Raw genomic sequence first — 72,089 nt, 5'->3', positions numbered from 1 at the left:
TTTCCTAATTCTAGGTCAGCAACATACCATAAACCTAATAAGAGTAATTAGATAGGCAACCTAACGCATCATAAGGCATCTTATAGTTATAACATGCACTAGTCATTTAGCGCATAAAGCAAATTAGGCATCTTATCCAAAATTAAGTTAGTTCTTGTGTCAATTCAGGTGTACTACCTAAAATATAATAGACACACTCCTCACAATCATCTCTTAGCATTCTTAAGTTTAAGTCTACAAATCCTAAAAATTTCTAGTTCGCTTAAAATAATGCTTGATACGAACTATGACATCCCCAATTTCATGGCCAAAAAAGACCAATTTATTTATGCATATATTATTTCAGAATATCATTTTTAAAGAATTATATTGCAGAATTTGTTTCCAATAATGTGACAACATTATTTGTTGGGTTTTTATCCAAAAATTAGTTTCAAAAACATAAGATTTAGCAATGGAAGACGTATAATATTTTGAATAACATAAAACAAGTTTGTAACCCACCAAGGATCTTCTTGCAAAGTTTGGAAAGAAAACAAGCACAAAAGAAGAAGATGAAATTACAAACTTTATAATTATTTGGATCCTCTTGGTAGGCTTAGATGTTGATGAAGAATGATGAACTTTAAAGACACCAACACGTTGTCAACTTGATTTAAAATGCTAGTCTTGTAAGAAAAATCTTAATCTATTAAGCTTGAAGTTCATAATCAATATGAACTTCAAGAGTGCAAAAGCAAGAGAGTTAATCTTCCAAAGATGAACAAAATTGAGAGAGAACCATGCATGTCACATTTTTTCTAGCTAGAGAACAAAAAGGGATGAAAGCCTTTCTTATAGGCACATCGATTACACACAAGTCCTTAACCAGTTAACCACTTATGTCTCTATAGCTAGTTTGTCTCCCATACCTTTAAGACAAGCTATGCTTTTGATAAAACTAATCAAAAGCCCATGCCTTCCTTTTTTTTTTTCATAATTTCAAAAATAAAATGAAAAAGAAGATAAAGCTTTTATATTTTACAAACCAAGTTTACAAAATATAAACTTTAACTTTTTGGTAAAAGACAAAAGAGTCTTTCTAGTCCAAAAAAGTTGTACATGACTTAATAATGCATACCATATAAATTATGTAATGTTACTTACTAACGAAAATTACTATTTCCATGAAATAAATAATTTCCAATTAATTATAAGAGTTTATTGAATATTTATTAAAATCAATTTCTAATAAGTAGTCAATTATATCAAGTTGTTCTGGTGTGACCCATTAGTATCATATGTTAATTAGAAATAAACTTTAACATGATTGTTAAGCATATAAGATCCTTCAATCTCCCACTTGGGCAAGATTCATATTACACTGACATAGACAGTGATGAACGTGTAGCAACATTTTGCTACATTAACGTACGATTTTGTGTCATTACTGTTGGATTAATGTCTAAGTCCATAACTATATTTGGTATGTACTTGACCCGACCCGGCATGGTCCATTTGGGTTGCACTTCACCGACACAATTTATATGGATAGTCTTTTGAGAATAGTATATTTTTGATTTATATTAATATATTATAAGTTCTAATATATTAATATGGAATCATATTATTTAATTAGTATTGATCAAGAATTAATTTAGAATTAATTAAGTGATCAAAAAGAACTAATTAAATATGGACTCTTATATATATGGAATGGGTCAAGTTCATTTAGGTTGGGCTAAGTTTTCATGGATGGTCCATGGAGCTTTTAACCCATGGATCCTATGTAAATGAAAGGTCATGGGTATTAGGGTTTACATGGATGTAACCCTAATCCTCCATAATATATAAAGGGGTCCTTGGCTCACAAAATTCGGACAAGTGTGTGAAAATAAGAGTGGGCCGATTTTAGTGTGCATACATATTCTCTCAAGTTCTTCCAAGGTGTTTTGGTGATTTGTGATTCCATTTGAGGCTTCCACACTATTGGGGCTAAGCTCTTAAAGGTTGAAGACATCAAGCTACATCAAAAGGTATGTCATCTAACTAGAACTTTGTATTATAGGTTCTTCATAATATGCTAGTTAGGATGAAATCTTGGAATAGTTAATATTTGCATGTATAATAGAGAAAACATAGATCCAAGGTTTATAGGGTTGCATGTACACCATAGGAGTGTTAGAATGCTTAAAACCCAACAGTGGTATCAGAGCCATGGGTTGTTTTCTGTTATATTGATGCAAATGTTTTATTTTCAAGTTGAAAAAAAAGGAAAAAAAACATGACGTTTGTCGAATTTTAAGATAATTACTTGTTTTGTGAAAAACGAATTATTTGTAAAATTTGAATCATTTGTTATATGAGTTGAATTAGGTCAAATTTAGTAAAAGATAAAATGATATGATTATTTTATTAGTTTTAAAAGTTTAATCTAAATGTTTTAAGGAGTTACATATTTTGTCATAAAATTTTGGAGCTCAAAAGTTTTTTTAAAAGTTGTGATCTTAAGGGTTTTTGAAACTTCCATAAGTTATGGATATGAAAGTTTTTTTTTAAAAAAAAAAATTTGATTCAAAGTTTTTATGGAGTTACAAAATTTGGTGTTAATGTTTTAAAGAATTCCATAACTTGTTCTTAAGTTATGGAACATGGAAAGTTTCATCATAAAACACCATTAATTCCATAAGTTATGGAATCCAAAGGTTTTCAAGAATTACAAAACTTGCCCTCAAGTTTTGGAATTTGAGAAAAGTTTTTTATGGAAAAAAGAATTGAATTCTAAAACTCTTGGGTTCATAACTTAAACAATTAATTAAATGGTTTTAATTTTGAGTTTAATAATTGGAATTATGATGTTTTGTTGAATAGTTCAAATTAACTTTTATGGACTTTATTAATAGTTAATTAAAACGTTTAATTAAAAGAGTATTATTAATCCATAAATATATGGTTTGAGTTTAATTAAATTAAAAGTCTAGTTTAATTAATAGATTAAACCACCAAGTATTTTAAATGTCTAAAATACACCCTTATACTATTATAATATTAAAAGTTTAATATATTTTATGTATAAGAGCAAGTCGTCTTACCATTAGTAGGCCTCATTCACGAAGCCGACCTATAAGGGGGGTATAAGGTTACTGCCTATAAAATGGCAGTTTAATGGGTGTCCACTCTCACTCACCGCTTCCTTGACCGGTGGAGGGTCGTTAGCCGAACAGGTAGGACAAGGACTATAATTCTCCCTTCATTATAAGTATAATGATAAATACTAAGTAACTAAACACTTATAAATTCCCAATCTTAGTTACTTAGGAAAATGTGAATAAGGTGCTAATCCATGAAATTACACTTTGCACTTTGTTTAAGCTGTTAGTGGAGCGTGTGTGGTTAACCGACACACTAACCTCGACTTAACAAGGTAGTGAAAGGGTAACTTAATGTTTATCATAGTATCGTTGGAGCGTGTGTGGTTAACCGGCACATCGATTGAGGGGTAAATATTAAGGGTACCACGTATATTTGCATGGTTACTTCACACCTTGTTTTGTGATCCTCGGCATCCCAGTCACAAAACCTGAAGGGCACACTCGAGATTGAAACATGCCATTGAAAAGTTCAATGAATCTCAAAAGATCTAGGAGTTTCAAATCCAATTAAAACTTAATTATATTTCGTTTTTTCATGGTGGAAATTGGTAAATCGTCATTTACCTACCTTCAACTATTTTATAACTTGGATTACGACATCCCTCTTCCAGTTATAAATAGGTTGTTGGATCCTAGCCTTAATATTTCATGTTGGGTGTTATATTAAGGACTTTAAATCAACTATCTTGAATATCTCCCAAAAGATGTCTAGCTCAGACATATATGATCTTCCCAAATCTCTTGGAACTTTACTTCCTCCACCTCCTCCAATTATTCTCCCTAACCCACAAGTTCAAAGGTCACTCAATCCCTATTGGCAAGCAAGGTCTATGTGTGATCGCATCTTGGAGATGAAGTCACATATTGACAAGTCGGGAGAGTCGGGTGTCAAAGTCTTGAGAAAGTTGGATGTTCAATCACTTTCTAAGTCACATAGTGAGTTCCTTTGGGACTACTATGAAACAGACTATGACATGAACCTTAATGATCATATCTATTTGCTTGGTGCTGCTGAATCATCAATGATTTGGAACGATAGTAAAGCAAATTTGATTAGAAGATCAAATTCCCGAAAACTTTATGGACAGTGACAATGGTGACACTGGAAATCCGGAAAAAGCATTCTCTTCCCAACGGAAAGGGATTGGCCATAGTCAACCCGGTTGACCAAATGGTAAAGAGAAAGGCTAAGTCTGAGATAGTCCCATTACCAAAGAGTCCATATGTTTACCTTACCAAAGGAAGGGGCATTGATTGTGAAGCTGCCTATTTACCTGAAAGATCAAAAGGTTGATCAAGTCAAGAAGTTTGACTCTTCTTCAGGTAAAAGTCCACTATCTAACTGTGTTAAGTTTCTGTTATGAGATTCTCATTACATGATGTGACTGGGTCACATGTTGATGCTTTAAGAATCAAAGAAAATTGAAGAAACTTAAAGGAAGTACATGCTGATTCTGATCACGAAGATGGATTTCGATCGCATCAGAATTTTTGAGCTGTTACTTAGGAGTTATGATATATTGCTTAGGAATAGATAACAACAAGTTTTTCATATGCATTTGCACTGTAAGGATAAGTTTATTCCGCAAAGTTTTGAAATAAAATAAAAGGTTTTAATTTTATATTTATTTTAAATATCCTTACAGTGGCATTTGTGAAAAATGGTTGTTTATATGATTTCATTGATAGCAATATTGGAAAAATGGACTTAATTCTTCCGTTTGTGGTAGTGTCATAATTTACCAAATAAGGAAAGATTCTCATTCCCAAGGCTTCAGTTGGATAGAAACTTGGAATCATGCAAGTTGAATAGTATGATGAATGAGAACTTTCAACCATTGGAAAATTAAGACTTGTTCACATGGATGTGTGAATCAAGTGAAGGACTAAAGGGATCGAGTACACATTCTTGTGCACTGGTCATGTCCACCACAAAGCTCGTTAAGACTATTCGTCATGATTTACTAAAGTTTAGTAAATATGGTTATACTTATAAGTTTAAGTATAATTCTGAAGCATTGGAAAAGTCTCGATGTATGGCAGAACGAATGAGAAGAATCAAATTAGGCAGAAAGATTAAAGTTTCTCAAATCTGAAAAGATGGGAGAGTACTTTAGTATAATGTTTTGTGATCATCTTAATGATTAAAGAATGTGACAGTCGTCAAAATTCGAGTCGGTTTTAGATTTGACTAAACTTAGTTGCACATATAGGCACTACACATACTAGACTTAGTAACTAGAAGCTAAGTTATAACCTACTAGAAACTTGGAAACAATTAGAATCAATGGATAGTGTGCATAGATTTCACATTGATATGTGAATTCTATAACTACTTAACTGTAGAGACTATCCATATTCGGGTCATTCTTTGACTCGAACACCATTTCATGAATCATATTCACACATCATGCACTTGACCTAGAAGTAGAAATTAGGTCAAAGTCTCATAGAAACTTAAGTCAAAGTTGAAGAGTAGGACTAGTATACTTGATTCCTCAATTTCGTTTGAATCTCGGAATCACTACATAGAATGCCAATTAACCGCTAAAAATAAATTACAAACAATATTTCTAATTTGAATAAGAGTTATGAAACTCTAAAATAGTTTGAATTCTCAAAATTCAAGTAATTTTGATATCCAAAGATTTACAAACTCTAAAAAACCCTAAATGCCCTAAAAACTCACATTTATAAACTTTGACCTTAAAAATTCTATAAAAATAATCATGAACCTTATAATATGATCTTATAACAATTAAAATTATGAAAATGCATTCAAGGAAAATGAAATTTAACTCATTAACATTTACCCTTAATTTATAAACCAAAAATCAAGAGTTTTATGCATAAAAACTAGGTTAAGGTGCACATTTTATAAAAAGTTGGATATTTTTATAAAAGATTTGAATTTTTATAAAAGAAACAAGAGAGAGGGAGCCTCTCCTCCCCTAAAATCGGATCCCTCTCTCCCCATATCTCTCTCTCACACTCTCATTCTCCAACACACACATCTCTCTTCTTTCTCTCTCTAGAAAACTCTCTCTACCTTCTCTCTACTTTTTCTCTCCAAACACCACTCCATTCTCTCTTCCTCCCTCTAAAGAACCAAGAAATATTCCAGAAAACAAACCCAAGAACACTCCTCAAACTCGAAATCTTCATCATCTTGTGGTATTCTTGAAGGTAAAATCGATTTCTACTTCACTTTTCCTTCAAGTTTTGCTCTTTTCTTACACTTTCTCCTTCTTCATCTTCTTCAAACTTGTTTTCTTTTTGTTAAAATGGTTTTTAGAACATGATGGATGTGTTTTAACACCATGCATGTATGATAAACAAGGTTGCATGTTCATGATCTTAGTGCAAAAATCGATTTTAAGGATTAAAACATCAAACTCAAGTTAAGAGTTTTTGAGAAACAAAATTTTATTCATAAATGCATGTATACATTTTGATAAGTTTTAATATTTTGATCTCTGGAAACATGACCAAAATATGAGGTTATCATGATATATTTAAAATACTTCAAAAGGTTTACTCAAGGAAATGATGAAAACCCACTTTTCTAACCAATCATCATGCATGCAATCTGCCAGATTTCTTTACCTGACTTTAAACTGTCATATCTCACTCATTCTTAGCCAAAATTCGTGATTCTTTTTCTGAAATATAATATTTTGAGTTAGCTTTCAAACCCATCTGACCTCACTGAAAAATACCAAAATATCGATTTTTACCAATTTTTACAAAACTGTTGCTCAAACAGCACTTTCCTTATGAACATTTGTTTTGTGTTGCATGTTCAAAGGACTTATTCATCACTAAAAATCATTCAAAAATTATTTTGAACTCTTAATATCATGTATTAATAGGTACAAAAAGATCTTGATTCAAAAGTCTTTGTAACATGTTGCAAAAATTGTCAAAGTAACATCACTAATCTTTACATAAATCACAAGAACCAAGTTTTCTCTATAATTTATTGAGCCTTTAGGCATGGTGTTCAACATCAAAAATAAGAACACAAATTGTCATTGTTATCAAACTGTATGAAGATGCATTCTGGAAATTTTCAGCTCAATATATATTTTCTTTATTTTTATATGAAAATAATAAGAAAATAAAGTGTTAAATCATATAAAATACTTAAGCTAGTAAATAAATTATGGAAAAATTCTTGGATGATCCTTTAAGTTAATAAACATCTCCCATTAGGTTTCATCCATTTTTGTTACTGTTTAATATGGTTTTGAATTTTCTTTTTGTTTATCTCTAATAAATCATAAAACCACATTAGGGAATATAAAAATGGTATCTAATAATTTTCGCAGCTTATACTCTCTGTGGAACACTTAGAAAAATATTTTCAGAATTTTTCATAGTGTATTCCTATTTGTCTCCGATTTTTGTATTTATAATGGACTAAAAACAGGAAAAATAGTTTTACTCATCCAAACATTATGAAAATTTACCAGAACACCTTTTAGTACATTAGGATGCTACATAAAAATTTTGATGATTTTTCTCTTCTGTAAACTATTTTTCTTCTATTTTTCCAAGATTAAATACACTTAAACCCAATTTTTATTAGAATACATACACAAAAATCATAAAATTGGGATAAACAGTTTAGAAATTCATTTTTATATTTTTCCTAGCTTAATAATGACTAATAACAGCGTTACAAAAATTTTGGACAATTTTGGAAACTATTTTCTATTTATTTCAATTTTTATTAGAATAAATGCTCAAAAATCATAAAATTGGGTTAAATTGTCTGGAAATCTATTTTTATATTTTTCTCAGGTTAAGTACGTGTAATGACATTACTATAAAAAGTTTGGGGCATTTTCTTAACCGATTTCTATTTTTCATGAATTTTTATATATTTAGAGAATTAAATATATGAAAAATGGTTATGCATATCCATAATCCATGAAAAATTATCTAGAAGTCTTTTAACATATTTAGAACCAAAATCTGAAGTTTGGTAATTTTTATTAATTGTTTAGTATTTTTCATGATTTTATGGTTATTCAAGAAACTAAAATGGTGAAAAATAGTTAGACAAATCAAAAATTCAAGAAAATTTATCTTGAGGTCTTTGACTTCAATTAAAACTGAAATGCAAAGTTTGGGAACTTTTAGAACTAAATTGATTTAGTTTTGAATATTTAATCATTGGAACACCTCTAAAATGCTAAATATTAACATTTCAATAATGGAAATTTTCCACTTAAATTGTTATATAACAATTGATTCTTTGAAACTTAATTTCCACAGAAAAATGTTTGTAACTTATCAATATTAAATTTTAACACATTATGGGCATAATTCTATTGTAGTACTAAGTATACTAGTGTTAGATTTCGATTAGAGACTCACTAGCGAATACCATTATTGTAGGAATCGGTAGTGGTACACGTGGAACGTAGTTCAAGGCACCATTTGCATCATCTAAATGTATTGTGAGTATTCACGCACTCCCCTATTTTCAGTTTTTATGTTTTGGGGTGGAAAAGCATGTCCCGAAAAACTATTATTTGAATGTTGTATTTAAAATGATTTGTATCAAACATGATTGCTATTTTATTGCTATGTCTCTCTATGTATGTTTATGCATCACGGAACATGAGAACTTATCGTACTAAGGCCCTTCCCTTATCTCTAACCATTAACTCTTTGAGCCAATGGTCATTATGGATAGCGCTATTAGGAATTGACAACTCCTCACTCGCCCTATTGCTGGAGTGCATGATACCATATTCATCTATGGAACGATAAGCATAGATCTTGATAGGGCTTCAGTCATAGGTTTGGTTGAGACTCATTGTTTGCTCATACACATACAAACTTGTTACTTATTATAGCAATAAACTTGTTTATTAATTATAGCAATGAACTTTGTTTCTCATTACAACAACGAACTGTTATTACTGAAAACTTATATACATGTTTTAGCAATGAAATTGTTTGCTCCTTGTAGCAACGAAATTGATTGCTCATTTTAGCAATGAAACTTGTTTACTCGTTTGAGTAACGAACTTTATCTCCCATGAGAATATGAATGTTGCATCTTATTTGGGCAAAATACCTTATCTCTCATGATGACAAAGAACTTTGTTTTTACAAACTTATTTACTCATCTTAACAATATACTTTTATTATTGGAAACTTTTATCAAAACTTTGATTTCAATTCATGGAACCAGTATTATTTTGTTTATCTGTGAGTACTCACCAACTATTTTTATAGTTGACGCTCGTTTTACATGCTTTTTCAGGAATCATCGAGTAAGTGGCACTTAGGGACACTTCACTTTTAGGAGCATTCGCATGTGTTGTATTTCAATTTACATTGTAATTTCTTTTAAAAGTTGTTCAAACCCATTGTGAATTTGTAATGATTTTTAATACTATGGTTGGTGTTGTCTTTTAACTTTTGCGATGAAACCCTTTGTACTGCCACGCCCTGTGTTTCCGCTTTAGCGGGGTGTGACAGGAAATGGTATCAGAGCCGAAGGTTATAGAGAATACCGGTTTTCCTTTGGAGAACCACAACTATAGCCAAAAAAAAATTCAAAATGTTTTTAAAATACCGAACATACTACTAGTATAACTAATTCGAGTACGCATTATTGGACTTTAACTAAGTATAGCCTGGCCAACTATGCTTAATTAAGGAAACTTAATGCGAGGCTTGAAACGGTTATAGTAGAATTATGTTCAAAACAATTTTCAACTTAAACTTTTGAAAAACAAAATTTTTGGTGTGCGTACGGGCATTGCATATTATAGGCATTCATCTAGATACACTTAGAAACTAAGTTCACTGTTATATCAATGCCCTTATTTAGAAATATTCTTATCCCTTATCAAGTGCTAGGTTAACCACTTAGGTTATATCACTAGCCACTCTAAGAGCAATGCACATAGTACTGATAATGGGTATTCCTCGGTAGCTATTGACTTTAGATATAAGGTTAGTAGTTAGATATACACTAGTAATAATCTTAAGTCGAAACCAATACCAATTATTCCTCAATACCTCTTCATCGTCTTCGTACTAGAGTTACAACTAGGAAAGCGTTCCGATACTGACACGGATGAAAATTGGAGCATCGCGTAAGGAGGTAGATGAGTCGTTTCTAAGTAATCACTTAGATACCATTGGTGGGCATTCCGGATTCGACTCACAAGGAGACACGGAGGTTTAACGCATACGTGAGACCTTATTACTACGCTACGATTTAGCTCTACGTTGTTTCCACCTTGAGCTTAAAACTTAACATAGGATGTCCCTTTGACCTCTATAAAAGGTCGTAAACTGCATAGACACCATAAAACGTTTTTCAAACAATTTTCTTGCCCTTTATCTTAGGGAAAAAGACATCGGTACTCGTCTTATACTCGCCTTGTACTCGCCTTAGTATTTAGGTACGATCAGCTACACTAATATACTTATTCCTTACTTCTTAATCTTCCATCGAAAAATTATTTCGCTTCATTGGTTTTACTTATCATCAATAAAATATTTCATAACCACTTCAATCAACTTAGTAGACATTTCTTAACAATGTAAGCCATATTCTCGCTAAAAATCTTCTGACAACTTGCTTTAACTTAACACTTTTCTTCAAAACTCAATTTAACCATTATTGGTTTTAACCTTGCTATTTCAATTTTATTTCAAATCCATTTCAATGGATAGATGTGTTTTTAAGGGCATATAAACCATTTTAAACCTTGCTTACCATTTTGACACGTTTTCGAAAAACTTAGAAACATTTTCTTTTATAAAAGTGTTTAAACTCTATGCTATAAAACTTAAACATATAACATTGAAGTCCTATTATATGTAAAAGCATCCTCGGATTTTCCAAACCACTTTTGCTTTGACACATTTAACCGCTTTCTCATTTAGGCATTTTACTTTACTTAAATGTGTTTTCCTGAAACCCAACATGGTATTTTTACAACTTTCTAATTCAAACATGTTTATAAGAAATCTCTAATTCCTACATTTCCAACATACCTCATTTATTTATTTTATTTCAAATTACTTTTATACTTTGTAAAGTTTCTAAAATTTAAAGCATTGCAAAACTTAGTGTTCACTTTTAAACTTCCAGTGACGCACTTTCGACAATGCACAATTATTCATCTAAATATGTTAAGTCTTTACCTTATCCGTTTTAACTATTGTTGGACTCTAGTCTAAAAGGTCAACACTATCAGATTTTCAATTACCAATTGTAGTGCTTCTTCTTTTTCACAAATGGATTTTAATTTAATAGATAACTCATGAATTTTTAGCAAACACTTTAAAACTCCCACATGACTATGTAACCATCAACATACATCAAATATTGATGTTTGAAATATATCTCAACCTGGTTTTAAATCTACCTATATGTATTATTCTTAAAATTTTAACAATAGCAATCATTGTCGCTGGTACCTTCCTTTCTATCCCCCGCACTTGATTTCTTACTCTCCTTCTAATTTTAGATATTGCACACCCACGATAATAACATAATACATTGACTAACTTTGTTTCTGTCTATTCTGCTTCTCGTGGTATCATGTTCGTACACATACAGACTAGAAGTCTACCCTTTCGTTTTGAGCGATTAATACGTGTATAGTCATGACACATAATTTTGATTTAGTCAACTTTGATATATTCAATTACGCCTTTTATCATATACATCTTGTTTTTATTTTGAAATCTACTATAAACAAATGATCCTTATTTACATTTGCTCTTTCGTTCTAAATTCAAAAACTTGATATAAAATGCAATTTTCATTGTAAGTTTTCCTTATAATTAATACACAAGATGAATACTCGTATGCTTATCATTTTTCTATATTCAAAAATTATATGTGAAGGATATGTTTCCTTATGTTTTTCTTTTCTTTAAAATACATCAAAAGCTTTGAATTTTACGATTATCTATTCTCTAAATGATTGTTTTTTTTAGAAACACTAAACTAAGAGTGTACTATTTTCAAAGATTGACATTTTTACACATTTATTAAAATAGTATTTTACTTTTCAATTTTCAGTGAGTTCCTAAACTCTCAAACTTGTTTTCATAAGTATTCCGACTCCTCGTAAACTTGAATTTGTCCTGACTTAGACAATTAGACAATTTCTCAAAAATTTAATACAAATATTTCTATACAAATTCCTTTAATGGCGACTTAAACCTTTAACCTTAATTAATCTTTATATTATTTTACTACTTCGTTGGATCGCCACACATGTATCTTCATTATCTTGGAATTATTGAACATTTTGATAACAGTGAGATTTTTGATCACTTCTAAACACTTAAAATGCTATATACACAATGTGATTTAATTTATCATAAATTTTCTTCGCCTCCATTTGCACCAATGACTCTCTAAATATATTTATTCTTCGAATAAGGTTTTATTATTGTAAGAGTAACCATAGTGGTAATTATAGCCTCGGAGATGCTCAATCATTTCGTAATTTATTTTGTCGACGACACTTAATTAGCCTTTACATTTGAGATGTACCAAAACTTCGTTGCCTACCCTTAGTACGTATTTTTAAGAACTTACCCTCAATCACTTCTCTTTCATTCATGCCACCCCTTCTTATTTCAAAATATATCTTTTCCAGATGTAGTAGCCAACCCGGAAGTGAACAAATTGTTCCTAATCTCTTCTTTATTAGGCGGCAAATTCACACTTAGTGCTAATTTAGAATGCAACTTAAAGATCAATGCGGATTTAACGCTAAATGCAGTTGGTGCTTCGGAAAAAAAAATTATAAATCTCTTGATTCAGATAATATCTAATTAAATAATCTTTTTCAACTAGGTCGCCATGGTTGGATCATGATTTCCATGATCCTAATTTCTCGCAATCTAGACTGTAGAACTCGAATTAAGGAAACATTACTTTGATTATAGCTAAAGAACTGGGCTCTTCCCTTGGAGAATTAACACAAAATAATCAAAGAACACTTCAAGTCACCACCTCCCGAACGATACAATTGTATTCGGCTGACATCTGATAGAATACGTCACGAATTTAATTTCGGGACGAAATTCTTTCAACCGGGGGAGACTGTGACAGTGGTCAAAATTCGAGTCGGTTTTAGATTTGACTAAACTTAGTTGCACATATAGGCACTACACATACTAGACTTAGTAACTAGAAGCTAAGTTATAACCTACTAGAAACTTGGAAACAATTAGAATCAATGGATAGTGTGCATAGATTTCACATTGATATGTGAATTCTATAACTACTTAACTGTAGAGACTATCCATATTCGGGTCATTCTTTGACTCGAACACCATTTCATGAATCATATTCACACATCATGCACTTGACCTAGAAGTAGAAATTAGGTCAAAGTCTCATAGAAACTTAAGTCAAAGTTGAAGAGTAGGACTAGTATACTTGATTCCTCAATTTCGTTTGAATCTCGGAATCACTACATAGAATGCCAATAAACCGCTAAAAATAAATTACAAACAATATTTCTAATTTGAATAAGAGTTATGAAACTCTAAAATAGTTTGAATTCTCAAAATTCAAGTAATTTTGATATCCAAAGATTTACAAACTCTCAAAAACCCTAAATGCCCTAAAAACTCACATTTATAAACTTTGACCTTAAAAATTCTATAAAAATAATCATGAACCTTATAATATGATCTTATAACAATTAAAATTATGAAAATGCATTCAAGGAAAATGAAATTTAACTCATTAACATTTACCCTTAATTTATAAACCAAAAATCAAGAGTTTTATGCATAAAAACTAGGTTAAGGTGCACATTTTATAAAAAGTTGGATATCTTTATAAAAGATTTGAATTTTTATAAAAGAAACAAGAGAGAGGGAGCCTCTCCTCCCCTAAAATCGGATCCCTCTCTCCCCATATCTCTCTCTCACACTCTCATTCTCCAACACACACATCTCTCTTCTTTCTCTCTCTAGAAAACTCTCTCTACCTTCTCTCTACTTTTTCTCTCCAAACACCACTCCATTCTCTCTTCCTCCCTCTAAAGAACCAAGAAATATTCCAGAAAACAAACCCAAGAACACTCCTCAAACTCGAAATCTTCATCATCTTGTGGTATTCTTGAAGGTAAAATCGATTTCTACTTCACTTTTCCTTCAAGTTTTGCTCTTTTCTTACACTTTCTCCTTCTTCATCTTCTTCAAACTTGTTTTCTTTTTGTTAAAATGGTTTTTAGAACATGATGGATGTGTTTTAACACCATGCATGTATGATAAACAAGGTTGCATGTTCATGATCTTAGTGCAAAAATTGATTTTAAGGATTAAAACATCAAACTCAAGTTAAGAGTTTTTGAGAAACAAAATTTTATTCATAAATGCATGTATACATTTTGATAAGTTTTAATCTTTTGATCTCTGGAAACATGACCAAAATATGAGGTTATCATGATATATTTAAAATACTTCAAAAGGTTTACTCAAGGAAATGATGAAAACCCACTTTTCTAACCAATCATCATGCATGCAATCTGCCAGATTTCTTTACCTGACTTTAAACTGTCATATCTCACTCATTTCTTAGCCAAAATTCGTGATTCTTTTTCTGAAATATAATATTTTGAGTTAGCTTTCAAACCTATCTGACCTCACTGAAAAATACCAAAATTTCGATTTTTACCAATTTTTACAAAACTATTGCTCAAACAGCACTTTCCTTATGAACATTTGTTTTGTGTTGCATGTTCAAAGGACTTATTCATCACTAAAAATCATTCAAAAATTATTTTGAACTCTTAATATCATGTATTAATAGGTACAAAAAGATCTTGATTCAAAAGTCTTTGTAACATGTTGCAAAAATTGTCAAAGTAACATCACTAATCTTTACATAAATCACAAGAACCAAGTTTTCTCTATAATTTATTGAGCCTTTAGGCATGGTGTTCAACATCAAAAATAAGAACACAAATTGTCATTGTTATCAAACTGTATGAAGATGCATTCTGGAAATTTTCAGCTCAATATATATTTTCTTTATTTTTATATGAAAATAATAAGAAAATAAAGTGTTAAATCGTATAAAATACTTAAGCTAGTAAATAAATTATGGAAAAATTCTTGGATGATCCTTTAAGTTAATAAACATCTCCCATTAAGTTTCATCCATTTTTGTTACTGTTTAATATGGTTTTGAATTTTCTTTTTGTTTATCTCTAATAAATCATAAAACCACATTAGGGAATATAAAAATGGTATCTAATAATTTTCGCAGCTTATACTCTCTGTGGAACACTTAGAAAAATATTTTCAGAATTTTTCATAGTGTATTCCTATTTTTCTCTGATTTTTGTATTTATAATGGACTAAAAACAGGAAAAATAGTTTTACTCATCCAAACATTATGAAAATTTACCAGAACACCTTTTAGTACATTAGGATGCTACATAAAAATTTTGATGATTTTTCTCTTCTGTATACTATTTTTCTTCTATTTTCCCAAGATTAAATACACTTAAACCCAATTTTTATTAGAATACATACACAAAAATCATAAAATTGGGATAAACAGTTTAGAAATTCATTTTTATATTTTTCCTAGCTTAATAATGACTAATAACAGCGTTACAAAAATTTTGGACAATTTTGGAAACTATTTTCTATTTATTTCAATTTTTATTAGAATAAATGCTCAAAAATCATAAAATTGGGTTAAATTGTCTGGAAATCTATTTTTATATTTTTCTCAGGTTAAGTACGTGTAATGACATTACTATAAAAAGTTTGGGGCATTTTCTTAACCGATTTCTATTTTTCATGAATTTTTATATATTTAGAGAATTAAATATATGAAAAATGGTTATGCATATCCATAATCCATGAAAATTTATCTAGAAGTCTTTTAACATATTTAGAACCAAAATCTGAAGTTTGGTAATTTTTATTAATTGTTTAGTATTTTTCATGATTTTATGGTTATTCAAGAAACTAAAATGGTGAAAAATAGTTAGACAAATCAAAAATTCAAGAAAATTTATCTTGAGGTCTTTGACTTCAATTAAAACTGAAATGCAAAGTTTGGGAACTTTTAGAACTAAATTGATTTAGTTTTGAATATTTAATCATTGGAACACCTCTAAAATGCTAAATATTAACATTTCAATAATGGAAATTTTCCACTTAAATTGTTATATAACAATTGATTCTTTGAAACTTAATTTCCACAGAAAAATGTTTGTAACCTATCAATATTAAATTTTGACACGTTATTGGCATAATTCTATTGTAGTAGTAAGTATACTAGTGTTAGATTTCGATTAGAGACTCACTAGCGAATACCATTATTGTAGGAATCGGTAGTGGTACACGTGGAACGTAGTTCAAGGCACCATTTGCATCATCTAAATGTATTGTGAGTATTCACGCACTCCCCTATTTTCAGTTTTTATGTTTTGGGGTGGAAAAGCATGTCCCGAAAAACTATTATTTGAATGTTGTATTTAAATTGATTTGTATCAAACATGATTGCTATTTTATTGCTATGTCTCTCTATGTATGTCTATGCATCACGGAACATGAGAACTTATCGTACTAAGGCCCTTCCCTTATCTCTAACCATTAACTCTTTGAGCCAATGGTCATTATGGATAGCGCTATTAGGAATTGACAACTCCTCACTCGCCCTATTGCTGGAGTGCATGATACCATATTCATTTATGGAACGATAAGCATAGATCTTGATAGGGCTTCAGTCATAGGTTTGGTTGAGACTCATTGTTTGCTCATACACATACAAACTCGTTACTTCTTATAGCAATAAACTTGTTTATTAATTATAGCAATGAACTTTGTTTCTCATTACAACAACGAACTGTTATTACTGAAAACTTATATACATGTTTTAGCAATGAAATTGTTTGCTCCTTGTAGCAACGAAATTGATTGCTCATTTTAGCAATGAAACTTGTTTACTCGTTTGAGTAACGAACTTTATCTTCCATGAGAATATGAATGTTGCATCTTATTTGGGCAAAATACCTTATCTCTCATGATGACAAAGAACTTTGTTTTTACAAACTTATTTACTTATCTTAACAATATACTTTTATTATTGGAAACTTTTATCAAAACTTTGATTTCAATTCATGGAACCAGTATTATTTTGTTTATCTGTGAGTACTCACCAACTATTTTTATAGTTGACGCTCGTTTTACATGCTTTTTCAGGAATCATCGAGTAAGTGGCACTTAGGGACACTTCACTTTTAGGAGCATTCGCATGTGTTGTATTTCAATTTACATTGTAATTTCTTTTAAAAGTTGTTCAAACCCATTGTGAATTTGTAATGATTTTTAATACTATGGTTGGTGTTGTCTTTTAACTTTTGCAATGAAACCCTTTGTACTGCCACGCCCTGTGTTTCCGCTTTAGCGGGGTGTGACAAAGAACCACATCACAATTGGTCTTCTAAGGACATCTTAGTGCATTCTTATGGCTAAGAAGAGGAATCATGAATTGTTGAAATGGTTAAATCAAGAAGATGAGTCATACCTCGTTCCAAAACAAGTCTTAGAGTCATACTCCAAGACTATAAGTTGAGTGACATATCTTAAAGAAAGGTTTATAACACTTGTCAAATGTAAGAGTAAAAGTGTCCTACTCTTGTACATTTGAAATTGGTAAGTTGTGATGTTTTGGGTTAAACAAATACCAACTTAGGCTAAGTGTGTGAAGTGTTTGTCTTGATAAAGAATCCGCACTATCTCTTGTATATTTGGAAAGTGAGTCTTATATGTCAAGAGGTCAGTGGGAGCCCTAAAGCTCTTGAAAGTTTCAAGACCTAATCAAGAATAAAACCTGGAATTCTTCACTAGCACACGACTTGAGGTGTATAACCTATCGTGTTGACATTTCTGTGCCTATTCAAGTTGACTTTGCATAGGAGTTCTGAAAGTTCTCAATTGGTTGCATAACAACTTGGAATCAATGGCAGGCCCTGTACTGCCAGGTGGCAAGAAGTTAAGATTGCATAAGTTCAGTCCATATGAGTTTGGATTTGTCATTATCCTTGTCTTGTGACTATGGTTTTGACGATTCACATGGATAAGAACACATACACCATAAATTCTAAGGGACATAAGGTTTCTATCCGATTCATGAAAATGATGGTGAGGAAACACTTCCACCAAGTAGATTTGAAGCAGATGGCAAAAGGTCTAAACAATTGAGACTATGATTACGGCATCCCTTTTCATAGTTCTGAAATTGTTTAGACACACATGCATGCTATCTAAGGAAAGGTGTATGATTTTGATAAAGTTTTATCAAAGCATCTCGTATCAAAAATCTGAACTTTGGTAAGAAAGTCAATAAAGTATTGATTTCTAGAAGTCCAGCTGATTTCTGAGTACATGTCAAAGCTAGTGGGAGCATAAGTGTTATGCTAATAATCATCATGTTAGTGGGAGCATGATAATTATTGTTAGTGTTGCAAGTTAGCAATGTTAATTATAGAAAACAAAAGTTTCAATTCGTGAGGCTGCAGGGATTGAAAAAGTTGTTTTGCTATAATTAAGGGAGAGGATATACTTCATTTCAGTTCTAAAGGCTTAGATTGAGACCTTAATCATCTTTAGTCAAGAATATATATATGAATTTCATGTTGGATTGGTTCAACTTAAGGAAATTCTATATATTGCGTTCTCAAATTAGAATCATTGAAATTATGTTCAATTGAAATTCTCACATTTTTCGATAAGGATTTGGGAGTGTGAAATTAGAATCATTGAAATTATGTTCAATTGGTTTATTCCACAAAGTAAGGATCATAAACAAACATAGAGTGCATACTTGGTGTATGGCAAAGCTATTGTTTAAGAAAAACATAGTGTACATGCTTGGAGCATGGGACAACTAGTGTTTTTAATTCAAGTATAAAGTTGATAAAACCGAAACAATGAATAATGAGTAATCAGTATGGTGATAAATAAAAGTGTTTATTTATATTCATAGGGTTTGATACCATATTTGATTCATTTATTCTTGTGTTTCACTTTGCATGTTTTGACTTCCAGAATAACTAAGTCGCTCTTCCTGAATGATTAAGTTATTCAAATCATCCACAGTCGGTCATATATTGGAAGTAGATATGAATCAAGAGTGTCATGGGTTGGTTTGTAGAGGTCCAAGTTGGTGGACAAAGTGGTGCTACAACACTCATGAGTGCTCATAAGTTCTGAGTATTGGATTCAACCCGCGCTCATTTGAATCACTTCATGGATTTTATCACGAGTGATCATGAGACGATAATATCTTATATTCTTCAAACCTAGAGATATGAGTTGTTACTATGAGTTGGTTATACATTGATTGCACGAAAACGCATTTGGTAACTCGATGTTATAAAACGTGCCTTTGTGTATGATTCAACAAGTAGTAGAACAAGCCATATGAGTCGAAGTTTATCCATTCCTTTTACCTTCAGGATAAAAGCGATATCTGTGGGCCCCTCGATGATTTAGCGATGACACATGTGAGTGCTTGGCTAAGCCAGGATTGATTTGATTTGTTCAATCAGTCAGTCATCATAAATCGAAAATCAGGAAACAACAAATGGACAGAGAGAATGATTATAATCCATGTCTCAGTCCATATGATATCTAGAATGGAGGAATATATGATCCCTTATCTAATGGACAAGTCATTGACAAGGTCAGAGTTCGACAGCGGCTTTAAGAGCTACGATTGCCAGTTAGGTTTTGAAGTCATACTCAATAATAGTTTTAGACTTATCCAAGTGGGAGACTGTTGGATTAATGTCTAAGTCCATAACTATATTTGGTATGTACTTGACCCGACCCGGCATGGTCCATTTGGGTTGCACTTCACCGGCACAATTTATATGGATAGTCTTTTGAGAATAGTATATTTATGATTTATATTAATATATTATAAGTTCTAATATATTAATATGGAATCATATTATTTAATTAGTATTGATCAAGAATTAATTTAGAATTAATTAAGTGATCAAAAAGAACTAATTAAATATGGACTCTTATATATATGGAATGGGCTAAGTTCATTTAGGTTGGGCTAAGCTTTCATGGATGGTCCATGGAGCTTTTAACCCATGGATCCTATGTAAATGAAAGGTCATGGGTATTAGGGTTTACATGGATGTAACCCTAATCCTCCATAATATATAAAGGGGTCCTTGGCTCACAAAATTGGGACAAGTGTGTGAAAATAAGAGTGGGCCGATTTTAGTGTGCATACATAGTCTCTCAAGTTCTTCCAAGGTGTGTTGGTGATTTGTCATTCCATTTGAGGCTTCCACACTATTGGGGCTAAGCTCTTAAAGGTTGAAGACATCAAGCTACATCAAAAGGTATGTCATCTAACTAGAACTTTGTAGTATAGGTTCTTCATAATATGTTAGTTAGGATGAAACCTTGGAATAGTTAATATTTGCATGTATAATAGAGAAAACATAGATCCAAGGTTTATAGGGTTGCATGTACACCATAAGAGTGTTAGAATTCTTAAAACCCAACAATTACATCAATGACCAATTCCCCAAAAGCTCCAAGCTACAATTGGTGTATAAGGTAAGTTTATCAGTTATCCCTTTGTCACATACATCATGTTAAACATGAGATGCATATCACAATCAATCTCATATGGTGTTCAACTTTGGCCAAAGCGCCTTAGATGTCTTACTCTCAACAGATAGGAGGAATAAATCTCATCTTGACTATATAATGCGCTTGCATAGTTCATACCATACCTGAAAATGGCTTTTATAACTGCTGGTTAAGGATCAACATTTGACCATATGTAAGCATAGTATTTCCCACACTTAAGTCCCACTATGTATCTCAGGTGTTAATGATATAAAATTAATACCTTTTAATCAAGTATCATTCAAGATACCGATCAATGAGATGATCTTGATTCTGGTCTGTTCAATACCAGTTATCTAACAAGTACCTATGAAACTTGGTTACAACCCATTGCCTACCTTCATCCAATGAAAGTCAACCAATCTAATTCATATTAGTCTTACTTCATAATCGCTCCAACAATTATAAATGACTATAAACTTTTAGAAAAATAAGATCATTCATGGATTAAACATGTTAATATAGAACACAATAAGTATTGATGTTATGATCAAATCCCAATATATCAAAATACTATATAATAGTTGTTGTTACAATCTTCCAATATCTAAATACTAAATCCAAATCAAAATCCCATTCCTAGAATACTAAATTCTTATAGCTAAAGTGTGACCATTCATACTTAGCTTAGAAGAAGCACTTTATTAATGGGTTCGACTATACTTAATTTGTGTGAATTCTATGAATACTATAATCTCCATATTTAACTTAACTCTAGGTATACTTAAATATCTTGGAGTATATTATTGGTGTTCTTTTGTGACATTGAGTCTCTTAGCTCGATTAAGTATACTCAAGGAGACACAAAGATTTCTATGTGATCCTTGAATGGTAGGGATCAACATAGCTTTTCAATGAACTCTTTCATCCAATCATATTAGATTTAAACTTCTATAGTAGTGTATTCTTATTTTGTAGTATATTGTGTCATTTTGTTTTGCTTGGACCTCATTCCACCTTAAATTACTCTTCATTCCTCAATGAAGTGATAATCCAATTATAATTCATAATTATATTCATTTGTTTAGAATCATAATCTTATGTAGCTCTTTACATGAAGATTTTAGTCTAAACTATATATCTCATATACGTTCTCTTACTTCTTCCAAAGTACTCTTTGAATGTTTCTGTAGTCATCCAGTGACTTAACTATGTATTCAATTGGCATATTTTGATATGCTCATAATATGATCATATACGCGGTCTTATGCATAATATGGCATAAATGATGGATTCATTTTTCAAGCAAATCTAATATAAATCATTTCAGCTAGCTTAAACCTATGAGCTAGGTCCTTTTGAGGTTGGCCCAAACTTAGTGCCATGTGACAATGCTAAGGTTCCTCTAAAGGAATCTTCTATCTTGATCTCTTTCAAGATATTGTTAACATATGCATAAGCATATAAAACTTTTAACTTTCATTTTATCGATCTCTATAGATTTTACATTCCAAGAATGTATATTGTCTTTCTTAAGTCTTTCATTTTAGAAATACATTCTGAGTCAAGGTGAAAACCCTTGGCATGGTCAGAATGTAATTTCTCGTGATTAAGTATGTATTACTCATATAAGATTAGGAATGTCACTATGCTCCCACTAGTTCTTAGTAAATACACATGTCCCACTAATTTTTATAAAATATCATACCTTGTGGTTTCATATGAAAATGATGATTGCAACATCGAGATGTTTGAATTATATCCACAAGCGGATCTCAAGCTTTACAAATTTTTTTAGGATAACATGGATTAAGAAAACCTCTACACTAATCTATATAGATATATTTTAGTAGATGTCTATTAAGAAAAGTGGTCTTCCTTGAAATCTATTTGATCTATCTCATTTTGAGAATATGAATATATAGTAAACAATATCCTTGTTGATCTTATCATAGCTACTTGTGAAAAAGGTTTGATCATAGTCAATGTCATGAGAATGATAAGAACCACAGTCAATGACATGAGTACCAGAAAATGCTTTTATAGCAAGTCTTGCTTTAAATGTGTATAGTTACCAACATAATGTACTCTTTCTAGAAAAATCACTTACTCCTTCTGGCCTTGCTAATAGAGGAACTTCAATCAAGACCATACTTGATGATCATACATGGATTACATCTCATGTTCATGACTCTAAGTCATTAATCAGATTCGAGATCTAACACAACATCTTGGTATTTGATGGATTTGCTAGAAACCATCAATAAAATCTCATCAATGAGAGATTCCACATTTCGCGAGTCATAAATGATTTCTACCACAAATGCGAACAATTTGTGGTTATGAATATCTATTATTCTAGTTTAACAATCCTTGTTAAAAACTAGTACCAACTGTAACTACATCTGGTTATGGTTCTTGAGATGTTTCAAGTTCTATATATCTCCCACTTGCTTTCGTCATTAGAATCTTGCTTTCTGCTAACTCAACTTTAAGGAATAGGAGAACTTATTCTTGGTGGGTTTGAATATAATAATCTAAGCCACATTTACAATACTCTACAAATATGTGTTTAGTAGATTTTGGGTTTAAAAATTTTAGTCTAACATAGACTTTAAATCCACAAAACATTTAAAAAGATAGAGATGAAACCGTTCCATACAAGATCTTATGAATAGAATTTTATATCTACTTATTAGTTGGTGTTTGTACTCAAGGTACAATTTATAATGTCCTAGGTGTTATCCCAAAGAAATGAAAGGAGGACATTTCTACAAATTAGAAAGTAAATCATTTCAAGTAAGATTTAATTCATCCTTTATTATTATTAAGGCCTTAGATAGTTCTAACCGATTTGTATTTCAACTTTATATTTGAAACCTTCAACAAAGATTTCACAATTATGATTTACCATGTAAATTATAACTGAAACTACTATAGTTATTAATAAAGTTGATTTAGTATCTTATGCTAAATCTTAGACATTTATTAGAAAGGAAGTCATACACCATAGTGTTTAGGTCCTTAATAATTTATTTTCTCTACTACTTAGTGAAAATATCATTAGGAATCTTTTATATATAAATAAGATTTACATATGTCAAATAAACTACATTATTTGCCTTCAAAGATCCGTTTCTTGAAGTTGGAATATGTGAATGTTATTTATATAATAAAGATAACAATGTCAAAGATGAGTTTGATTTAAAACAAGTTTAAGTCAAAAGTATTTTGCATATACAACCTGTTATTTATAAAATATTGATATTTACTTTATAATTCTTATTAAGAGATCTAGTCTCATAAAAAGAATTTTAATCATTTTCGAATATGAATGTGATCGTTATGAAAAACAATTTAAGTACATAGTCAATCATTCATAAATTAAAATAACCGAGACATATATTTAGGCAAGCTAAATTTAATCATACATCGTTCCAAAACAAACATTGTTTCATAATATAAGTGCATTATGTTCCTAGCATAATTAATAAACAAAACTCCTAGAGTGTAGTTCCAACTTGATTTTGCTCAACTGGTTACTCTTCTGTAAATATCTGCAAACCAAATATTAGATTAACATTCAAGTACCAAGTACCTAAGTGTTATATGAAAAGTATGAGTTCTATCTAGTAGATACCAGAAGTACGAGTCCCTACCATACTTTCTTTCCAGATAAGAGGAGCAAATCTTCTTCTAGTGTCCAGTTTCTCCATAAAAGAAACAAGATCCATCTATGTGGGCCTTATTGGATTTCTTGGGCTTAAATTTGTTCAGTCCATAAAACATGGGCCTACAAGATCACACAAGGTAACTCCTTTAGGCCTTGTTTAGAAACATATTTAGCATCACAGTGATGCCTTTATGTGACAACCGTCAAAATTCGAGTCGGTTCTAGATTTGACTAGAATTAGTTGCACATATAGGCACAACACATATTAGACTTAGTAATTAGAAGCTAAGTTATAACCTAGTAGAAACTTGGAAACAGATAGAAACAATGGATGGTGTACTTAGATTTCACATTGATATGTGAATTCTACAACTACTTAACTGTAGTGACTATCCATATTCGGGTCGCTCTTTGAATCGAACACCTTTTTATGAATCATATACACACATCATGCACTTGACCTAGTGGTATAAATTAGGTCCGAGTCTCGTAGGAACTTAAGTCAAAGTTGAAGACTAGGACTAGTATACTCGATTCCTCAATTTCGCTTGAATCTCGGAATCACTACATAGAATGCCAATAAACCGATAAAAATAAATTACAAACATTATTTATAACTATAAAAGAGTTATAATACCATAAGATAATTTAAAGTCTCAAATATTCTATTTATTTTGATATTCAAAGTTTATTAAACTCCAAAGCCCTAAAAGCCCTAAAAACTCATATTTATAAACTTTAACCTTAAAAATCCTATAAAAACAATTATGAACCTTATAATATTATCTTATCATAATAATTATTATGAAATACAATTCAATGAAAAATAAAGATTTAGTTATTAACATTTACCCTTGATTTATAAGTCAAAAATCAAGAGTTTTATGCATAAAAACTAGGTTAAGGTGCACATTTTATAAAAAGTTGGATATTTTTATAAAAGATTTGAATTTTTATAAAAGAAAAAAGAGAGAGAGAGCCTCTCCTCCCCTAAAATCGGATCCCTCTCTCCCCATATCTCTCTCACACTCTCATTCTCCAACACACATACATCTCTCTTCTTTCTCTCTCTAGAAAACTCTCTCTACCTTCTCTCTACTTTTTCTCTCCAAACACCACTCCATTCTCTATTCCTCCCTCTAAGAACCAAGAAATTTTCCAGAAAACAAACCCATGAACACTCCTCAAACTCGAAATCTTCATCATCTTGTGGTATTCTTGAAGGTAAAATCGATTTCTACTTCACTTTTCCTTCAAGTTTTGCTCTTTTTCTTACACTTTCTCCTTCTTCATCTTCTTCAAACTTGTTTTCTTTTTGTTAAAATGGTTTTTACAACATGATGGATGTGTTTTAACACCATGCATGTATGATAAACAATGTTGCATGTTCATGATCTTAGTGCAAAAATCGATTTTTAAGGATTAAAACATCAAACTCAAGTTAAGAGCTTTTGAGAAACAAAATTTTGTTCATAAATGCATGTATACATTTTGATAAGTTTTAATCTTTTGATCTCTGGAAACATGACTAAAATATGAGTTTATCATGATATATTTAAAATACTTGAAAAGATTTACTCAAGGAAATGATGAAAACCCACTTTTCTAACCAATCATCATGCATGCAATCTGCCAGATTTCTTTACCTGACTTTAAACTGTCATATCCCACTCATTTCTTAGCAAAAATTCGTGATTATTTTTCTGAAATATAATATTTTGAGTTAGCTTTCAAACCCATCTGACCTCAATGGAAAATTCCAATATTTCGATTTTTACCAATTTTTACAAAACTGTTGCTCAAACAGCACTTTCCTTATGAATATTTGTTTTGTGTTGCATGTTCAAAGGACTTATTCATCACTAAAAATCATTCAAAATTTATTTTGAACTCTTAATATCATATATTAAGAGGTACAAAAAGATCTTGATTTAAAAGTCTTTGGAACATGTTGCAAAAATTCTCAAAGTAACATCAATAATCTTTACCAAAATCACAAGAACCAAGTTTTCTCTATAATTTATTGAGCCTTTAGGCATGGTTTTCAACATCAAAAATAAGAACACAAATTGTCATTGTCATCAAATTGTATGAAGATGCATTCTGGAAATTTTCAGCTCAATATATATTTTCTTTAGTTTTATATGAAAATAATAAGAAAATAAAGTGTTAAATCATATAAAATACTTAAGCTAGTAAATAAATTCAGGAAATAATCTTGGATGATCCTTTAAGTTAATAAACATCTCCCATTAAGTTTCATCCAATTTTGTTACTGTTTAATATGGTTTTGAATTTTTTTTTGTTTAGCTTTAATAAATCATAAAACCACATTAGGGAATATAAAAATGGTATCTAATAATTTTCGCAGCTTATACTCTCTGTGGAAGACTTAGAAAAATAGTTTCAGAATTTTTCATAATGTATTCCTATTTTTCTCCGATTTTTGTATTTATAATGGACTAAAAACAGGACAAATAGTTTTACTCATCCAAAAATTATGAAAATTTACCAGAACACCTTGTAGTACATTAGGATGCTACATAAAAATTTTGATGATTTTTCTCTTATGTATACTATTTTTCTTCTATTTTCCCAAGATTAAATACACTTAAACCCATTTTTTATTAGAATAAATACACAAAAATCATAAAATTGGGATAAACAGTTTAGAAATTCATTTTTATATTTTTCCTAGCTTAATAATGACTAATAACAGCGTTACAAAAAACTTTGGACAATTTTGGAAACAATTTTCTATTTATCCCCATTTTTATTAGAATAAATGCATAAAAATCATAAAATTGGGTTAAACAGTTTAGAAACCGATTTGTATATTTTTTCCAGCTTAAGTACGTGTAATGACATTACTATAAAAAGTTTGGGGCATTTTCTTAACAGATTTCTATTTTTCATGAATTTTTATATATTTAGAGAATTAAATATATGAAAAATGGTTATGCATATCCATAATCCATGAAAATTTATCTAGAAGTCTTTTAACGTATTTAGAACCAAAATCCGAAGTTTGGTAATTTTTATTAATTGTTTAGTATTTTTCATGATTTTATGGTTATCCAAGAAACTAAAATGGTGAAAAATAGTTAGACAAATCAAAAATTCAAGAAAATTTATCTTGAGGTCTTTGACTTCAATTAAAACTGAAATGCAAAGTTTGGGAACTTTTAGAACTAAATTGATTTAGTTTTGAATATTTAATCATTGGAACACCTCTAAAATGTTAAATATTAACATTTCAATAATCGAAATTTTCCACTTAAATTGTTATATAACAATTGATTCTTTGAAACTTAATTTCCACAGAAAAATGTTTGTAACTTATCTATATTAAATTTTGACACAATATTGGCATAATTCTAGTGTTAGATTTCGATTAGAGACTCACTAGCGAATACCATTATTGTAGGAATCGGTAGTGGTACACGTGGAACGTAGTTCAAGGCACCATTTGCATCATCTAAATGTATTGTGAGTATTCACGCACTCCCCTATTTTCAGTTTTTATGTTTTGGGGTGGAAAAGCATGTCCCGAAAAACTATTATTTGAATGTTGTATTTAAATTGATTTGTATTAAACACGATTGCTATTTTATTGCTATGTCTCTCTATGTATGTCTATGCAACACGGAACATGAGAACTTATCGTACTAAGGCCCTTCCCTTATCTCTAACCATTAACTCTTTGAGCCAATGGTCATTATGGATAGCGCTATTAGGAATTGACAACTCCTTACTCGCCCTATTGCTGGAGTGCATGATACCATATTCATCTATGGAACGATAAGCATAGATCTTGATAGGGCTTCAGTCATAGGTTTGGTTGAGACTCATTGTTTGCTCATACACATACAAACTCGTTACTTGTTATAGCAATAAACTTGTTTATTAATTATAGCAATGAACTTTGTTTCTCATTACAACAACGAACTGTTATTACTGAAAACTTATATACATGTTTTAGCAATGAAATTGTTTGCTCCTTGTAGCAACGAAATTGATTGCTCATTTTAGCAATGAAACTTGTTTACTCGTTTGAGTAACGAACTTTATCTTCCATGAGAATATGAATGTTGCATCTTATTTGGGCAACATACCTTCTCTCTCGTGATGACAAAGAACTTTGTTTTTACAAACTTATATACTCATCTTAACAATATACTTTTATTATTGGAAACTTTTATCAAAAATTTGATTTCAATTCATGGAACCAGTATTATTTGTTTATCTGTGAGTACTCACCAACTATTTTTATAGTTGACGTTCGTTTTACATGCTTTTTCAGGAATTATCGAGTAAGTGGCACTTAGGGACACTTCACTTTTAGGAGCATTCGCATGTGTTGTATTTCAATTTACATTGTAATTTCTTTTAAAAGTTGTTCAAACCCATTGTGAATTTGTAATGATTTTTAATACTATGGTTGGTGTTGTCTTTTAACTTTTGTGATGAAACCCTTTATACTGCCATGCCCTGTGTTTCCGCTTTAGCGGGGTGTGATAGAAAATGGTATCAGAGCCGAAGGTTATAGAGAATACCGGTTTTCCTTTGGAAAACTACAACTATAGCCAAAAATTTTCTAAACGTTTTTAAAATATAGAACATACTACTGGTATAACTAATTCGAGTACGCATTATTGGACTTTAATTAAGTATAGCCTGGCCAACTATGCTTAATTAAGGAAAGTTAATGTGAGGCTGGAAACGGTTATAGTAGAATTATGTTCAAAACAATTTTCAACTTAAACTATTGAAAAACAAAATTTTTCGGGTGCGTACGGGCATTGCATATTATAGGCATTCATCTAGATACACTTAGAAACTAAGTGCACTTTTATAACAATGCCTTTATTTAGAAATATTCTTGTCCCTTATCAAGTGCTAGGTTAACCACTCTAGGTTATATCACTAGCCACTCTAGGAGCAATGCACATAGTACTAAGAACGGGTATTCCTCGGTAGCTATTGACTTTAGATGTAAGATTAGTAGCTAGATATACACAAGTAATAATCTTAAGTCGAAACCTATACCAATTATTCCTCAATACCTCTTCATCGTCTTCGTACTGTAGTTACAACTAGGAAAGCGTTCTGATACCGACACGGATGAAAATTGGAGCATCTCGTAAGGAGGTAGATGAGTCGTTTCTAAGTAGCCACTTGGATATCATTGGAGAGCATTCCCAATTCGACTCACGAGGAGACACGGAGGTTTAACGCATACGTGAGACCTTATTACTACGCTACGATTTAGCTCTACGTTGTTTCCACCTTGAGCTTAAAACTTAACATAGGATGTCCCTTTGACCTCTATAAAAGGTCGTAAACTGTATTGACACCATAAAACGTTTTTCAAACAATTTTTATTGTCTTTTATCTTGGGGGAAAAGGCATCGGCACTCGCCTTGTACTCACCTTAGTATTTAGGTACGATCGGCTACACTAACATACTTATTCCTTATTTCTTAATCTTCCATCAAAAAGTTATTTCGTTTCATCGGTTTTATTTTATCATCGATAAAATACTTTATAACCACTTTATACAACTTACTAGACCTTTCCTAACAATTTACGTCATATTCTCGCTAAAAATCTTTTGACAACTTGCTTTAATTTAACACTTTTCTTCAAAACTCAATTTAACCAATATTTGTTTTGACATTGCTATTTCATTTTCATTTCAATCCATTTCAATGGATAGATGTGCTTTTAAGGGCATATAAACCATTTTAAAACCTTGCTTACCATTTTGACACATTTTCGAAAAACTTAGAAACAATTTCTTTTATAAAAGTGTTTAGACTCTATGCTATAAAACTTAAACATATGACATTGAAGTTCATATTACGTGTAAAAGCTTCACTGGGTCTTTCAAACCACTTTTGTTTTGGTTGACCGCTTCCTCATTTAGGCATTATGCTTTACTTAAATGTGTTTTCTTGAAACCCAACATGATATTTTTACAACTTTCTAATCCAAATGTGTTTACAAGACATCACTGGTTCCTACATTTAAAAACACACCTTATTTGTTTATTTCATTTCAAATTAGTTTTATAATTTGTGTTTATAAAACTTACAACATTGCAAAACTTAGTGTTCACTTTTAAACTTTCAGTGACGTACTTTTGACAATGCACAATTATTCATCTAAATATGTTAAGTCTTTACCTTATTCGTTTTAACCATTGTTGGACCCCAGTCAAAAGATCAAAACTGTCAAATTTTCAATTACGAGTTTTAGTGTTTCTTCTTTTTCACAAATGGAGTTTAACTTAATAGATAATTCGTGGATTTTTAGCAAAACTTAGAAACACTTTAGAACTTCTACATTTCTATTTAGTCATCAATATACATCAAATATTGAAGTTTGAAATATATCTCAACGTAGTTTTAAATCTACCTATAGGTATTGTTCTTATAATTTTAACAATAACAATCATTGTCGCTGCTACCTTCCTTTTTCTTTCCCCCAAACTTTATTTCTCGCTCTCCTTCTGATTTTAGATCTCGCACACCATAATATTAACATAATACATTGTCTAACTTTGTTTCTGTCTATTTTGCTTCTCGTGGTATCATGTTCGTATACATAAAGACTAGAAGTCTACCCTTTCGTTTTGAGCGATTAATACGTGTATAGTCATGAGGCATACTTTAATTTTAGTCAACTTTGATATATTCAATTACGCCTTTTACCATATACATCTTGTTTTTATTTTGAAATCTACTATAAGCAAGTGATCCTTATTTACATTTACTATTTCGTTCTAAATTCAAAAACTTGATATAAAATGCAATCTTCATTGTATTTTTCCTTATAAGTAATACACAAGATGAATACATTTATGCTTATAATTTTTCTATATCTGAAAAATATATGTGAATGATATGTATCCTTATGTTTCTTCTTTTCTTTAAATACATCAAAAGTTTTGAATTTTACGATTATCTATTCTCTAAATGATTGTTTTGTAGAAACACTAAAATATGAATGCACTATTTTCAAAGATTGACATTTTTACACCTTTCTTAAAATAGTATTTTACTTTGCAATTTTCAGTGAGTTCCTAAAACTCTCAAACTTGTTTTCATAAGTATTCTGACTCCTCTTAAACTTGTATTTGTTTTGACTTAGACAATTAGTCAATTTTACAAAAAGCGTAATGTCAATATTTCTATAAAAAAAAAATCCCTTAATGACGACTTAAACATTTAACTTTAAATAATCTTTATATTATTTTACTACTTCGTTTGATCGCCACACATGTATTTTCATTATCTCGGAATTATTACATATTTTGATAATAGTGAGATTAATTATCATTTTTAAACACACATTTTGATAACAGTGAGATTTCTATCACTTCTAAACACTTAAAATGCTATCTACACAATGTGATTTAAAATATCATAAACTTTCACCGCCTTCATTAGAAACAATGACTCTCTAATTATATATATTCTTCGAGTATAGTTCCATTATTGTAAGAGTAACCGTAGTAGTAATTATAGCATCGGAGATCCTCAATCATTTCGTAACTTATTTGGTAGACGACACTTAAAAAGCCTTTACATTAGAGAGGTACCAAAACTTCGTTGCCTACCCTTAGTACGTATCTTTAGGAACTTACCCTTGATCATTTATTTTCATTCGTGCTACCCCTTCTTATTTCAAAATATATCTTTTCCAGATGTAGTAGTCAACCCGGAAGTGAACAAATTGTTCCTAATCTCTTCTTTATTAAGCGGCGAAGTTACACTTAGTGCAAATTTAGAATGCAACTTAAAGATCAATGCGGATTTAACGCTCAGTGCAGTTGGTGCATCATCGAAACTTATACCGCTCTCTTAATTCAGATAATATCTAACTAGATAATCTTTTCAACTAGGTCGCCATGGTCGGATCATGATTTCCCTAATCCTAATTTCTTGCAATCTAGACTGTAGAACTCGAATTAAGGAAACATTACTTTGATTATACATAAAGAACTGGGCTCTTCCCTTGGAGAATTAACCCAAAATAATCAAAGAGTTCTCAAAGTCACCACCTCTCCAATTATACAATTGCATCCGGTTTAGTTATAATAGAATTCGTCACAAATTGAATTTCGGGACGAAATTCTTTCAACCGGGGGAGACTGTGACAACCGTCAAAATTCGAGTCGGTTCTAGATTTGACTAGAATTAGTTGCACATATAGGCACAACACATATTAGACTTAGTAATTAGAAGCTAAGTTATAACCTAGTAGAAACTTGGAAACAGATAGAAACAATGGATGATGTACTTAGATTTCACATTGATATGTGAATTCTACAACTACTTAACTGTAGTGACTATCCATATTCGGGTCGCTCTTTGAATCGAACACCTTTTTATGAATCATATACACACATCATGCACTTGACCTAGTGGTATAAATTAGGTCCGAGTCTCGTAGTAACTTAAGTCAAAGTTGAAGACTAGGACTAGTATACTCGATTCCTCAATTTCGCTTGAATCTCGGAATCACTACATAGAATGCCAATAAACCGATAAAAATAAATTACAAACATTATTTATAACTATAAAAGAGTTATAATACCATAAGATAATTTAAAGTCTCAAATATTCTATTTATTTTGATATTCAAAGTTTATTAAACTCCAAAGCCCTAAAAGCCCTAAAAACTCATATTTATAAACTTTAACCTTAAAAATCCTATAAAAACAATTATGAACCTTATAATATTATCTTATCATAATAATTATTATGAAATACAATTCAATGAAAAATAAAGATTTAGTTATTAACATTTACCCTTGATTTATAAGTCAAAAATCAAGAGTTTTATGCATAAAAACTAGGTTAAGGTGCACATTTTATAAAAAGTTGGATATTTTTATAAAAGATTTGAATTTTTATAAAAGAAAAAAGAGAGAGAGAGCCTCTCCTCCCCTAAAATCGGATCCCTCTCTCCCCATATCTCTCTCACACTCTCATTCTCCAACACACACACATCTCTCTTCTTTCTCTCTCTAGAAAACTCTCTCTACCTTCTCTCTACTTTTTCTCTCCAAACACCACTCCATTCTCTATTCCTCCCTCTAAGAACCAAGAAATTTTCCAGAAAACAAACCCATGAACACTCCTCAAACTCGAAATCTTCATCATCTTGTGGTATTCTTGAAGGTAAAATCGATTTCTACTTCACTTTTCCTTCAAGTTTTGCTCTTTTTCTTACACTTTCTCCTTCTTCATCTTCTTCAAACTTGTTTTCTTTTTGTTAAAATGGTTTTTACAACATGATGGATGTGTTTTAACACCATGCATGTATGATAAACAATGTTGCATGTTCATGATCTTAGTGCAAAAATCGATTTTTAAGGATTAAAACATCAAACTCAAGTTAAGAGCTTTTGAGAAACAAAATTTTGTTCATAAATGCATGTATACATTTTGATAAGTTTTAATCTTTTGATCTCTGGAAACATGACTAAAATATGAGTTTATCATGATATATTTAAAATACTTGAAAAGATTTACTCAAGGAAATGATGAAAACCCACTTTTCTAACCAATCATCATGCATGCAATCTGCCAGATTTCTTTACCTGACTTTAAACTGTCATATCTCACTCATTTCTTAGCAAACATTCGTGATTATTTTTCTGAAATATAATATTTTGAGTTAGCTTTCAAACCCATCTGACCTCAATGGAAAATTCCAATATTTCGATTTTTACCAATTTTTACAAAACTGTTGCTGAAACAACACTTTCCTTATGAACATTTGTTTTGTGTTGCATGTTCAAAGGACTTATTCATCACTAAAAATCATTCAAAAATTATTTTGAACTCTTAATATCATATATTAAGAGGTACAAAAAGATATTGATTTAAAAGTCTTTGGAACATGTTGCAAAAATTCTCAAAGTAACATCAATAATCTTTACCAAAATCACAAGAACCAAGTTTTCTCTATAATTTATTGAGCCTTTAGGCATGGTTTTCAACATCAAAAATAAGAACACAAATTGTCATTGTCATCAAATTGTATGAAGATGCATTCTGGAAATTTTCAGCTCAATATATATTTTCTTTATTTTTATATGAAAATAATAAGAAAATTAAGTGTTAAATCATATAAAATTCTTAAGCTAGTAAATAAATTTTGGAAATATTCTTGGATGATCCTTTAAGTTAATAAACATCTCCCATTAAGTTTCATCCAATTTTGTTACTGTTTAATATGGTTTTGAATTTTCTTTTTGTTTAGCTCTAATAAATCATAAAACCACATTAGGGAATATAAAAATGGTATCTAATAATTTTCGCAGCTTATACTCTCTGTGGAAGACTTAGAAAAATATTTTCAGAATTTTTCATAATGTATTCCTATTTTTCTCCGATTTTTGTATTTATAATGGACTAAAAACATGACAAATAGTTTTACTCATCCAAAAATTATGAAAATTTACCAGAACACCTTGTAGTACATTAGGATGCTACATAAAAATTTTGATGATTTTTCTCTTCTGTATACTATTTTTCTTCTATTTTTCCAAGATTAAATACACTTAAACCCAATTTTTATTAGAATAAATACACAAATATCATAAAATTGGGATAAACAGTTTAAAAATTCATTTTTATATTTTTCCTAGCTTAATAATGACTAATAACAGCGTTACAAAAAAATTTGGACAATTTTGGAAACAATTTTCTATTTATCCCCATTTTTATTAGAATAAATGCATAAAAATCATAAAATTGGGTTAAACAGTTTAGAAACCGATTTGTATATTTTTCCCAGCTTAAGTACGTGTAATGACATTACTATAAAAAGTTTGGGGCATTTTCTTAACCGATTTCTATTTTTCATGAATTTTTATATATTTAGAGAATTAAATATATGAAAAATGGTTATGCATATCCACAATCCATGAAAATTTATCTAGAAGTCTTTTAACGTATTTAGAACCAAAATCTGAAGTTTGATAATTTTTATTAATTGTTTAGTATTTTTCATGATTTTATGGTTATCCAAGAAACTAAAATGGTGAAAAATAGTTAGACAAATCAAAAATTCAAGAAAATTTATCTTGAGGTCTTTGACTTCAATTAAAACTGAAATGCAAAGTTTGGGAACTTTTAGAACTAAATTGATTTAGTTTTGAATATTTAATCATTGGAACACCTCTAAAATGTTAAATATTAACATTTCAATAATCGAAATTTTCCACTTAAATTGTTATATAACAATTGATTCTTTGAAACTTAATTTCCACATAAAAATGTTTGTAACTTATCTATATTAAATTTTGACACAATATCGGCATAATTCTATTGTAGTAGTAAGTATACTAGTGTTAGATTTCGATTAGAGACTCACTAGCGAATACCATTATTGTAGGAATCGGTAGTGGTACACGTGGAACGTAGTTCAAGGCACCATTTGCATCATCTAAATGTATTGTGAGTATTCATGCACTCCCCTATTTTCAGTTTTTATGTTTTGGGGTGGAAAAGCATGTCCCGAAAAACTATTATTTGAATGTTGTATTTAAATTGATTTGTATCAAACATGATTACTATTTTATTGCTATGTCTCTCTATGTATGTCTATGCAACACGGAACATGAGAACTTATCGTACTAAGGCCCTTCCCTTATCTCTAACCATTAACTCTTTGAGCCAATGGTCATTATGGATAGCGCTATTAGGAATTGACAACTCCTCACTCGCCCTATTGCTGGAGTGCATGATACCATATTCATCTATGGAACGATAAGCATAGATCTTGATAGGGCTTCAGTCATAGGTTTGGTTGAGACTCATTGTTTGCTCATACACATACAAACTCGTTACTTGTTATAGCAATAAACTTGTTTATTAATTATAGCAATGAACTTTGTTTCTCATTACAACAACGAACTGTTATTACTGAAAACTTATATACATGTTGTAGCAATGAAATTGTTTGCTCCTTGTAGCAACGAAATTGATTGCTCATTTTAGCAATGAAACTTGTTTACTCGTTTGAGTAACGAACTTTATCTTCCATGAGAATATGAATGTTGCATCTTATTTGGGCAACATACCTTATCTCTCGTGATGACAAAGAACTTTGTTTTTACAAACTTATTTACTCATCTTAACAATATACTTTTATTATTGGAAACTTTTATCAAAACTTTGATTTCAATTCATGGAACCAGTATTATTTGTTTATCTGTGAGTACTCACCAACTATTTTTATAGTTGACGCTCGTTTTACATGCTTTTTCAGGAATCATCGAGTAAGTGGCACTTAGGGACACTTCACCTTTAGGAGCATTCGCATGTGTTGTATTTCAATTTACATTGTAATTTCTTTTAAAAGTTGTTCAAACCCATTGTGAATTTGTAATGATTTTTAATACTATGGTTGGTGTTGTCTTTTAACTTTTGCGATGAAACCCTTTGTACTGCCATGCCCTGTGTTTCCGCTTTAGCGGGGTGTGACACTTTAGTAGGTATAATGTTTAGGCTTATTGCTCAAAGCAAATAGTTTAGGATTAGGTCCTTTAAGAGTATACAATTTTATATCTCTCACGAGATTATCTCTTAAGACATGAACCCATTCATTTAAGTTGAATCTATTGAATGTTATTGTTTCATTAAGTAATTAAAGAAAATGACAATTTCATGGTAATGAGAATGGATTATTTAACTACACAAGTTTAACAAAATTCATTTAGTATTTTCAATATTTAAACTCTTTAATAATTAATACCCTATTAGGTTCCAAAAAACATTAATTATCAAAGTCTAGGATCCAAGTTGCAAAACAAATAAATGGTTAGGTATCCTTTATCCCATCCATTTGAATTCATACCGGTAGATATCGATTAACAATTATATCTTACTATATAATTCCAAGATTTACGGATCACTAATAAGAAATTTAATTAGACATGTTTGATCCCATCTATGCCTCAGACCTTCTTGCTTAGGTATCCTTTATCACAAAAGATTTCCGATCAAATCATCTAATTTGAAAAACTTGTATAATCAGCCTATAATTTGGTTATAGAAATCGAGAACACATCTCGGCCATCAAAAGATAACACTAAGCGGTTAGGTATCCTTTATCCCAGTAGTACATACAAGAGATGTGTGCGTGCTCTATAAAAAAGGATTGCATAGATTTGAGGTTTGAAAAAGGGTCTTTTATATGTTTTATAAATTTTTTTTTAAAAACATATGATATCATAGTTATTACATACATATAATAAACGATGGTACCAATTTTCAAAAGAAAATCACTTTTAAAGGTTCTATATAAAAATCTAGTTTTTATTTTTAGTTTGACACGATTCAATTTTAATAACCGGTATTAAGTTTGAGTGCATTTGAACCTTTTATATCTTTAATACAACTTATTTTATTACTTATATATATGGAGTTTGTATAAGTTACAAAAATCACCATTTTAAAACATATATTTGAGTATTTCAAAATTTGACGTTATTAACGTTTTTATAAAACCGAATTTTATTTAAAACATTAACTTGTTACATCTTATGTCCACATTATAAATTTTGAAAACCAAACTCCATGTGATGTTTATTTTATCCAAAATTATTTTAACATGTGAGAAACCATTTATCAACCACACATAATAATTGCATAAAATAAACAACACAAACATGCATAAAATTATATGTGTATAAACATAACCAACTAATGACATTTTTTGTGAGCCAACACAAAAAATGGCAAGTCCACTCCTAAAAGGACATTTTAAGGGACCAAAAATCTTCGTGTAATGTTGTTGTAAAAGCTCCCACTCGAGAAAACACATTTGCTTGCAAAAGATTGGAAAAACTTCTTTAAAGCAACATTTCAGCAATATGCAACACTCTCAGAAATTGCTGCAGAAAGTGTCACAAATTCTCAACAACCCTTTGAGAAATCTGCCAACAACAACAATAACAACATTTAGCGACAGTTTACAAACTGTCACTGAAAATCCTGCACACCTTATACTTGCGAAAATTGTACTTTGGTCTTCAAAAAATGGCTCAAACTTCATTTCTTGTTACATTTTTGTACAAATAAATTATTTATAATAACTAATCTATTACTTACAAAAATAAACCAAGAAAACTAATCTATTTAATTTATTACATACCATTTGAATAAATAAATTACTATAACCATTTTTATAAAACAACAAACACAGCAACACAACAAACACAATGGTCGTTTGCTAGTTTATGCACATCATATGTCACACCCCGCTAAAGTGGAAACGCAAGGTATGACAGCGACAAAGGTTTCATTGCAAAAGATAAAGATACATCACCATAGCAATATTTAAAAGTTTACAACCCATAGCTTAAACAAAACAAAGTACAAGTTTTCCAAAATGACATTGTTCAAAATATATAACTTCATAAAATAACTTCCACACGATGCAGCATGCTCTATGATGATGAATCTCTATATCCACTTACTAATTATTTCCTGAAAAAGCATGTAAAACGAGCGTCAACTATGAAAATAGTTGGTGAGTTCACAGGTTTATAAAATCAAGATTTGGTATAAGACTTTTCATAAATACAAGTACATTGCTTTAATGAGAACAAAGTTCATTGCTATAATGAGAAACAAAGTTGATTGCTAAAATTGATAAACGAGTTTATTGCCATAATAAATAACAAGTTTATTGCGATAACGAGAAACGAGTTTGTATGTGTATGAGCAAACAATGAGTCTCAACCAAACCTATGACTGAAGCCCTATCAAGATCTATGCTTATCGTTCCATAGATGAATATGGTATCATGCACTCCAGCAATAGGGCGAGTGAGGAGTTGTCAATTCCTAATAGCGCTATCCATGATGACCATTGGCTCAAAGAGTTAATGGTTAGAGATAAGGGAAGGGCCTAAGTACGATAAGTTCTCATGTTCCGTGTTGCATAGACATACATAGAGAGATATAGCAATAAAATAGCAATCATGTTTGATATAAATCAATTTAAATACAACATTCAAATAATAGTTTTTCGGGACATGCTTTTCCACCCCAAAACATAAAAAAACTGAAAATAGGGGAGTGCGTGAATACTCACAATGTTTCGAGTAGGTACAAGTAGTGCCTCGGAATACACCAACGCCTTACTACCGGGATCCTACGACATCAAACACACACTAGTGAGTTTCCATGTCGAAATCTAATGCTAATATACTAAACTCTACATATAGAGAAATGCCGAATTTATGTTCTAATATCGGTTTTATATTAATTGGTTACGATTTTTCTGAAATGGTGAAATTCTATAAGTCATGTGATTAAGAAAATTTTGGATATTAATTTTCCAGATTTAGTAATATAATTTGAGGGTATTTCAACACATTTAAAGGTGTTTTAAATTCCTAAAAACGTAAAATATTATCAAATAGTTTCCAAAAATTGTCAAACCTTGTATTTTCATTCTAAATACAATAGAGGTTTTCCAGAAAATTTCCCTTGAATTTTTTTGATATGGTTAACTATTTTTCCAAGTTTTTAAGCCTTCATAACCAAATAAATTCACGAAAAATAGCATTCAAAGGATGAAAATTCTCAAACTTTTTATTTTACTGTTATTACACATTACTAAGCTAGGAAAAATATAAAAATGGATTTCCAAGCTGTTTAATTATATTTTATGATTTTTGAGCATTTATTCTAATAAAAATTGAAATAAATAGAAAACAGTTTCCAAAATTACTCAAACTTTTTATTTAACTGTTATTATACATTACTAAGCTAGGAAAAATATAAAAATGGATTTCCAAGCTGTTTAATTATATTTTATGATTTTTGAGCATTTATTCTAATAAAAATTGAAATAAATAGAAAACAGTTTCCAAAATTACTCAAACTTTTTATTTAACTGTTATTATACATAACTAGGCTGGAAAAAATATAAAAGATATTTTTCAGTGGTTATTTCTATTTTTCCGTGTTTTATCCCCTTAAATAATCATTAATTGAAGAATAAATAACAAACAGTTAAAATAAATTACCAAGAATTTTTGTAACATCATTTACAGTGTAAGTAATCTGAGAAAAATACCAAAAGTGGTTTTCATATTGTATAATCCGGTTTTGGGTATTTATGTGTATTTAAGTGTATTTAAGTGTATTTAACCTTAGAAAATAGGAGAAAAATAGTATACAGTAGAGGAAAATCATCACAATTTTTATGTAACCTCCTAATGTACAACATGATGTTCTGGTAAATTTTCATGAATTTTGGATAATCAAAACTATTTTTCCTATTTTTAGGCCATTATAACTACCAAAAATTGGGAAAAATAGAAAGGCATGATGAAAAATTCTGAAATTATTTTTCTGAGTCTCCCACCACAGGTAAGAGCTGCGAAAATTGTTAGATACAATTTTCACACTCTTTAAAGTGGTTTTGTGATTTATTGCACCCAAACAAATAGAAAATCGAAAATCATACTAAACAGCAACATAAATCGATGAAATTTAATGCGAGGTCATTATTCACCATAGGGGTCATCCACGAATTTATTCCGGATTTATAGACCTCTGTAAGTATTTTATGTGATTTATGCCCTTGTTTTCTTGCAACAATTTTAATAAATCAAGGAAACGATAAAAACTCTTGGGATTTTCCAGATATTCATATTACCTTAATGGGAATCTGGAAAAATTTTGATTTGAGCAGAAAAGAACTTTTAGATATTTTTCTAGACAAAATCATTTACATGCACTATTAACAATGTACTTTGATCATCAAGCTCTTTAGCTTGGTGTTCTTCACATGCATCACGGTTTGAAGACCATGCATGGACATATGTTTGTTTTAGTGATGTTTTTAAAGGAAATACTTGAATGCATAAGGTGTATGAGCCTTTAAAACTTGTAAAAATCCGAACCTTAGTGTTTGACATAGGTTTTGGTCCTTGGATTTCACCATTAAACAACATGCATGTTGTTCTTGGGTGAAACCCTACCACCATCATCATCAAACACGACATTCATGAACATGTTCATGAATGTTCATAAAGAATGGTGTAGAAGGAGGAGAAGTACAAGAAAACCCTTTAAAAACAAGAAGGAAAAGTAAGGAAAATGAAGGATTTTCGTGAATACCTTGAAGAACAACCTTAGAAGATGAAGATTTGAGTGTGGAGAGGTGTTCTTGGCTGATGATTTTCGTGGGTTTGGAGAGAGAGGAGGAGAGTTTGAGAGTTGAAAGGGTGGAGTGTGAGAGAGAGTGAAGAGAGAAGTGGAAGAGTGGGGATTGTGTTTTAATGATTGAAGTTTTGGGAAGAGAGAGGGCATGGGGGAGAGGATGCACGAATTTTATGAGTGACAGAGGCTCCCTCTCTCCTAAAATTCAAATTATATAATTCTCCCTTCAATTTTTATAAAACCTAAATTTTTATAAAAATGTCTCTTTAAGCAATTTTTGATTTATTTAAAAATCTTTTTTTTAACTAATAAATTATGATTAATGTATGATAATTTAAATTTCTATTTCATTGATTATAATCTATAATTTGATTAATAAAAATTTTATATTAGGAAGTTTATAGAAATTTTATAAAGTTTTTAAGCTTTAAAGTTTATAAATTTGGATTTTTGGGCTCTTTAGAGTTTTTGGAACATTGTTTGATATTCACCATCATATTGGGATGAAATTAGAATATTTTAATTTATTTTTAGGGTTTTATACCCTTTTTCAATTGTAACAAAGTTTGAAGTTTCATTCTAATTATGGTATTGGCATTTCCTATTGTAGTTAAACAACTTACTAGAATCGTAAGAGTCAAGTATATTAGTCCTAGATCTTAGTTGGATCCTAGTTTATGCAAGATTTTGACCTAATTTATACTACTAGGCCATGGCATGTTGTGCATGAATGGTTTTTATAAAGATGCATGAGTCCGAGAATGACCTGAATTGACAGTTGTCACAGTATCCCCCACTTAAAAAGAATTTCGTCCCAAAATTCATTCTATGTCATCGTTTGTCATCGCATGGGAAAAGTTGTGGATACTTTTCCTTCATGAAGTCCTCACGCTCCCAGGTGTACTCCGGCCCGCGTTTTGAGTTCCATCGAACTTTCACAATCGGAATCTTACTCCGCTTAAGTTGTTTCACCTCCTTGTCAAGGATTTCTATCGGTTCCTCAACAAAGTTTAGCTTATCATTGATCTTAATTTCCTCTAGAGGTACTATCAATGCTTCGTCGGCTAAACATTTCTTAAGATTGGAGACGTGGAATGTGTCGTGAATGGCGCTTAACTCTTGGGGTAATCAGAGTTTATATGCCACCGGACCAATCCTTTCAATGATCTCGAAGGGTCCAACATATCTTGGGCTTAGTTTTCCTTTCTTACCAAAACGTACAAGCCCTTTCCAAGGCGACACCTTTAGAAGTACCTTGTCTCCAACTTGGAATTCTAATGGTTTTCGACGATTATCCGCATAACTTTTCTGACGATCTCTGGCGGCTTTAAGCCTATCTTTGATGATAGCAATCTTGTCAGTTGTTTCCTGGATAAGGTCGAGTCTAGTCAATTGTCTGTCTCCGATTTCTGTCCAACACAATGGAGAACGACACTTGCGTCCATACAATGCTTCGTATGGGGCACATTGGATACTCGTGTGGTAACTGTTATTGTAGGAAAACTCAATTAGAGGCAAATGGGTATCCCAATTTCCTTTGAACTCAATGACACACGCCCGTAGCATGTCTTCCAATGTTTGTATTGTTCTCTCTGTCTGCCCATCTGTCTGAGGGTGGTAAGCTGTGCTCAAATTTATCTTGGTTCCTAGTGCCTTCTGTAACATCCACCAAAATCGTGATGTAAAACGACTATCTCTATCAGAAATGATGGATAGGGGTACACCATGCAGAGAAACAATTTTGTCGATGTAGATTTGGGCCAACTTTTCCATCTTGAAGTCTTCCCGAATGGGGAGAAAGTGAGCAGATTTCGTCAGTCGATCCACTATGACCCAAATTGAGTCATGACCTTTAGCAGTTCTAGGAAGCTTGGTAACGAAATCCATAGATATCTGCTCCCATTTCCATTGGGGAATTTCAGGTTGTTGCAATAAGCCGGATGGTTTTTGATGTTCAACTTTGACTATTGAGCAAGTTAAACACTTCCCAACATGTAAGGCAATATCCCTTTTCATTCCAGGCCACCAATAGTACTCTTTAAGATCCTTGTACATCTTATCCGCTCCAGGGTGGATTAAGTATTTAGATCGATGAGACTCCTCTAGTACCATGTCTCTCAGATTGTTAACCCTTGGAATCCAAACTCTGTCCTTAAAATAACGAACTCCATCAGGTTTGGTTTCAAATCTCACTTCTAAACCATGTAAAGTTTCACCTGGAAGATTTTCCTTGAATGAAGCTTTCTCCTGGGCATCAATGATTTGAGATTTCAAGTTTGTCTGAATTACCATTCCCAAAGCTCTCACACGGGAAGGTTTCACTCTTTCTTTTCTACTAAGAGCGTCTGCTACTACGTTAGCCTTCCCTGGGTGATATCGTATCTCACAGTCATAATCACTAAACAACTCTACCCATCTCCTCTGCCGCATGTTTAACATTTTCTGATCTAGGATGTGCTGAAGGCTTTTGTGATCGGTATAAATGGTGCACTTGGTTCCGTACAAATAATGCCTCCATATTTTAAGAGCGAAAACTATTGCTCCTAGTTCTAGATCATGGGTGGTATAATTCTTCTCATGCGGTTTGAGTTGTCTGGAAGCATACGCAATGACCATATCTTTTTGCATTAACACACATCCTAGTCCTTGATGAGACGCATCACAATACACTACAAAGTTCTCTGATCCCTCTGGTAAAGCCAGAATTGGTGCATTACACAACTTGTTTTTCAGGATTTGAAACGCCTCTTCGTGTTTCTCTTCCCAGAGAAATTTTCTGTCTTTTTGGGTCAAAGATGTTAATGGTTGAGCAATCCTAGACAAATTCTCAATGAAGCGTCTGTAGTACCCAGCTAATCCTAGGAACTGTCGTATTTCTGTCGGGGTTTTGGGGGCTTCCCATTTCTTGATTGCCTCGATCTTAGCTGGATCTACATGAATTCCTCTTTTGCCGATCACATGACCAAGGAAATGTACTTCCCGAATCCAAAATTCACACTTAGTGAACTTGGCATACATTTTCTGCTCCTTCAACAGCTTCAACACTAGGTTCAGATGTCTCTCATGATCTTCTTTGGTTTGCGAGTAAACAAGTATGTCATCGATAAATACAATTACAAACTTGTCTAGGTATGGTCTACAGACCCTATTCATCAAATCCATGAAAACAGCGGGTGCGTTCGTTAGTCCAAAAGGCATGACTAAGAACTCATAATGTCCATAACGGGTTCTAAATGCTGTTTTGTGAATGTCTCCTTCGTGAACTCTTACTTGATGGTATCCTGATCGGAGGTCGATCTTTGAGAAGTATGAAGCGCCCTGCAACTGATCGAACAAGTCATCAATTCAAGGAAGAGGATATCGATTCTTGATTGTCAACTTGTTCAGTTCTTTGTAATCAATGCACATTCGGAACGACCCATCTTTCTTTTTGACGAATAACACTGGGGCTCCCCAAGGTGAAGAGCTTGGTCGAATAAACCCTTTGTCTAGAAGTTCTTGAAGTTGTCCGGACAGTTCTTGCATCTCGGATGGCGCGAGGCGATGTGGTGCTTTTGCTACCGGTGCCGCTCCGGGAATTAAGTCTATCCGAAATTCGACCTGTCTGTGAGGGGGTAGACCGGGTAATTCCTCCGGAAACACTTCGAGATAGTTTTGAACCACCGGGATCTCCTTGAGTTGCTTAGCTTCAGGTTCTCTTTCTATCACGTGGGCCATGAATGCGATACAATACTTTTTCAGGTACTTATGAATCTTTATGCTCGATACAATGTTTAAACTTCTTCCTGGCTTCTCACCGTGTATGATAAGGGTTTCTCCATTAGGGAGAGGTATCCTAATGACTTTCTCGTAACAACGAATGTCCGCTCTATTCTTAGATAACCAATCCATTCCTACTATTACATCAAAACTACCTAGCTCGATAGGAATTAGGTCAATGCTAAAGAGTTTATCAGCTAAATTCAGAGTACAGCCAGGAATTATTTCATTGGCCCTAATTTCATACCCATCAGCAAGTTCAATAGTATAAGTATTCCTCATCTTTCTTGATTTCAAGTCAATTAACGGTCTAAATGCTAAAGAAACGAAACTCCTTTCTGCTCCCGCATCGAATATTACTGATGCAAAATGGTTGTTCAGGAGAAACGTACATGTTATCACCTCAGGGTTCTGACGAGCTTCTTCTACACCAATCACAAAAGCTACACCTCTTGGCCGCCCACCTTGATTTCCTTGGAAATTTTGCCTAGCTTGGCCTTGTCCATTGTTACCAGGCCCCTTGTTCAGTTTGGGACAAGCACTACGCAGATGATCAGTACTCCCGCACTCGTAACATGCCCTTTTTCCATCCTTATTCAGCTTACAATACTTCGGGTAATGGCCTGTCTGTTTACAGTTTTGGCACACTGGGCAAGCTCCCTTGTGATGGAAGTTACACTTATTGCACTTCGGGTGCGGTCCCGTGTACTGCTTTCGCTCCTGCCTTCCATGACTTTCTGTTCCTGAGTTTTCACTGGTTCTTGCTCCTGGGCTCTTACCATAAAGTTTCTTGAGACTTTCTGCTTCCTCCCCGACTTGTCTCCATACTTCTTCTCTCCCTGATCTGTTGGCTTCCTCTTGCTACTAGAGTTTTCCTTTGCCGATGCTCCCGTCCTTATCACATCATTGGTTAGTCGATTTGCTAGACTTACTGCACTTTGAATGATAGTTGGGTTTGCTGAAGTAACCATTCCCCGAATCTCTGGTGCCAGACCCCAGATGTAACGGTCTATCCGTTTCTCCTCAGGAGTAACCATGTGAGGTACCAGTTTTGCTAGTTCATGAAATCGGACTGTGTACTTCTCTATTTGTGTTCCAACCATAGAATGGTTCCAGAACTCAGATTCAAGCTTCTGAATTTCATCCTTGGGACAATACTCCTCTATCAGCAGCTTCTTTAGGTCTTCCCAAGTTAGCTGATATGCCGCTGCACGACCTCGGGTTTGCACTAAAGTATTCCACCAGGTCAATGCCCTATCCTGAAGTAGACAAGTTGCATACTCCACTTTGTTGCATTCGAGACATTTGCTAATGTGAAGGACCGACTCCATACTGTCAATCCATTTCAGCAACCCGACCGCACCTTCCTTTCCATGGAATTCCTTAGGTTTACAGGCCATAAAGGACTTGTAGTTGCATTCTCTTTCATTGTTTCCCCGGTTTCCTCCACTACTTCCTTGGTTAGCATTAAGACTCGCAGTTACTTGAGTGACAATGTTTGGGATTGCTGCCATGAGTTGTTGTGCTACCACTTGAGCAACATCGGGTGTTTCGTTCTGTGGGCGCCCGCGATTAGGCCTTCCTGACATGGTTCTAAGACACAAGAGAAGAAATACGTATGAATACATAAAATAATGTATAATTTTTTTTTGTTCACTACTATTTTGAAAACCATAAGTGGTGTCAAATTAATGGTTTGCATTAATACTATGCACATAGATTTGAGAAAGGAAAGAAAAAGAAAAATCTTTTTATTCAACTATTGACTAAATAAGTTCTAGGGTTTGACCTCATAGTAAAAGTTTTCAAACATAAAATAAACTTCTTCATTACCATTTGAAATAGTCTTAAAACCAAAACAATACATCAATCCCAAAATAAAGTTTTAATGTCTTTCCCCAAAAGATACCCAACATGGGTTTTCATTTCATGACACAATAAAATACTAAAATCAGAACCAAGTACGAATCGCTATCCCAACAAGAAACATCCACACCACAATCAGTAACAGCCCTCCAAACACATAACATGCGGTCATCGCACGACCTGCCACTCGTCTAGCAGCACTAGCAGTGTCAGCAGTCTCCATCGAATGCTGAAACAGGATTTCCATCCTTGTCAACACTTCATCCAAAACTTCCCGATGCTCAGCTATCACAGCAAGACTGTGATGTAGGCCCGCTGCCATCGAATGCATCCTCCGGGACTCCTCCGGGGTCATACCTGACCGCCTGACAGGTATCCCTATAACTCGCTGAGGTGGGGGTGCTCTCGGTCCTGCCATGCTGGGTCCTACCCGACTGGTTCCTGCTGTGCCAAGTCCTGCTGTACTGGTTGCTATCCTTCCCGAGATAGGGACACTCTTCCTTGCTGTCCTCCGAATATGAAGCCCATAAAGTGGTGGTTGTGGCAACACCGATGCAGGCGATGCCTCACGTTGCTGACTCGGGGCATTGTCATTGCTGATCTCCACCGAGTTTCCTGTATCTTCTGTGTCTTCCGAGGGGTCTTCCTCCACCGAGGCGGGGGGATCACGTCGAGGAATAACAGTGACGTAGCCGGACTCATCAGCTGAGGCGGTAGCGTGAGAAGATGACGATGTCGACATAGTGGACTGAGACATAGATTCAATGAGATATGAAATAAATGACAATGCATGCCTATAATATGCAATGCTTACACACACCAAAATTAACCTTTTTGAATTTTTGAAATAAAGTTTTCTCAAAAATTTTGTTGAACATATTCCCATTATAATTAGCTCAAGCTTTGTATAAATCTTTCCTTAATTAAACATAGGTGATCAGGCTATGTTTAATTGAGGTCCAACGATACAATTCCCGACCTAATTATATTAGTAATATGTTTGATGTAAAAAGAATTTTTATAAGTTTTGGTTATAGGTTGTGTTTTCTTAAAGGAAAACTGATGTTCTCTATAACTTTAGCTCTGATACCATTTCTGTCACACCCCGCTAATGCGGAAACGCAAGGTATGACAGCGACAAAGGTTTCATTGCAAAAGATAAAGATACATCACCATAGCAATATTTAAAAGTTTACAACCCATAGGTTAAACAAAACAAAGTACAAGTTTTCCAAAATGACATTGTTCAAAATATATAACTTCATAAAATAACTTCCACACGATGCAGCATGCTCTATGATGATGAATCTCTATATCCACTTACTAATTATTTCCTGAAAAAGCATGTAAAACGAGCGTCAACTATGAAAATAGTTGGTGAGTTCACAGGTTTATAAAATCAAGATTTGGTATAAGACTTTTCATAAATACAAGTACATTGCTTTAATGAGAACAAAGTTCATTGCTATAATGAGAAACAAAGTTGATTGCTAAAATTGATAAACGAGTTTATTGCCATAATAAATAACAAGTTTATTGCTATAACGAGAAACGAGTTTGTATGTGTATGAGCAAAGAATGAGTCTCAACCAAACCTATGACTGAAGCCCTATCAAGATCTATGCTTATCGTTCCATAGATGAATATGGTATCATGCACTCCAGCAATAGGGCGAGTGAGGAGTTGTCAATTCCTAATAGCGCTATCCATAATGACCATTGGCTCAAAGAGTTAATGGTTAGAGATAAGGGAAGGGTCTTAGTACGATAAGTTCTCATGTTCCGTGTTGCATAGACATACATAGAGAGATATAGCAATAAAATAGCAATCATGTTTGATACAAATCAATTTAAATACAACATTCAAATAATAGTTTTTCGGGACATGCTTTTCCACCCCAAAACATAAAAAAACTGAAAATAGGGGAGTGCGTGAATACTCACAATGTTTCGAGTAGGTACAAGTAGTGCCTCGGAATACACCAACGCCTTACTACCGGGATCCTACGACATCAAACACACACTAGTGAGTTTCCATGTCGAAATCTAATGCTAATATACTAAACTCTACATATAGAGAAATGCCGAATTTATGTTCTAATATCGGTTTTATATTAATTGGTTATAATTTTTCTGAAATGGTGAAATTCTATAAGTCATGTGATTAAGAAAATTTTGGATATTAATTTTCCAGATTTAGTAATATAATTTGAGGGTATTTCAACACATTTAAAGGTGTTTTAAATTCCTAAAAACGCAAAATATTATCAAATAGTTTCCAAAAATTGTGAAACCTTGTATTTTCATTCTAAATACAATAGAGGTTTTCCAGAAAATTTCCCTTGATTTTTTTTGATATGGTTAACTATTTTTCCAAGTTTTTAAGCCTTCATAACCAAATAAATTCACGAAAAATAGCATTCAAAGGATGAAAATTCTCAAACTTTTTATTTTACTGTTATTACACATTACTAAGCTAGGAAAAATATATAAATGGATTTCCAAGCTGTTTAATTATATTTTATGATTTTTGAGCATTTATTCTAATAAAAATTGAAATAAATAGAAAACAGTTTCCAAAATTACTCAAACTTTTTATTTAACTGTTATTATACATTACTAAGCTAGGAAAAATATAAAAATGGATTTCCAAGCTGTTTAATTATATTTTATGATTTTTGAGCATTTATTCTAATAAAAATTGAAATAAATAGAAAACAGTTTCCAAAATTACTCAAACTTTTTATTTAACTGTTATTATACATAACTAGGCTGGGAAAAATTTAAAAGATATTTTTCAGTGGTTATTTCTATTTTTCCGTGTTTTATCCCCTTAAATAATCATTAATTGAAGAATAAATAACAAACAGTTAAAATAAATTACCAAAAATTTTTGTAACATCATTTACAGTGTAAGTAATCTGGGAAAAATACCAAAAGTAGTTTTCATATTGTATAATCCGGTTTTGGGTATTTATGTGTATTTAAGTGTATTTAAGTGTATTTAACCTTAGAAAATAGGAGAAAAATAGTATACAGTAGAGGAAAATCATCACAATTTTTATGTAACCTCCTAATGTACAACATGATGTTCTGGTAAATTTTCATGAATTTTGGATAATCAAAACTATTTTTCCTATTTTTATGCCATTATAACTACCAAAAATTGGGAAAAATAGAAAGGCATGATGAAAAATTCTGAAATTATTTTTCTGAGTCTCCCACCACAGGTAAGAGCTGCGAAAATTGTTAGATACAATTTTCACACTCTTTAAAGTGGTTTTGTGATTTATTGCACCCAAACAAAAAGAAAATCGAAAATCATACTAAACAGCAACATAAATCGATGAAATTTAATGTGAGGTCATTATTCACCATAGGGGTCATCCACGAATTTATTCCGGATTTATAGACCTCTGTAAGTATTTTATGTGATTTATGCCCTTGTTTTCTTGCAACAATTTTAATAAATCAAGGAAACGATAAAAACTCTTGGGATTTTCCAGATATTCATATTACCTTAATGGGAATCTGGAAAAATTTTGATTTGAGCAGAAAAGAACTTTTAGATATTTTTCTAGACAAAATCATTTACATGCACTATTAACAATGTACTTTGATCATCAAGCTCTTTAGCTTGGTGTTCTTCACATGCATCACGGTTTGAAGACCATGCATGGACATATGTTTGTTTTAGTGATGTTTTTAAAGGAAATACTTGAATGCATAAGGTGTATGAGCCTTTAAAACTTGTAAAAATCCGAACCTTAGTGTTTGACATAGGTTTTGGTCCTTGGATTTCACCATTAAACAACATGCATGTTGTTCTTGGGTGAAACCCTACCACCATCATCATCAAACACGACATTCATGAACATGTTCATGAATGTTCATAAAGAATGGTGTAGAAGGAGGAGAAGTACAAGAAAACCCTTTAAAAACAAGAAGGAAAAGTAAGGAAAATGAAGGATTTTCGTGAATACCTTGAAGAACAACCTTAGAAGATGAAGATTTGAGTGTGGAGAGGTGTTCTTGGCTGATGATTTTCGTGGGTTTGGAGAGAGAGGAGGAGAGTTTGAGAGTTGAAAGGGTGGAGTGTGAGAGAGAGTGAAGAGAGAAGTGGAAGAGTGGGGATTGTGTTTTAATGATTGAAGTTTTGGGAAGAGAGAGGGCATGGGGGAGAGGATGCACGAATTTTATGAGTGACAGAGGCTCCCTCTCTCCTAAAATTCAAATTATATAATTCTCCCTTCAATTTTTATAAAACCTAAATTTTTATAAAAATGTCTCTTTAAGCAATTTTTGATTTATTTAAAAATCTTTTTTTAACAAATAAATTATGATTAATGTATGATAATTTAAATTTCTATTTCATTGATTATAATCTATAATTTGATTAATAAAAATTTTATATTAGGAAGTTTATAGAAATTTTATAAAGTTTTTAAGCTTTAAAGTTTATAAATTTGGATTTTTGGGCTCTTTAGAGTTTTTGGAACATTGTTTGATATTCACCATCATATTGGGATGAAATTAGAATATTTTAATTTATTTTTAGGGTTTTATACCCTTTTTCAATTGTAACAAAGTTTGAAGTTTCATTCTAATTATGGTATTGGCATTTCCTATTGTAGTTAAACAACTTACTAGAATCGTAAGAGTCAAGTATATTAGTCCTAGATCTTAGTTGGATCCTAGTTTATGCAAGATTTTGACCTAATTTATACTACTAGGCCATGGCATGTTGTGCATGAATGGTTTTTATAAAGATGCATGAGTCCGAGAATGACCTGAATTGACAGTTGTCACATCATACATATCAACATACACATTAAACAACCTTTTTTTTTTAAGACAACTTTAAATGACAAAAGATGCATGAAACTTTTGTCACATAAATAACAATTATAAAATTGTCATAGTAAATATGTATGAACTTGTTTTTATACAAAACCAAGTTATCCATATTCTCCAAAAACTAAGATTTCCAAAAATCAAAAAATCTAACGAGACTTGCAAGGTGGCTTTGATACCAATTGTTGGGGTTTTATTCAAAAATTAGTTTAAAAAACATAAGATTTAGCAACGGAAAACTTATCATATTTTGAAAAACATAAAACAAGTTTATAACCCATGAAGGATCTTCTTGAAAAAGTTTGGAAATAAAACAAGCACCAAAGAAAGAAGATGAAATTACAACCTTTGTAGTTCTTGGGAGGCTTGGAAGTTGATGAAGAATGATGAACTTTAGAGACACTAACAAGTTGTCAACTTGATTTAAGATGCTAGTCTTGTAAGAAAACTCTTAATCTCTTGCGCTTGAAGTTTATAACCAATATAAACTTTAACAGAGCAAAAGCAAGAGAGTTAATCTTCCATATATGAAAAAAATTAAGAGAGAACCATGTATGCCACATTATTTCTAGGCACAGAACAAAAAGGGATGAAAGCCTTTCTTAAAAGCACATCTATTACACACAAGTCCTTAACTAGTTAAGTCATCGTTTATGTTTGGAAATGGTTAAACTCCCTAGAAAATCCTATATTTTCTACTGAAATGTAGTCTTCTACCAAGACCTGACCATTTATATGTTTGTTCTTTTGTAAATGTAAGAGTTTTTCCCAGTGAAACTGTCATTATAAAAATATAGTTTAAGTCATCGTTTATGTGAGATGATTACAAATAAATGTAATAGGGGAAAATAATGTTTTACCTCAGCAGTGTCACTGCTGGCTATAAAGTGATAAAAAATGCAGACTCCAGGTAGTATTAAATGTACAATACGCCTCGGGGAGTCTGTTTTCCTTTAATTCTTAGTCGGTTAATTAAAGGTTTAAATGTGAACTCGTATGTAACCATGCTGATCGACGACTGATAACTGATGACCCTCCGGTGTCATATGTAGTGAGGTAACATTCTGTCACCCCTTGGCCTTGTCGGCTCGGACTGTAGCTAGCAGTCGGGGTGTGGGAGTGTTTGTCCCGTATAGATCTATACACACAATGCCCACTATCCCTCCAGGAGACTCTGGTTACAAAGTGATACAACAATGTAGTGTCGTATCGAGAAGTAGTATGTCACATTCTGATTATCGTATTCAAATGTTTGTATAGTATGTCATAGTCTAGTAATGTTTTCTCTGCACTAGCGTATAGTATATCCTCTTGTATAGTGTATATTATGTTCTCTTATATAGTGTATAGTATGTATTGTTTCTCATTATAGTATGTATGTAATGACTCGTAACTGTACTGACTCTTGTATGTGTCATTGTAATAGTAATAGTGGGTAGTGATCTCTTAACTATACCTATTATAGTTAACTAGTACTGTTGTATGTATGCCTTTGCTACCCAAAGGTACTGAACTGAAGTGAAAGCTTTTATCTCCTAATACGTATATACGATATATAATTAAGGTTTGAATGACATTCGGACAAATAACAAGATACCCTAAGTCCACAACCAAAAAAGGAACATGAAATAAAGTGAGCTATCAGTCCTAAGTCCTTCAAACCTTACTTATATAAATATATCTGTATAGATATGAGTTTGACAATAATGTAAGTTTAAAATAGTTTGATAAAGGATTTAGCATTTAAAAGAGTTTAATAAAATGTTTTGAAGTGTTTGAAATACATAAGTTTGATAACAATTTGAAAGTAATAGAAAATCTTCCTGTTTGTTCTAGTTATTAATCACATATGATTAATGCAATAACTAGAATGCTTCAACTTGTATTCCCCCCCATAAAAGCATTTAAAATCATTTCAAAGGTTGATTAAGGGGTATGAACTCACCTGTAGTGAGTGGTTTGGATGGAAGTGCCGGATAGGATGCTAAGTGTCAAGTGAGGACTTGAGCACACACGTATCCTATTTAACATATAATGACACATATATGTATCTAATTAGTGTTTAAACAAGTAATTAAGAAAGTAAGGACACCTTAGGACATGGGAAACACATTGATTCAAGTGCTAGAAGTACAAAGGGTTGCACCTAAGGGTTGTAGGGCCTCACATTGGAGTTTATGGCCCAAGAGTAAAGCCCCATGAGTTTACGGCCCATGGGTTTACGACCCATGGTATTTACTGCCCATGGGTTTACGGCCCATGGTGTTTACGGCCGTAAACTCATGGTGTCTTGTACCATTTCGTGTGTTTAAGGTCCTATGCTCATCTTGGAGGTGTTCTAGACTTAGTTTCAAGCCGTAGGAGGGTGTTGCGGCAACTTTGCACCACTTAAATAGAGTTTACGGCCAAAGGAGATTGCCTTGGCCGTAAACACCCTTCTGGTCACGATTTCTAGATGTTTAACAAGTATTTCAAGTATTCAACATGTTAGGGATAGTGTACTTGCGTAGTGGAAGCTTGAAAGGGAGGTTAGAGTCCAAAAACACTAGTATGTGTTCTTGGTGTTCTTGGTGAAATGAAGAACACTTGAAGATCTACCCAAAAGAAGAGATTTCATGGATGAAATCAAAAGTGAATCAAGAAGAAGAGATGTATTAACTCATAGATGGAAGGATTTACTTACATATTTGAAGATTCGGAGCAAAAGTCTCAAGATCCTTGGGAGAGAATTCGAGTTCTAGGCTTGGAAAAGTGAAAAGTGGCTGAAAAATAACTAAGGGCCATATATATACCATGGAGTTTACGACCACCATGTGTTTACGGCCGTAAACCCATGACCCTTGGCCGTAAACTCCTCTTTTGAGGGTTTATGGCATGTTTGATGGGTTACAACTTCAGTTGGCACTTCCATTTACTTATTCCTTGGATATACTAGGCTCGGAATGCTCAAATAGACTCAAAATAGTGCTAGAAGTTAGCAGGAACAAGTCTAACTTTGATTGGATTGAATGGTTTGTACAAGATTGAAATCTCGGGTTGTCACATCATCCCCCCGTTAGAGGGAATTTCGTCCCGAAATTAGAGTTTAAGCAACTAAGTTATTACAAATAACTAAGCGAAAAGATGAGGGTATTTCAATCTCATTTGATCCTCGCGCTCCCAAGTGAATTCCGGTCCTCGCTTGGCGTTCCAGCAAACCTTCACTATTGGGATACGGCTTTGCTTCGTTTGCTTGACCTCTCGGTCCATGATCTTTACAGGTTCTTCCACGAAATTGAGGCTCTCGTTGATCTTGATCTCGTCGAGTGGGATTACAAGAGTCTCATCGGATAGGCACTTTTTCAAGTTTGAGACGTGGAAAATAGGATGTACGTTACTAAGCTCGTGGGGTAGGTTGAGTTTGTAAGCTACAGGGCCGATTCTAGCGAGAATGTCAAAAGGCCCTATGTATCTTGGATTTAGCTTTCCACGCTTTCCGAAGCGTATCAAGCCCTTACAGGGTGAGACTTTCCAAAGGACTCGGTGTCCCACCTGGAATTCCAAAGGTTTCCTTCATTTGTCTGCGTAGCTTTTCTGTCGGTCTCTAGAGGCTTTCAGTCGTTCACGAATCTGAACGATCTTCTCTGTTGTTTCCCGAATGATCTCCGGACCCGTGAGAGTGCTGTCAGGAACTCGTCCTTTAGCTAACTGAGTGTCACCCACCTCAGCCCAGCGCAGTGGGGATCTGCACTTCCGGCCATAGAGGGCTTCAAATTGAGCAACCTTTATGCTCGTGTGATAACTGTTGTTGTAGGAAAACTCGACAAGGGGTAAATGAGTATCCCATGCCTTCCCAAAGTCGATCACACTGGCTCGCAACATGTCCTCCAAGGTTTGGATAGTTCTCTCACTTTGTCCGTCGATCTGTGGATGATAGGCTGTACTCATGTCCAGCCTCGTTCCTAAGGAGCTTTGTAGCGACTGCAGAACCTCGAAGTGAATCTACTATCTCTATCGGAGATAATGGATATAGGGACACCATGCAGTCGTACTATCTCCCGAATGTATGTTCTTGTGAGCTTCTCCATCTTGTCGGTCTCTTTGATGGGTAGGAAGTGCGCGGACTTGGTCAATCTGTCGACGATGACCCAAATGGTATCAAGTCCACCCGTTGTCTTGGGTAGCTTGGTTATGAAGTCCATTGTGATCCGCTCCCACTTCCACTCTGGTATTTCTGGTTGCTGTAGTAGACCTGAGGGTTTCTGGTATTCGACCTTGACCTTGGCGCAAGTAAGGCATTTACTCACGAAGGTAGTAATCTCTGCTTTCATGTTAGGCCACCAGTATAACTTTTTAAGATCCAGATAAATCTTATCTGAACCCGGGTGGACGGAATATCGAGTGTTGTGCTCTTCCTTCATGACCAAGTCTCTGAAGCCACCATGTTTCGGTGTCCAGATCCGGTCCATGAGATATAAAGCTCCGCCACCCTTGACTTCCAAGTTCTTATCCATTCCTCGAAGATTCACCCACCACATTTTCAGGTTTTAAGGCTTCGTGCTGAGCCTCCTTAATTTGTATGGACAGATGAGAATGGATAGTCATAGTTAATGACTTGACTCTTCGACCAGAATATTCTTTCTGACTTAGTGCGTCTGCTACTACGTTGGCCTTACCCGGATGATAACGAATTTCGCATTCATAGTCATTGAGTAGTTCGACCCACCATCGTTGTCTCATATTGATCTCCTTATGGTTGAATATATGTTGTAGGCTTTTGTGGTATGTAAAGATAGTGGTTTTCGTACCATACAAGTAGTGTCTCCAGATCTTCAGGGCAAACACAACTGCTCCTAATTCGAGATCGTGCGTGGTGTAGTTGACCTCGTGTGTTTTCAGCTGCCTTGAGGCATAGGCGATGACCTTACCTCGTTGCATCATAACACAGCCGAGCCCCTGGTTGGAGGCATCGCAATATAATACGAAGTCTTCTATCCCTTCGGGGAGGGATAGTATCGATGCGGTGCATAAGGCTCGCTTCAGCGTTTGAGGTTTTGCAATTCGCGAGAAGTTCTGTATGAAGCTGCGATAGTAGCCAGCGAGGCCTAGAAATTGACGAATTTCTGTAGGCGTCTTCGGTGCTGACCAGTTCTCGATGGCTTTAATTTTGGAGGGATCCACGTGGATTCCTTCTTCGCTAACCACGTGACCTAAGAACTCGACTCTGCGGATCCAAAATTCGCATTTAGAGAACTTCGCATAGAGCTTCTCCGATCGTAAGGTTCCTAGGACTTGTCGTAGATGATCGCTATGTTCCTCCTTACTTCGAGAGTAGATAAGTATGTCATCGATGAAAACGATGACGAACTGATCCAAGTAAGGACGACATACCCTATTCATTAAGTCCATGAATACTGCGGGCGCATTAGTCAATCCGAAGGGCATCAGTACGAACTCGTAGTGTCCGTAACGAGTTTAGAACATCCTCCTCAAGCACTCGTAATTGGTGATACCCTGATCTCATATCAATCTTAGAAAAGTAGCTCGCCCCTTGCAGTTGGTCGAATAAATCGTCTATGCGCGGAAAAGGGTAACGATTTTTGACCGTAAGCTTGTTGAGTTCCCTGTAGTCAATGCACATACGGAACGATCCGTCTTTCTTCTTCACGAATAAGACCGGTGCTCCCTAGGGTGAGAAGCTGGGTCTTATAAAGCCCTTGCTGAGCAGTTCGTTAAGTTGACCGGACAGTTCTTGCATCTCTGCAGTCGCTTGACGGTAGGGCGATTTGGCTACGGGGGTAGCCCCTGGAACTAAGCCGATCCTGAATTCGACTTGATGTTGGAGAGGTAAACCTGATAGTTCTTCTGGAAAGACTTCGGGGAAGTCACGTACTACGGGGAGGTCTTTTAGGTCTTTTGTTTTCTGGCCCGTATCGACAACGTGCCCCAGGAATGCACGATATTCCTTACGCAAGTACTTATGGGCTTGAATATTTGAGACGATACGAAGGCTCGTACTGGGTTTGTCTCCGTAGATCAACAAGGTTTCGTTATTCGGTATGTTTAGACGAACTGCTTTGTCGAAACACAGAATATCGGTATGATGAAGACTCAACCAGTCCATGCCCACAATGACGTCGAAACTCTTGATTGCCACGGGTATGAGGTCGATTGGGAATGAATGATTGTCTAGTGTGAGGGTACAACCTATGTAAATATCATTAGAACTCTCTGTCTTTCCGTTAGCCATTTCTATGACGAAGGTTTCTTTTAGTGCTTGCGATGCTTGATTAAGTAAGTGTTTAAATTTTTGGTTCACGAAGCTCCTTTCTGCCCCACAATCAAATAAGACACATGCATATGAGTTATTGAGGAGGAACGTACCCCGTGACTACTGTGGGGTCTGCCACTGCTTCATTGTGGCCGATAGCAAGTAGTCTCACCACTCCTCCCGCTTTCCCAGCTTTAGGGCAGTTTCTTTTGAAGTGCCCTGTCTCGCCACAACCGTAGCAGGCCTGGCTCACTCCTGTACCAGGGACTTGGGTGATGGGTTTTGGTGGTGTCTTGCAAAATCGGACAGTATGGCTCTTCCGGTTGCAGTTGGTGCAGTGCAATTCCCGGCAGGGGCCGTTGTGATGGAAATTGCACTTAGTGCACTTGGGTAGGTTCCCTACATATGGCTTTGCTGGTACAGGGGCAACATGAGTTGTGGCAGCATGGACATCCACAACCTGTTGGTTATTGGAAGAGGGTTGAGTTGATTTGCCCTTCTTTCGCTCCCAACGCTTTCTCTTGTTGTCGGCCACTTTGTTTGGTGCTGAGACAACAGTTGTAGTTGTTGTTGGAGGAGAAGGGACTTCGTGATCGATAAGCGTTTGGGCCAATTCCTTGGCACTATCAAAGGTTGTAGGGTTCGATGCTAGAACGTTCCCTCGATTCGGGGGCACCAAACCCCAGATGTATCTCTCGATTTTCTTGCTTTCGGTGGGGACCATGTTGGGACATAGAGTCACCAGGTCGCTGAATCTGGCCGTATATGCCACTATGTCGGAACCCTTCATCCTAAGGTTCCACAGTTCCTCTTCGAGTTTCTGGAGTTCGCCCCTCGGGCAGTACTCCTTTGCCATTAGGTCCTTCATTGTCTCCCAGCCCATACCGTTAGCTGCTACCAGTGAAAGTGATTTGAGATGGCCATTCCACCATGTCAGGGCCCTTTCGGTGAAGGTGCAGGCATCAAATTTTATCTTGCTTCCTTCAGGGCAAGAGCACATCTCAAAGATTGCTTCTATTCTCTCGATCCATTGGGACAGCACAATAATCCCTCCGGTTTCGTTGAAGTACGTTGGTTTGCAGCAGGTGAAGTCTTTATAGGTATACTCCTGTGTACGTGGTTGGATTAGATAACTGCCTATATCACCGGTATTAATGATGTAAATGAGTTCGGGAAAAATGACCTAATAGTAGGTCTTACATCAAACCATAAGGGAAAATGTTGACAGCTTAGAAATCTAGTTAAAGTACTTGAAAGATAGGAATATTTTACAGACAAGTGCTACATAGGCACAGAAAAGAAAGGCTATTCCTTCACCCAAAAGAAAAGACGAGTCGACATCTTCTACCGGCGATGGGTATCCCTGGGGCGAACCCTCAGATCTGCCAGTTGAAGAACTACTTCCTGAAGATGTCGCTCATGCGCCCTCTGACGCACTCGGAGTTCCATGACTTCAGCTCGGGATGCAGCCAGTTGTTGTTGCAAGGCCTCGTTGGTTCTCCTAGTCCTTTCCATAGCCTCTTCGAGTTGGCGAATGCGGACCGTGTTAACGCCAGAGTTGGCATCAACTTCCATGACTCGGTCGATGGCTGCTCGACCTTGCTCCACATTCCGAGCAATCCAGCGGACCATAATGGGCAGGACTCGGTCAGCTGAGCCTCCCTCGCTTATGTTGTAAAAGCTTCGGTCTCAGTTGAAGGGTAAGGGCTGACCCTGCTCATCACTCCAACGGTTCAAGGTTGTCACCCACAAGGGAGTAGAGCCTTGAAATGCTGGTCGGGGGTTGAGGTTTGGGATTGGGACCTCTTGGGGCAAGTTGTTGACTTCTGGCTCGGAGTCAGATCCATCCGAAAAACCTTCTGCGAGGTGATCATCCAAAGGGATTGGATAATCATCTTTTGGCTCATCATCGAGCCACCCACCATTGCCTTGGTTGGGAAAATACGGATCGCCGGGGAGATAGAATCCAGCCATGCTATCTACGCGAGAAAAAGGGGGTATAAGAATCTTATAATAATAGACGTACTAATCTAAGATAATTATAAGATGACCTTTACTATTTACTTCAATACTTGCATAATGCATACCAATTACATGTAACCAAAACAGGATAGACCTTCGAATAAGTGACCCTAACTCTAAATCCACAACTAAACAAGGAACAGGAAATAAAGCAAAGGTCACAGATTCTAAGTCTATAGCACCTTAGTCACATGTAACCTTAGCGTATCCACTTAGAAACTATTGCCCTACCAGTAAAGACCTTTTTAGTTCTCACATAAGTAATTATAGTAATGCAAAATACTCCTATAGTATTTTTAGGTTTATGTTTTGTTCTAATGTTCTCGTTATAGTAGTGTTGGTAAGTTTTTAGACTTGTTGCAACACCACAACCATACTTAGGCACATGGTAGTCACTCCTCGGAAAATATAGTTCATCAGGCTATATCCTCCCAGGTTTGACTATATGTCTCTAAGCCTAATCGTGTTGTTCAACAATCGTAATACTTTTGTTCTGTCCTAATGACACTGATTTTAGTATGAATGCAGGTAGGTGTACTTTGATTAAATATTTTATTATTTAATAGTATAAACTCTTGGTCAGAGTATTTTAATCCCGATGCGTTTATAGTTTATATATCTTTTATGGGTTGATATACTTGATTCACTATAAACAATGCTCTGATACCAATCTGTCACACCCCAAAACCGGAACGGCGGAAATGTTCTGGGGTGGAGGACTTCATGTATAGTATCATAACAATGCATAATAGTAAAGACAAGCAACAACATCCATTACATTAATATAATAATTTTAATACAAGCGTGTTCTGTATAGTTTGTAAGACACCAAAATGAATGATCAAAATAAAAGATGAGTCTTGAATGTGCTCCATCTTCTCAAAAGCTTCATCGGTACCTGTCTACAGATGACCTGCGAATACAAGTTATTTTGAAAGAGTTTATCAGCATTACGCTGGTGAGTTTATAAGTATTTAGTGTCATTGCTTGTATGAAAATGTTTATAACAACGTAGTGTAAATGTTCGTAATTGTCTGCAAATGTTTGGAAATGGTTGAACTCCCTAGAAAATCCTATATTTTCTACTGAAATGTAGTCTTCTACCAAGACCCGACCATTTATATGTTTGTTCTTTTGTAAATGTAAGAGTTTTTCCCAGTGAAACTGTCATTATAAAAATATAGTTTAAGTCATCGTTTATGTGAGATGATTACAAATAAATGTAATAGGGGAAAATAATGTTTTACCTCAGCAGTGTCACTGCTGGCTATAAAGTGATAAAAAATGCAGACTCCAGGTAGTATTAAATGTATAATACGCCTCGGGGAGTCTGTTTTTCTTTAACTCTTAGTCGGTTAATTAAAGGTTTAAATGTGAACTCGTATGTAACCATGCTGATCGACGACTGAATAACTGATGACCCTCCGGTGTCATATCTAGTGAGGTAACATTCTGTCACCCCTTGGCCTTGTCGGCTGGGACTGTAGCTAGCAGTCGGGGTGTGGGAGTGTCTGTCCCGTATAGATCTATACACACAATGCCCGCTCTCCCTCCAGGAGACTCTGGTTACAAAGTGATACAACAATGTAGTGTCGTATCGAGAAGTAGTATGTCACATTCTGATCATCGTATTCAAATGTTTGTATAGTATGCCAGAGTGTAGTAATGTTTTCTCTGCACTAGCGTATAGTATATCCTCTTGTATAGTGTATAGTATGTTCTCTTATATAATGTATAGTATGTATTGTTTCTCATTATAGTATGTATGTAATGACTCGTAACTGTACTGACTCTTGTATGTGTCGTTGTAATAGTAATAGTGGGTAGTGATCTCTTAACTATACCTATTATAGTTAACTAGTATTGTTGTATGTATGCCTTTGCTACCCAAAGGTACTGAACTGAAGTGAACGCTTTTATATCCTAACACATATATACGATATATAATTAAGGTTTCAACGACATTCGGACAAATAAGAAGACACCCTAAGTCCACAACCAAACTAGGAACAGGAAATAAAGTGAGCTATCAGTCCTAAGTCCTTCAAACCTTACTTATATAAATATATCTGTATAGATATGAGTTTGACAATAATGTAAGTTTAAAAGAGTTTAATAAAGGATTTAGCATTTAAAAGAGTTTAATAAAATGTTTTGAAGTGTTTGAAATCCCTAAGTTTGATAACAATTTGAAAGTAATAGAAAATCTTCCTGTTTGTTCTAGTTTTTAATCACATATGATTAATGCAATAACTAGAATGCTTCCACTTGTATTCCCCCCCCCCATAAAAGCATTTAAAATCATTTCAAATGTTGATTAAGGGGTATGAACTCACCTGTAGTGAGTGGTTTGGATGGAAGTGCCGGATAGGATACTAAGTGTCAAGTGAGGACATGAGCACACACGGATCCTATTTAACATATAATGACACATATATGTATCTAATTAGTGTTTAAACAACTAATTAAGCAATTAAGGACACCTTAGGACATGGGAAACACTTTGATTCAAGTGCTTACGGCCCAAGAGTAAACCCCCATGAGTTTACAGCCCATGGGTTTATGCCCCATGGTGTTTACTGCCCATGGGTTTACGGCCCACGGTGTTTACGACCGTAAACTCATGGCGTCTTGTACCATTTCGTGTGTTTAAGGTCCTATACTCATCTTGGAGGTGTTCTAGACTTAGTTTCAAGGCTTAGGAGGGTGTTGTGGCAACTTTGCACCACTTAAATAGAGTTTACGGCCAAGGGAGATTGCCTTGGTTGTAAACACCCTTCTGGTCACGATTTCTAGATGTTTAACAAGTGTTTCAAGTATACAACATGTTAGGGATAGTGTACTTACGTAGTGGAAGCTTGAAAGGGAGGTTAGAGTCCAAAAACACTAGTGTGTGTTCTTGGTGTTCTTGGTGAAATGAAGAACACTTGAAGATCTACCCAAAAGAAGAGATTTCATGGATGAAATCAAGAGTGAATCAAGGAGAAGAGATGTATTAACTCATATATGGAAGGATTTACTTATATTTTTGAAGATTGGGAGCAAAAGTCTCAAGATCCTTGGGAGAGAATTCGAGTTCTAGGCTTGGAAAAGTGAAAAGTGGCTGAAAAATGACTAAGGGCCATATATATACCATGGAGTTTACGGCCACCGTGTGTTTACGGCCGTAAACCCATGACCCTTGGCCGTAAACTCCTATTTTGAGGGTTTATGGCATGTTTGATGGGTTACAACTTCAGTTGGCACTTCCATTCACTTATTCCTTGGATATACTAGGCTCGGAATGCTCAAATAGTCTCAAAATAGTGCTAGATGTTAGCAGGAACTGTTGGATTAGTGTCTAAGTCCATAAATATAATTGGTATGTACTTGGCCCGACTCGGCATGGTCCATTTGGGTTGCATGGCATCGGAACATTTGGATAGACCGTTTATGAGGAAAAGACATTTTGTGACATATTAATATATTATAAGTTCTAATATATTAATATGAAATCATGTTATTTAATTAGTATTGATCAAGAATTAATTTGGACTTAATTTAGTGATCAAAAAGAGACTAATTAAATATATGGGGATTGATTGTGTAAATCATTCATTCTTATATATGTGGGCTTATGATCCAAGATTCCTTTATGTTGGGTTTAACCCATGTGGTGATCCATGGATACTCCATGGAGGTTAAAACCCATGGAGCATAAGGAATGGGTAAAGTCATGAGTTACATGGTGTAACCTAATAGCCACACTATATAAGAACCCCTTTAGTTCAAGAAATTGGTACTAGTGATACATATTTTGAGGGCTAGCCGATTTGAACATGTATGTCTTCTTCTCATGGTTATTCCAAGAGTTCATGATGTTGTGTGAACCATTTGAGGTGTCACACTTGGGTCACTAGGCTCTCAAGCTTCATGGAGTCAAGCAACAACAACAAGGTATGTAATCTATCTATTTTATTATCCTAGTATCAATGTTTTGGTATGCTAGTTAGGATAATACCTTGGATAATCATATTTGCATGTATAATAGAGAAAACATAGATCCAAGGTATTTAGGGTTGCATGTACACTTAGGAGTGTTAGAATGCTCAAAACCCATCAGTATTATCATAGCCTAGGCTTGTTTTCAATTATACTTGATGCAAATTGCTGAAAAATGTTGAAAAAGTCGAATTTCGGGCATTCTGGGCACTGGACTCGCCGAGTCCACTGATGAACTCGCCGAGTCCATGAAGAAAATCATCCTACTCGTCGAGTAGGTTGATACACTCGACGAGTAGGAGCCCCTGACAGCATATCTTCGAGTTTTTTTGGCTAGAAATGGACTAGGAACATTACCATAAGCTGTTTTTGAACCTATAAAGCTGTTTTTGATGTGGTAATGTTCATACTAATCCAATTTCAAAGATAATTGTCAATAGATTCATGTTTTGTATTAGTTTAGTGATTAGGCTAATTACATGAAAAAGTTTGATTTGAATTATCTTGTTCTTATGAGTTGCTTAGATTAATAGAAAAGTTAATTGATTATGTGTTTTCAATCCATTTTAATCTAAGAGTTGATTCTAAAATGTGTTTTTGTAACTTGTCCTCAAGTTATATGAAAAGTCACATTTAAGTTTCATAAAACTCATAAAAGTTGGTAATGGTTACAAAAATGAAGAGTCTTGTCCTCAAGTTATGGAGGTTCAAGAGTCACTTCATTAAGTAATAAAATGTGTAACCTTAATTAATTCCATAAATTACAAAATAAAGAAAAGTTACATTCTTTTATTAGTTTAAAGTCTTCCATAACTTGTCCTCAAGTTATGGAACTTGAAGAGTTTTTTAATTAAAACTAATTTAAACACATAAGTTATGGAATTAATTAGTTTTGAATAGTTTCAAAACTTGCCCTCAAGTTTTGGAATTTGAAAAGTTTCACTTATGAATACTTTAATTCCAAGTTAGCCCTTAGAATTTTAAAAGTTAAAATTCAAACCCTTATACTATTATTATAATTTTAATTATATAGATATGTATAAGATAAAGTCAATCTTACCGTTAGTAGGCCTCATTCACGAAGCCGGTCTATCAGGGGGGTATAAGGTTACTACCTATAAAATGGCAGTTTAATGGGTGTCCACTCTCACCCACCACTTCCTTGACTGGTGGAGGGTCGTTAGCCGAATGGGTAGGAAAGGACTATAATTCTCCCTTCATTAAAAGTATTAATGATAAATACTAAGTAACTAAACACTTATACATTCCCAATCTTAGTTACTTAGGAAAATGTGAATTTGGTGCTAACCCATGAAATTACACTTTGCACTTTGCTTAAGTCGTTAGTGGAGCGTGTGTGGTTAACCGGCACACTAACCTGGACTTAACAAGGTAGGCAAAGGGTAACTTAATATTTATCATAGTATAGGTGGAGCGTGTGTGGTTAACCGGCACACTGATTAAGGGGTAAATATTAAGGGTACCAAGTATATTTGCATGGTTATTCACACCTTGTTTTGTGATCCTCGACATCCCAGTCACAAAACCTGAAGGGCACACTCGAGATTGAAACATGCCATTGAACAGTTCAATGAATCTCAAAAGAATCTAGGAGTTTCAAAACCAATTAAAACCTAATAATACATTTCGTTTATCTTGGTGGAAATTGATGAATCGTCATTCACCTACCTTCAAATATTTTATAGCTTGGATTACGGCATCCCTCTTCCAAGTTATAAAAGTATTGTGTTGGGTCCTAGCCTTAATATTTCATATTGGGTGTTATATTAAGGACTTTAAATCAACTATCTTGAATATCTCCTAAAAGATGATCTTCCCAAATCTCTTGAAACAAGTTTTCCTAAAAATGAAGATGATGTCCCATGGAAATCATACTTCTTTCACCTCCTCCAATTATTCTCCCTAACCCGCAAGTTCCTGAAAAATTTAAGGTCACTCAAGCCCTATTGGCAAACAAAGGTCTATATGTGATCACATCTTGGAGATGTAGTCAGATATTGACAAGCCGGGAGAGTTGGGTGTCAAAGTCTTGAGAAAGTTGGTGACTCAACTATTTTCTAAGTCACATAGTGAGTTCCTTTGGGACTCCTATGAAACAGACTATGACAAGACCCTTAATGATCTTATCTATTTGCTAAGATCAACTTCCTAAAACTTTATGGACATTGACAATGATGACATTGGATATCTAGTAAAGCTCTCTCTTCCCAATGGGAAGGGATCGGCCATAGTCAACTCGGTTGACCAAATGGTAAAGAGAGGCTAAGTCTGAGATAGTCCCATTATCAAGGGTCCATTTCCAAAGAAAGGGGCATTGGTTGCGAAGCTGCCAAATTTACCTAAGGATGTTAAAGTCAATAAGTTTGACTCTACTTCAGGTAAAGTCCACTATCTAACTCTACTAAGTTTCTATTCTGAGATTCTTGATACATGATGTGACTGGGTCACATGTTGATGTTTTAAGAATCAAAGAAAAAAAGTGAAGAAACTTAAAGAAAGATTATGCTGAATCTGATCGTGTAGATGGATTTCTATCGCATAGTTTGAAGATCAGATTCTTAAGCTACATCTTAGGAGTTATGATATATTGCATAGGATTAGATAAAAAAAAAGTTTTCATGTGCTTTTGCATTGTAAGGATAGTTTTTCTGCAAAGTTTTAAAATAAAAGAATTTTTTTTTTGATTTTATTTATTTCAAAATATCCTTACAATGGCATTTGTGAAAACTTTTGTTGCTTATAAGATTCCATTAAGAGCAAGAGTGGAAATATGAATTTGATTCTTTCATTTGTGGTAGTGTCTAAATTTACCAAATAAGGAAAGATTCTCATCACCTAAGTTTCAGTTGGATAGAAACTTGGAATCATGCAAGTTGTATAGCATGATGAATAAGAACTTTCAAGCATTGGAAAAATTAAGACTAAGTACTTGTTCACATGGATGTGTGAGTCAAGTAAAGGATCGAGTACACATTCTTATGCACTGATCAAGCCCACCACAAATAATCGTTAAGACTATTCGTCATTATTTACTAAAATTCAGTAAATATGGTTATACTTACAAGCTTAAGTGTAATTCTGAGACATTGGAAAAGGTTTCAATGTATGGCAGAGCGAATAAGAAGAATCAACTTAGGCAGAAAGATAAAAGTTTCTCAAATCTGAAAAGATGGGAGAGTACTTTAGTATCATGTTATATAATCATCTTAATGATTAAGAGACCTTATCACAATTCATCCTCTAAGTGCATTCTGGTAGCTAAGAAGAGGAGCTATGAATTGTTGAAGTGGTTAAATCAAGAAGATGATTTATACTTCATTCCAAAATCAATTCTTAGAGTTATACTCTAAGATTGTAACTTGAGTGACATGTCTTAAAGAAGGTTTAAAACACTTGTCAAATGTAAGAGTAAAAGTTTTCTACTCTTGTACATTTGAAATTGGTAAGTTGTGATGTTTTGGATAAAACAAAGACCAACTAAGGCCAATTGTGTGAAGTGTTTGTCTTGATTATAATCCACACTATCTCTTGAATATCTGACAAGAAAGTCTTATATGTCAAGAGGACAGTGGGAGTCTTAAAGGTCTTGAAAGTCTCAAGAACTAATCAAGAATAAAACCTGAAGTTCTTCACTAGCACACGACTTGAGGTTTATAACCTATCGTGTCGACATGTCTGTGCCTATTCAAGTTGGCTTTGCATAGGAGTTCTGAGAGTTCTCAATTGGTTGCACAGCTACTTGGAAGCAATGACAGGCCCTTGAGCTGCCAAATGGCAAGAATTTAAGATTGCACAAGTTTAATCCATATAAGTGTGGATTTGTCAGTAACGTTGTCTTGTGATTATGGTTTTGACAAAATTCATATGGATAGGAACTCATACACCATAAAATCTAAGTGTCATAAGGTTTCTCTCCGATTCATGAAAATGATGGTGAGGAAACACTTTCACTAAGTAGATTTTAGCTAGATAGCAATTGTGATATTTGCATTCTCAAAGTCGTTAGTGGAGCGTGTGTGGTTAACCAGCACACTAACATGGACTTGTGAGAAGTGGTAAAGGTCTAAACAATCGAGACTATGATTACGGCATCCCTTTTCATAGTTCTTAAAATTGTTTAGACACACCTGTGAGCTATCTAAGATAAGGTGTATGATATTGATAAAGTTTTATCAAAGCAATCTAGTATCAGAAATCTGAACTTTGGTAAGAAAGTCAATAAAGTATTGATTTCTAGAAGTCCAGTTGATTTCTAATTACATGTCAAAGCTAGTGGGAGCATAAGTGTTATGCTAATAATCATCATGTTAGTGGGAGCATGATAATTATGATAAAGGTTGCAAGTTAGCAATGTTAATTATAGAAAATAAAAGTTTCAATTCGTGAGGCTGCAGAGGTTGAAAAAGTTGTTTTGCTATAATTAAGGGAGAGAAAATTATACTTCATTTCAATTCTAAAAGCTTAGATTGAGGTTTTAAGTCGTATTTAGTCAAGGATATATATATGAATTTCATGTTGGAATGACTCAACATAAGGAAATTCTATATATGGGTCCATTATTTGCGTTCTAAAATTCGATTATGATTACGGCATCCCTTTTCATAATCTGAATTATGAGAACTTGGCAAATAGAAATGGAAATGTCATAGCAAAAGACTGGTTTAGTCTTTATGTGAGACATCATGACTCGAGTCCCATATGCTTCGGATATAGGATCGATTACATGTGCTATATTTATCCTTTCTAAAATTTTCCAAATGCCTGGGGCATTAAGAAGGGAAAAGGTCTAGAACTGGATATGACTAAAAGGATTAAGCAATTGTCGAGGACAATCTAAGGTTTACCAAAGATTGGTTGCTCAAGGACAGTTGGAAGTATAGTGATAATTCTGGAAGGACCATATTGACATAATCTGTATGGAGGCAACTCTTGTTCAGAAGTGATAGTCAAAATGGAATATGGAAATGTTTCAAAGTTGGAAATTATTCAATCTGTGTAAGATTAGGAAACTTAATGCAAGAAGGATATTTCCAAGGAGCTGATCTCCTTTGGAATGCTCTGTAATGGTTGTTGTCAAGTCTTTCTGACTCTGTGCATAATCATTACAGGAGGATCAATGCATATAAGTTTAGAATCTAACAGATTTCAGTAAATGGCATGAATTTGGAATTCTTGCATTTGCAGTAAGGATTTGGGACTGTGAAAGAGGATCATTGGAGTTATGTTCAATTGATCTAATTCACAAAGTGAAGATCATAGACAAACATAGTATGCATACTTGGTGTATGGCATGACTAGTGTTTAGAAAACATAGTGTACATGCTTGGAGCATGGGACAACTATTGTTTTAAATTCAAGAATAAAGTTGATAGCTTAAACAGTATACAATGAATAATGTGTAATCATATGGTGATAAATAAAAGGTGTTTTATTTATGTTCATAGGTTTTGATACCATATTAGATTCTATTATTATTGTGTTTCATTTTGCATGTTTTGACTTCCAGAATAACTAGGTCGTTCTTCCTGATTGACTAAGTTATTCAAACTATCCACAGTCGGTGATATGTTGGAAGTAGATATGAATCAAGACTGTCATGGGTTGGCTTGTAGAGGTCTAAGATGTTGGACAAGGGGCTACAACACTCATGAGTGCTCATAAGTTCTGAGTATTGGATTCAACCCGCGCTCATTGGAATCACTTCATGGATTTTATCACGAGTGATCATGAGACGATAATATCTTATATTCTTCAAACCTAGAGATATCAGTTGTTACTATGAGTTGGTTGTACATTGATTGCACGAAAACGCATTCGGTAACTCGGTGTTATAAAACGTGCCTTTGTGTATGATTCAACAAGTAGTAGAACAAGCCATATGAGTCGAAGTTTATCCATTCCTTTTACCTTCGGGATAAAAGCGATATCTGTGGGCCCCTCGATGATTTGGTGATGACAAATGTAAGTGCTCGGCCGGGCCTGGACTGATTTGATTTGTTCAATTAGTCAATCGTCATAAATCGGAAATCGGGAAACAACAAATGGACAGAGAGAATGATTATAATCCATGTCTCAGTCCATATGATATCTAGAATGGAGGAATATATGATCCCTTATCTAATGGACAAGTCATTGACAAAGGTCAGAGTTCATCTACAAGGTCAGAGTTCGACAGCGGCTTTTGAGAGCTACGATTGCCAGTTGGTTCCTGAAGTCATACGCAATAATAGTTTTAGACTTATCCAAGTGGGAGACTGTTGGATTAGTGTCTAAGTCCATAACTATAATTGGTATGTACTTGACCCGACTCGGCATGGTCCATTTGGGTTGCATGGCATCGGAACATTTGGATAGACCGTTTATGAGGAAAAGACATTTTGTGACATATTAATATATTATAAGTTCTAATATATTAATTTGAAATCATGTTATTTAATTAGTATTGATCAAGAATTAATTTGGACTTAATTTAGTGATCAAAAAGAGACTAATTAAATATATGGGGATTGATTGTGTAAATCATTCATTCTTATATATGTGGGCTTATGATCCAAGATTCCTTTATGTTGGGTTTAACCCATGTGGTGATCCATGGATACTCCATGGAGGTTAAAACCCATGGAGCATAAGGAATGGGTAAGGTCATGAGTTACATGGTGTAACCCTATAGCCACACTATATAAGAACCCCTTTAGTTCAAGAAATTGGTACTAGTGATACATATTTTGAGGGCTAGCCGATTTGAACATGTATGTCTTCTTCTCATGGTTATTCCAAGAGTTCATGATGTTGTGTGAACCATTTGAGGTGTCACACTTGGGGCACTAGGCTCTCAAGCTTCATGGAGTCAAGCAACAACAACAAGGTATGTATTTTATCTATTTTATTATCCTAGTATCAATGTTTTGGTATGCTAGTTAGGATAATACCTTGGATAATCATATTTGCATGTATAATAGAGAAAACATAGATCCAAGGTATTTAGGGTTGCATGTACACTTAGGAGTGTTAGAATGCTCAAAACCCATCAGGAACAAGCCTAACTTTGATTGGATTGAATGGTTTGTACAATATTGAAATCTCGGGTTGTCACATATTTCCTTTATTCTCTCATCAAAATCAAACATCAAGTACTTTCTTATCGATACCTGTGATACAAAGAAACTGAGTGGGTCAGGTTGGAAAACTTGGTGAGTACATTGGGATTTCAATCCCACAATGTTATCACACACACACACATATATATATATATATATATATATATATATACATACATATATATATATATATACATATATATATATATACATATATATATATATATATATATACATATATATATATATATATATATATATATATATATATATATATATATATATCTTAATACCTGCAATATCATTAATGCAAATAGTTGGCATATAAGCAATCTACCCCATCTCATCGATCCTCACATTTGAATCCTATACAAAGAGATGATCCAAATTCTCGGATTTGGGAATGAATGAATTTACCTAATCAACACTCTCAGATCAGGAATAAATAATGATATCTATTCCATACTCTCGGAAATGGAGTGAATAACTGAGTCTAATCCATACTCACGGATCAATGACAAATAACTATGCTTAATCCATACACTCAGACTAGAGACAAATGACTATGCCTAATCCATACTCTCGGACTAGGGGCG

Source organism: Lactuca virosa, chromosome 8, assembly GCF_052849685.1.
Source record: "Lactuca virosa cultivar CGN04683 chromosome 8, Lactuca_virosa_CGN04683_v6, whole genome shotgun sequence".
NCBI classification, from domain to species: Eukaryota; Viridiplantae; Streptophyta; class Magnoliopsida; order Asterales; family Asteraceae; genus Lactuca; species Lactuca virosa.
Note: the sequence above shows the minus strand (reverse complement) of the source record.